This window comes from Notechis scutatus, chromosome 9 (genome assembly GCF_049901735.1).
Source record: "Notechis scutatus isolate UNSWTSFEM ecotype Mainland chromosome 9, rNotScu1.2, whole genome shotgun sequence".
Classification (NCBI taxonomy): domain Eukaryota; kingdom Metazoa; phylum Chordata; class Lepidosauria; order Squamata; family Elapidae; genus Notechis; species Notechis scutatus.
Window position 1 is genome coordinate 18,975,756 of NC_142017.1, and position 70,213 is coordinate 19,045,968.

At 43.3% G+C, this 70,213-nt stretch overlaps 4 protein-coding genes across 7 annotated transcripts in view; 3 read left to right on the forward strand and 1 right to left on the reverse strand.

Annotated features, from left to right (window-relative positions):
* The first annotated feature begins 3,066 nt into the window (after positions 1 to 3,066).
* Positions 3,067 to 6,325, forward strand: LOC113414901 (F-box/LRR-repeat protein 8). The gene is made up of 2 exons (XM_087971304.1): positions 3,067 to 3,230; positions 5,353 to 6,325. Exons 1-2 carry the CDS (start codon positions 3,067 to 3,069, stop codon positions 6,323 to 6,325), a joined length of 1,137 nt encoding a protein of 378 aa, XP_087827430.1.
* Positions 6,326 to 8,664: 2,339 nt separating this feature from the next.
* Positions 8,665 to 43,316, forward strand: HSF4 (heat shock transcription factor 4). The gene is made up of 12 exons (XM_087971701.1): positions 8,665 to 8,807; positions 15,721 to 15,829; positions 20,731 to 20,858; positions 22,419 to 22,543; positions 24,103 to 24,178; positions 28,862 to 28,926; positions 30,553 to 30,652; positions 32,701 to 32,822; positions 33,660 to 33,878; positions 35,235 to 35,340; positions 37,540 to 37,605; positions 43,019 to 43,316. The coding sequence occupies exons 1-12, from the start codon at positions 8,685 to 8,687 to the stop codon at positions 43,061 to 43,063; spliced, it is 1,284 nt and encodes a 427-aa protein (XP_087827827.1). The 5' UTR covers positions 8,665 to 8,684; the 3' UTR covers positions 43,064 to 43,316.
* Positions 43,317 to 47,104: 3,788 nt separating this feature from the next.
* Positions 47,105 to 63,026, reverse strand: DNAAF1 (dynein axonemal assembly factor 1). Of its 2 annotated transcripts, none has more exons than XM_087971702.1 (14): positions 62,905 to 63,026; positions 61,634 to 61,775; positions 60,251 to 60,358; positions 59,113 to 59,236; positions 58,691 to 58,782; positions 58,142 to 58,363; positions 57,081 to 57,247; positions 56,193 to 56,314; positions 54,724 to 54,911; positions 54,060 to 54,311; positions 52,515 to 52,621; positions 51,673 to 51,744; positions 49,533 to 49,875; positions 47,105 to 47,575 (listed from the first exon to the last, which is right to left on the reverse strand). In XM_087971702.1, the coding sequence occupies exons 2-14, from the start codon at positions 61,758 to 61,760 to the stop codon at positions 47,520 to 47,522; spliced, it is 1,980 nt and encodes a 659-aa protein (XP_087827828.1). In that variant the 5' UTR covers positions 61,761 to 61,775; positions 62,905 to 63,026; the 3' UTR covers positions 47,105 to 47,519. The 2 variants fall into 2 exon arrangements, with proteins under 2 accessions (XP_087827828.1, XP_087827830.1); XM_087971704.1 differs by having other exon boundaries at positions 47,396 to 47,575; positions 60,251 to 60,355.
* A 111-nt stretch (positions 63,027 to 63,137) lies between these two features.
* Positions 63,138 to 70,213, forward strand: part of HSDL1 (hydroxysteroid dehydrogenase like 1) — an 8,858-nt gene continuing 1,782 nt past the window's right edge. The window contains exons 1-5 of one of the 3 annotated variants that reach the window (XM_087971706.1): positions 63,138 to 63,436; positions 65,442 to 65,675; positions 66,151 to 66,596; positions 69,494 to 69,721; positions 69,874 to 70,213. The exon at positions 69,874 to 70,213 is cut by the window's right edge and continues 1,782 nt beyond it. In XM_087971706.1, coding sequence (XP_087827832.1) covers positions 65,456 to 65,675; positions 66,151 to 66,596; positions 69,494 to 69,721; positions 69,874 to 69,954 — 975 coding nt within the window. In that variant the 5' untranslated portion in view covers positions 63,138 to 63,436; positions 65,442 to 65,455 and the 3' untranslated portion in view covers positions 69,955 to 70,213. Of the gene's footprint in view, positions 63,888 to 64,811; positions 64,960 to 65,441; positions 65,676 to 66,150; positions 66,597 to 69,493; positions 69,722 to 69,873 lie in introns of those variants that run through there. The other 2 variants (XM_026672109.2, XM_087971705.1) reach the window with 2 other exon arrangements.

Here is a 70,213-nt window from a genome sequence, read left to right on the forward strand (position 1 = left end):
GACAATAACATTTGCTGAATGCAGGGCAAACTTGGCAAGATTTTAAAGGTGGTCGGTGAGATTTTTTTTTTTTAAAACAAATTTTATTAATTTTAAAGACAAACAAATCATCATTGACCATTACATACTTAAACCTTTTTCCATTATAAATTTTACAAGTCAAATAAAACCTTATTTTATACAATATAATTCTATTTTTAACCCATTTCATATGAGCATACAAATGCCTCTTATCCAATTTCTCTTTATTTCTCTTTACTCTTATTCAATCTTATTCAATTTCACTATTATTATTTCATCTATTTCTTTCTTTCTGACCGAAGGTGGTCGGTGAGATTTATTTATGTGCCGTTTCAGAATGTGTCTGACAAATTTCTCCCTCCAAATGTGAGTGGGCCTTGAGTTCTGGCTGGGTTTTATGGTACCGACAGACCTGCAAAGTACCTACTTGGGAATATGGGTGTATAGCTTTAGAGAGTGATTAATAAAATTGCTCCAAGCAGATTTACATTTTTTTAGAAAAATTAAATGTCCCAATGAAGTTTTCCAACTGTCATTGTATTTCACTTTTTATAGAACACGGGGGGCTCCATCACTGGAAATTTTTAAGAAGAGATTGGATAGCTCTTTGTCCAGAATGGTAAAGATGCGGTTGGACTAGATCAGGGGTGTCCAACCTTGGCAACTTTAAGACTTGTGGACTTCAACTCCCAGAATTCCTCAGCCAGCAAAGCTGAAAGTTGCCAAGGTTGGACACCCCTGGACTAGATAGAAGACCTGTAATGTCTCTTCTCACAATTCTCTTTGATAAGTTTCCAGTACTCCTTTCATTTGGAAACTGTCCTGAGGAGCTCCACTACTTACTCACTTGAGCTTTTGCATCCTGCATCCCCTTCAAGCCATAATCCAACCACGATTCAAAAGTGATGGGTGGATGAGCCTTCTCCTATCTAAAATATCCAGCCAGTAACCAAGCCTCAATCTGCTTAACCATGGCTTGTTAAGCAACCCTCAGCTAGCATAACCCAAAACACTAAGCTGTAAATAATGGATTACAAGCCACGCCAGCTGGGCTCATGCAATACACCAAGCCAACATGGGGCAATATAGAATAGAATAGAGCTGGAAGGGACTTTGGAGGTCTTCTAGTCCAGCCCCTTGTTCAAGCAGTAGTTTCTGTATCATTTCAGACAAGTGACTGTCCAGTCTCTTCTTAAAAAACTCCAGTGATGGAGCACCCACGATTTCTGGTGGCCAGCTGTTCCACTGGTTAATTGTCCTCACTGTTTGGAAGTTTCTCTCCTTGATTAATTTCCATCCATTGTTTCTTGTCCTGCCTGCATTGGAGAATAAATCGAACCCTTCTTCCTTTGTGGCAGCCCCTCAAATACTGCTATCATGTCACCCCTAATTCTTCTCTTTAGACTAGCCAAACCCAAATATTGCAGCCGTTCTTCCTATGTTTTAGTCTCCAGGCCTCTGATCATCTTAGTTGCTCTTCTCTGAACTTTTTCCAAAGTCTCAACAACTTTTTGTGAGTGACCAAAATGGTCTGCAGTTTTCCAGGTGTGCTCTGACTAGGCTTATAGCCTGCTGGGTAAACCATGGTTTACTCCTATGAAACTAGGAATAGAATGGCCAGATTGAAAAGTGGGGGGAGAGAGAAAAAAAACCCTGACGGCTGGACAGAATTGCTGTCCTTCTCACAGCGCAAAGTTGCCCACCACACCTCTCGGGAAGGAAAGAGTTAAAGCGACAGGTGATATTGGGGAGGGGGGGGTCCTTTCCCCCGGCTCGGAGCATGCGCACTCCACCTACCTGCCGCCGTCTAAGGTCGCTAATTGCGCGCAGGTGCCGCTCGGAGAGCCACGTGCAGCTGCGGCAGAAAAGAAGGCGCGATGCGTGGCGCGCGAGGCTGGTGGCCGGCGGGCAGGTGGGTGCTTGTGAGCCCGCAGGGCGGAGGGGGTTTCTCCCTTCTCCCCACCCCCGAGTGGGGTGTTGAGCAGCTGAGACTTCGCGTAACCGCTGGCTCAGCCTCCCTCCCCCCCCCCGTTCCTGGCAATATTGGCAAACCGTGGCTAACTTTACTGGGGTTAACTTAGTTTCTTGGGTTGGCCCAATGCATGCAACTGTGAGGGGTGCTTGGTGGTCTCTGGGCTGGGTTGTTTTCTTGCAGACATCTCATTACCCAGCTAAGTAATATCATCAGTGCTAGAAGGGAGTGGGGTGTTTGTGTAGTGAAGGAGGAGGAAAAGAGGAGAAAGATTCTGAGGTCCTTAGTGCTCTCTGAGCTTTACTTGCAGACCTTTCCTGACCTAACTAGGTAACTTCATCAGGGGTAGTGAGTGTGGCTTGTTCCCTTGCCTATATGCAGTAATTCTGAGCTTGGTTATTTTCTTGCAGACCTTTCATTACCCAACTAAGTAACATCATCAGTGATAGAAAGTTGAGTTTATGTAGTGAAGAAGAGGGGGAGGAGGACTATGGGGTCCTTGGTCTCTGAGCTTGGTGGTTTTCTTGCAGACGTTTCCTTACCCAACTAGGTAACACCATCAGGGCTAGTGGGTGTGGCTTGTTCCCTTGCCTATATGCAGTAGTTCTCAGCTTGGTGGTTTTTTTGCAGACATTTCATTACCCAACTAGGTAACACCATCAGGGCTAGTGAGTGTGGCTTGTTCCCTTGCCTATATGCAGTAGTTCTCAGCTTGGTGGTTTTCTTGCAGACATTTCATTACCCAACTAGGTAACATTACCAGGGCGAGAAGGGAGTGGGGTTTGTGTCAGAAAGAGTAGGAGAAGGGGAGGAGGACTGTGGGGTCCTTGTTGCTCTCTGAGCTTGGTTGTTTTATTCCAGACGTTTCCTTATCCAAAGTAGGTAACATGATCAGTGCTAGTAGTGGCACTGATGGTGTTACCTAGTTGGGTAATGAAACGTCAGCAAGAAAACAACGAAACTCAAGAGAGCACCATGGATCTTTCATTTCAGTCCAGAACTGCAATTTTTCCTTTCTTGTTTTGGGGGTGCTGGGATTAATTTTGCAGGGAGTCGTCCTCGAGGCTCGGAGGATGGCTAACGTGACTGACGATCTTTGGAACTACATGCCTGAAGAAATTATGGCCGGTGTCTTTTCCTTCCTCTCGGTTAGAGACCGATACATGGTTTTACACGTGTGCAAGAGATGGGCTACGGCTGTGGCTTCCTCTACGGTCTGGAGTTTTACAGAACTTCGGTAAGAAGAAGAGGGCGCTTTTGTTTTGCACATGTCATTGGAGGGAGCTCAGGCATTGAATTAAGCCCTCCTTTGGTTGGCTGGTCACGTGGCATGGACCAGTCTTTAGGGTTGGTGATCTGCAGCCCAGCACAAGGTGCGAAATCGCTGGTTATTTAGCATGTGTCATATCATACACGGACTAGCAATGTAGATTAACGTTTCACCTAGATTAGTAAAACAAAATAAAATCTAAATGCCAAACACCAATGTCTAGAGGCCATCTCCTCCTACTCTACTCTACATATTCTGTTTTATATTCAGTGCATTAGGACAAAAATGGTCCTGGGAATGAATCTATTAGAAAAGGCTGTGTTCAGTTTTACTGGTCTACTGCTGCCTTACTGAATGTATTTTTAAATTGGAGGCATGTTTGTAATCATAGTGAGTGCATTCAAGAGATGGGTGTAATTGTAGAATTTGGAGGTCTTCTAGTCCAGCCCCCTGTCAAGCAGGAGAATCTATACTATTTCAGATAAGTGACTGTCCAGTTTCTTCTTGAAAGTCTCCAGTGATGAAGCCCCCACAACTTCTGAAGGCAAAGCTGTTCCACTGGTTAATTGTTCTTTAGACTAGCCAGACTCAAATCCTGCAGCTGTTCTTCATATGTTTTAGTCTCCAGGCCTTTGATCATCTTAGTTGCTCTTCTCTGAACTTTTTCCAAAGTCTCAACATCTTTTTTAGTATGGCAACCAAAATTGGTTGCAGTATTCCAGGTGTGGTCTTACTAGGCTTAGCATACCTGGTAAATCATGATTTACTCCTTCTATGAAGCTAGGAATAGAAGTTTCTCCTTAATTCCAGGTTGCTTCTCTCCTTGATTAGTTTCCATCCATTGTTTCTTGTCCTGCCTTCAGGTGCTTTGGAGAATAATTTGATCCTCTCTTTTAGAACTGCCTATTTATAGAATAGCTGTCATCTGGAGCAGGCCCAGTTACCAAACCAATAAAAATTTGTATGCCAGTCAGGTTGGTCTCTAATATTTTGGGGCTAAAGTCATTTGCTATGAGTACAGTAGTATGAGAAAGTGAAGGTTCGCACTATAGATAATTCTTGATTTGCAACCACAATGGGGACAAATTTCCATTTCTAAGCTGTGCTGATTTTGCAACCTTTTTATTGCCATGATGGTTGAGTGACTCACTGCAGTTGTTAAGTGAATGACATATTTATTACATGAATACAGGGAGTCCTCAACTTGCAACAGAATCATAGCAAGTGGCTCTTCCGAACCCCCAGCTGCCCACCCCTGGCTTCCCCCTTCACATTGCTTGTCAGAAGGACACAAAAGCTGATCACTTGGCCCTGGGACACTGCAACCATCATAAGTACATGCCAGTTGCCAAGCATCCAAATTTTATTTTTTTTAAAATAAACTTTATTCATCTTTTATAACTTTAAAAACAAACAAAGAATGTAAATATCTTGACTTCAACAGATTGTAACATACATCTTATACTACTATTTTGTGCATTATTTACAAATTTATTCAATTTATGCGAATGTAAATATAAGCATCCAAATTTTAATCACATGACCACTGGGATGCTGCAACAGTTGTAAGTGTGAACAACAGCCAGCTGGTCAGGGCTGTTGTAACATTGAATAGTCACTAAACCAAATGGTTGTAAATTGAGGATAATCTGTAAATGAGATTGCAAGGACTTCTACTCAGAGGTGGTCTTCAGCCGGTTCTGACCAGTTCTGGAGAACCAGTGGTGGAAATTTTGAGTAGTTTGGAGAACCGGTAAATCCCACCTCTGACTAAATCCCACCCCAACCCCATCTATTCTCTGCCTCCCACTGAGTCCCAGCTGATCGGCTGGCTCTTCTTTGGTTGCCCTGCACAGGAGAACGGAGCTGGAAAGCAGGTTAGTGGGGTGGGGAGGGAATGGGGAGTTTGCAGTAACCTTCCCCTGCCACGCCCACCAAGCCATGCTACGCCCACCAAGTCACGCCCACAAAACCGGTAGTAAAAAAAATTTGAATCCCACCACTGCCTCCACTGTCCTGTTTTGGAAGTTGCTAGGTGGCCTCATGAAGGTTTCTTTGTCCCTTTCCTTCCCCCCAACAATCCTTTCAGTTTTGCCTTCGAAGAAGACGACGAAGCCTATATATTAAGGACGTTACGCCCGTACCTGGTCCATATCCGACACCTGAAGATCATACTGAACCAGTACTTGGAGTTAAACCGAAGACTCGTCACCCAAACCTTAGACATGCTGACCTACAGGAGGACCAGTCTGCGGGGGCTGTGCATTATCTGCCAGGGGTTGAACCCTTACTTCTACTCTGGCCAGGATCTCCTGCAAAGCGTCCGCCTGCTTTGCCAAAGCAACCAGAACCTCGACCTGCAACACGTCGATCTTCGGCAGATGCCTTTCATCCTGGACAACGGGATAGTGCTGCTCCTGGCTTCCAAGAACCCAAACCTTCGCACCTTTCTGATCAACAACCGAGCTCCCGGAGTCATCATCCTGAAACCCGCGACGGTGGTGGAGGTGGCACGGATTTGCCCGAAACTTACGGTGTTGGGCATTCATTATACCAACCTGTCGAAGAGCCTCTTCCAAGAACTAGCGAAGCCCAACAGAGGACCCTTCAAATGCTTGGACATTTTATACGAAGGCCTGGAGAAGCACATTCCCGAAGAGTGTTGGGCCACGATGAGCCAGAGGCACCCCCAATTCCGGGTGAAGTTGGAATTCACTGCCATGGTGGACGCCACCAAGATTCTTGGTGTCCTCAAGGCCGGCATTCCCATGAAGTCTCTGCAGTTCAATTACCTCCATTACATGACTGATCACCTGAGGCTAATCACCAGCTACTACAGCCAGACAGTGGAGAGGCTCATCCTTTACACAGCCTCTTCGGAGGCGCTCAACGCCTCCCTGATCGAGTTGGCCAAGAAGTGTTGCCGTCTGAAGGAGGTTCATTGTTACTGCGTGGTTAGCCAAGCCGTGATAGAGGCGTTTCTCTCGCACTGTCCCGACTTGAGAAGCTACACACTGTCCACCACACTCTTGTCTTCTATGCTACCAATATTGTGCCCCTAACTTGGCCAAGTGCCACTTGAATATCCCCAGTCCTGAAGCATAAATGCAACACGATTTGGGACGTAAAAAGGGGTATTTTCTTCCCGCAGGGTGAGCCATTTAAATAAAAGTGCTTTTTTTATTTAAATTGATATATATATATATATATATATATATTATATATATATATATATATATATATAAATTGCTTTCTTTTATTTTGTTATTGATGCACAGATCTATTTTATAAATCGCCCGATCCGGGAATGTTCGTAAAGGATCTTTGCTTTTTTTAAAAATGATCATAATCTCTCGATATGCACAGTTCATCACAGAAGGGAAAGCACAGAATTTGGGGGGACGATGCAAGATTTGGTTTATTCTGCGTTTCTGGATTCTAATTCCGCTGCAGATTTTAATATTTTCTAATTCTTGTTATTTGGGAAATACCTTGGTCACTTGTGAGTCACAATAAAGATTTTGCATATTTTGAACAGTTTATAATGGTCTTGCTGTTTCCTTAGTTTTTTGCCTGGACCAAAAAAAGAAATCACTTTATTTTTTGTCATGCAGGTCCCAAGTTACATTAAGTCAGGGGTGCAGAGCCAGCTGTCTCAAGGTTTTTAGTAGCTTCAGAGCATCTCTAGATTTTGGTGTAGACTTATGGTTTCCCATGGCATAAAACTGCTCAGTTTCCACAATGGAAAATTCTTTTTGGCATTCTTCTTTTAATTGCACTGAAATTAAAATTCTGGAGATGCAAAGGTAGTCCTTGCTTAATGACCAGTTGCTTAACAACCATTCAAGGTAGGATGAACACCTCACTCCCCCAAAAAGGTACTTATGACCTGATTCCACTCGCTGCACTTCCTCTGCAGTTTTTCAGGCACTTGGCAACTGGCTCACCTTCACACCCAGTTGAAGCATTTGTGGTCACGTGATCACAACTTAGCTCTTTGGTCATCCTCCACCTCCACACACACACAGACCTGGCAACCTCCACTCCTCCTCCTCACAAATTCACTCTTTCTAGCACTGATGATGTTGCCTAGTTGAGTAGTGAAATGTTTGCAAGAAAACCACCAAGCTCCACACCAAGGAGTTGGCGTCCTCTTCCTCCACCTCCTCTTTCTCTTCCTCTTCCTCCTCCCCTCCTCCTCTTCCTCCCCCCCCCCACAAATTCACTCTTTCTAGCACTGATGATGTTGCCTAGTTGAGTAGTGAAATGTTTGCAAGAAAACCACCAAGCTCCACACCAAGGAGTTGGCGTCCTGTTCCTCCACCTCCTCTTTCTCTTCCTCTTCCTCCCCCCTCCTCCTCTTCCTCCCCCTCCCCCCACAAATTCACTCTTTCTAGCACTGATGATGTTGCCTAGTTGAGTAGTGAAATGTTTGCAAGAAAACCACCAAGCTCCACACCAAGGAGTTGGCATCCTCTTCCTCCACCTCCTCTTTCTCTTCCTCTTCCTCCTCCCCCTCCTCCTCTTCCTCCCCCTCCCCCATAAATTCACTCTTTCTAGCACTGATGATGTTCCTTAGTTGAGTAGTGAAATGTTTGCAAGAAAACCACCAAGCTCCGAGAACACCAAGGAGCTCCCTCCTTCCTCCTCTCCACAAATTCCACTCTTTCTAGCACGGATGATGATGCCTAGTTGAGTAGCGAAATGCCTGCAAGAAAACCAGCTCAGAGAGCCCCAAGGACCCCTCATATCCACCTTGAGCTACAAATAATCTCTTCTACGGCTGTCCTTTGTTTACTCTGCAGGTAGTGTGTTTCTCTCCAGATTGTCCCTTGGCTTAGCTGCCCTACGTCGCCAACCCGCTGTAGGGTTTTTTATCACATTAAACGGCGGTCCAGAATCTGCCCAAAACCACTTAAGCAGCTGACCTGAAGGCTGTAGACCGAGGCTCGCTTCTCTCCTGCCGGTTGTGTAAGCACAAGAGTGAGCGAGGGAGTGAGGTGCTGCCATTTCCTCTTCTCTTCTCCCCCCCCTCCCCCCCCTCAGGGATTTGCTGACCTCCAGTGTTTGTGCAAGCCCGTGTATTCTCTTTGCATGATGTTGCATCTTTTTTCATGGCATTGTGCAGTTGAAAGCAGGGAGCTTTCGCTCAGAGTATTGTCGTTCCCCTCCCCACCTCCAGCCCAGCCCCATTAGCCCTGTCTGCATATTGTGAGGTGTTTGGAGTCGAGCCAATGCCTCTCCTGATAGGACCCCTCTGGGGGGAAAGGGGTGTTTCCTCATCCATGCTCAGGACACTAAGTGGCTCTTTTGCCCTCTGATCTATGCAAAAGCGAGGAAAGGGGGGGGGGGCATTGTTGCAAAAACAAAACAAAAAAAACCCAAGGGTGTGAGAGAGTAGTTTTTGTGAGTTGCAACACCATGCAGGACTCACCCACGGCCCTTGCTATGGACGGTTACACCAGCAGCGTGCCAGCCTTCCTTACTAAGTTGTGGACTCTGGTTGAAGATCCCGAGACCAACCACCTTATCTGCTGGAATACGGTGAGTCGAGAACTCATGTTTGGGCATTTAAAGGGGCAACGGAATGCACTCCAAAGCGCTTGGAATACTGCCTGGCGGTTTTGGTCAACACAATATTTTTAAAAAAAGATGTTGAGGCTCTAGAAAGAGTGCAGAAAAGAGCAACAGAGATGATTAGGAGGCTAAAATATGAAGGAATTGGGTATGTCTAGTTGAGTGAAAAGAAGGACTAGTGGAGACATGATGTTAACCGATCAATCAATCAATCAGTGTAAACCACTTCAAACTTGATTGCAGAAAGTATGACTTCAGCAACAGAGTGGTCAATGCCTGGAATGCACTACCGGACTCTGCTGTTACATCCTCTAACCTCCACTCCTTTAACCTCAAAACTATCCACCATTGACCTCACCCCATTCCTAAGAGGTCTGTAAGGGGCGTGCATAAGTGCACCATCGTGCCTCCCATCCCTGTCCTATTGTCCCCCTTTATTCGTACCTATTTCCTGTATTCTTACCCATGTTTATACTTATTCCTATTATCTTGTGAGCGATTGACAAATCAAATAAATAAAACATATGAAGGAATTGGGTATGTCTACTCTAATGAAAAGGACTAGTAGAGACATGATAGCAGGATTCCCATATTTGAGGGGCTGCCCCAGAGAAGGGAGTCAACCTAATTTTCCAAAGCACCAGAAGGCAGGACAAGAAGCAATGGATGGAAACTAATCAAGGAGAGAAGCAACCTTAGAACGAAGGAGAAACTTCCTAACAGTGACAACAATTTATCAGTGGAACAGCTTGCCACCAGAAGTTGTGGATGCTTCATCATTGGACGCTTTTAAGAAGAGACTGGACAGGCACTTGTCTGCAATATAGTAGATGGTCTTTTTACATGAGCAGGAGGTTGGAATAGAAGATCTCCAAGGCACTTTCCAACTCTGTAGTTCTGATATTGAGTAGTCTATCCCTGTCAAAGCAGTTGGCTGGAATTCAATATCAAATGTTTTTAGGACTGTCTACGCATCTCAGTTTGTGTGTTTCTCCACTGTCTGTCTCAATGATCATAGTAGCTGTCTTGTTTTACTCAAAACAGTTTCACCGCCCTGTTGAATTCTAAGTAAGGCTCAGTTCTTAGTTTATACCCGAGGTTCACAAACTGTTTGGGCTGCTGCTGAAATCTAAATTATTTTGTAGTCCCCCCCCACCCACCCTGGAGATCTTTGATTCTGAGTGGATCAGAAATGACTATAACAGCGATGGTTCTATCAGCCATGGCAATAATGACAAAGGTGATAAGCGTACTAATTTTGAAAGCAGGTCTGGAGTTCTCAAAGTAGCTCTTGGGATGGACTCACCAGATCAAAAAAAAGCCTCGTTTAGTGGAAGGCAAATAGATGAAATTTATCTTCCTCTTATTCCCTCCTCCCATTGATCTCTAACTCAGAAAATGATTGTGGTCCATGAAAACATTATTGCAAACAGATCTGCTAAAGGATTTTACTTCCCTGCATGCCATGTTTCACAGATAGATACTGTAGATGGATGGATGGATGGATAGATGGATAGTGTGTGTGTGTGTGTGTATGTGTGTGAGGGAGGGGGGGGGGGATAGAATAGAAATAGAATAGGACAGAAACAGAACAGAAAAGAACAGAAATAGAAATAGAATAGGGCAGAACAGAAATAGAATAGAATAGAATAGAATAGAATAGAATAGAATAGAATAGAATAGAATAGAATAGAATAGAATAGAATAGAATAGAATAGAATAGAATAAAATTCTTTACTGGCCAAGTGTGATTGCACACACAAGGAATTTGTCTTTGGTGCATATGCTTTTAGTGTACATAAAGGAAAAATACATTCATCAAAAATCATAAGGTACAACACTTAGTGATAGTCATAAATAAATAAGCAATCAAATCATACTAGGGAACAAAACATTATAAATTGTAAAGATACAAGCAACACGGTTATAGTCATAAGTGGGAAGAGCAAGATACTAGGAAGGATAAGAGGAATAATAGTAATACAGTCTTCGTAGTTAATTTGACAGTGTTGTGGGAATTAGTTTAGCAGAGTGATGGCATTCGGGGAAAAACTTTTGAGGGAGATACTGTAGATGGACAAGTATAGATAGAGAGGGGAAGAGTCAGATTATAATAGAGATAATACATATAGATGAAGATAGGTAATGGATAGATTGATGATAGATAATATATCCTGATAGATGATAGCTATAGAGATAAATAATGATAGATGGATAGATGATAGCTAGATGATTGATAGATGATATAGACATGATAGGTGATAGATAGATAGATAGATAGATAGATAGATAGATAGATAGATAGATAGATAGATAGATAGATGGATGATAGAGACAGAAAATTAGAAGAGACTTTGAGGGAACAATTGATACATATGGATAGGATGCTTTTTCTGTTCAGGTGACTCAACTGTTCAGGTGAACTCATCCCCTAAATTATCCAGCCCATTGTCTTGTCATTGTAAAATAAATTCATTCTCTGTAGCCAACTATCTAGGTTCTGTTTTAAAATCGTCTAATATTTTTAAAATGCAAAATAAATTCATTCTTTGTAGCCAACTATATAACTCCTGTTTCAAAATAGTCTAATATAATAATATTTTCACTGCTGAACAGTTGATACCTTAAGATTTTCTCCCTGCATTTCATTGAAATTCCTTCTAATTTGAGCCCCTTGTCCTGGGCCCCTACCCTTCAGAGGAACATCCCAAATGCATTGATCAGCCATGTGCCTATAAACCCAAAGGTAAGAACTGCATAATAGATAATAATTTACCCAGTAGCCACAGATCAATTATTCTGTATTTGTTTCAGAGTTTATATTACTTGCACCAGTTTGTAGACTCCAGATGATGTCCAGGAGAGTAAAAATACCAAATAAAAATAACAAGAGATGCATTAATTGAAGAGCTCCAGGTATAATCAGAGACATTCAATCCTGGCTGCAAATACAGTGAAATAATGGATTTTCACAGCCTTACAAAACACTAGATGGGAAGGGTATAGCATAAACTTACGGAAAACACCTCTGGATGATTTGTGTGTGTAAGATACTTTTTTTAAAAAAATGTTACGCACTGTTCAACTGCCAGTCCAGATGGCAGACTTCCTCAGTGTTTTTTACAATGAATAATGGATTTTTCTGCCCCTAAACTAGAACTACAACTTTCAAACCATGTTAAGAAATCACATCATACCTTGTATATGATGTAAATCCAAATATACTGCTATGGAGATTCTCAGTCATCCAAGTCATGGTTGTCCCAAAAGGTGCTTTTTTTCAAGAAGCAACTGGACTTTCTGCTTTTTTTTTCTTTGAAGATGTTTCACTTCTCATCCAAGAAGCTTCTTCAGCTCTGAAGAAGAAAAAGAAGAAACTTCTGAGATGAAGAAGCTTCTTGGATGAGAAGTGAAAGGTCTTCACACAAAAAGAAAACCCCAGAAAGTCCATTTGCCTCTTGAAAAAGCACCTTTGGGACAAATATACCACTCTTTGTCTTTGCAGACATTTTATTTATGCTTATCCAATAAAGGAAGGGTCTTTAAGCTATCAGCCATGTGCAAACACAAAAGTAAAATGGGAAAATTTAAACAGAAAAGCATGAAGAAAATAGAATGTGGTGCAGTTTTTAAGAAGAGATTGGACAATCATTTTTCTGAAGTGGTATATAGAGTTTTCCTGCTTGACTGTGGGTTGGACTAGAAGACCTCCAAGCCCCCTTCCAACTTTGTTATTCAGTGAGGGGTGGTCTTGATAACACTTCCACTGAAAGAGGAACATAATCACATTTTCCTCCCTGTCCTGCTAGAGAGATTTGAAGTGACTTCTTTCGCTACTTAAAACCGATGCCCGCAAGTTGAGATTGAGAAACTAGCTGGACAGATGTTCTACCACTGTGTCCTTTTTTCCAGTAATCATCTCTAGCAGTTCATCCTTGGTCCTGTTCATCCATCTTGATGATCCCAGTTTCTCTTTCTCACAACCTTGTGCCACAGGCTTCTCTTCTCCATCACGAGCCATGGTGGTGGAGTGGTTAGAGTGCGGTAAGGTAAAAATTCCCCTTGCACATATGTGCTCATCATCCCCAGCTCTAGGGGGCGGGGCTTATCTCCATCACAAAGCCGAAGAGCCAGCGCTGTCCGAAGACGTCTCCGTGGTCATGTGGCCGGCAGGACAAAATGCCTTCGAAGGCGCGCGGAACGCTGTTCCCTTCCCACCAAAGGGGTTCCTATTTTTCTACTTGCATTTTTTACGTGTTTTCGAACTGCTAGGTTGGCAGAAGCCGGGACAAGGAACAGGAGCTCACTCCATTACACGGGCGCTAGGGATTCGAACAGCTGAACTGCCGACCTTTCTGATCGACAAGCTCAGCGTTTTAGCCACTGAGCCACCACGTCCCTAGAGTACAGTACTGCAGGCTAATTCTGCCCCCCTGCCAGCAGTTCAATCCTGACCAAAGACTTAAGGTTGACTCAGCCTTCCCTCCTTCAGAGGTGGCTGAAATGAGGACCCAGATTGTTGGGGGTCAGAAGCTGACTCTGTAAACCACTTAGAGAGGGCTGGAAAGTACCGTGAAGCGGTATATAAGTCTAAGTGCGATTGCTATTGCTATCATTCTATCGTTTAGATGAATTGTAGAAGAGCCAAGTTTATCAATGGTGCTAACTAGGATGGCTGTTATCTCCAATAAAAGAAGATCGACGGCCAGGACCCCCAGTTGGCATAGCCTCCTGGCTGTGCTTGTGAGCTTCACAAATGTGCTGGCTACTCTCTGACACACAATGATGGACTGACTCAGCCCTTGGGGTTGATCGAGCAGGGCAATCTGATAGCTACCATGCCTGGGAAAACCTTTGTCAGCCTCCTTGAATTCATCAGCCTTCAGAGTTGCTGAACTGTCATCCAGGATGCCACCTCTCATGAAAACATGGCTTTTCCAGAAAATGTTGAATCAGAAAAATTCCGGGGAAAAATTCCTGGGCATATAAAGATGATCTGAATGATCATAGTTTCTACAGAATCCATCATCTGCATAAATATTTTAAGCTATATTATTTGACGCGAAAGAAAAACAAAAACAGGTAAATCTACCCTATTTAATGAGATCTGAACAGTATATTCCGAGAAGTTAAAGTTTGGGAATCTGGAGAAAAGTGGCTTATAGATTAACAGAGTTGGAAGGGACCTTGTAGGTCATTTAGTCCAACCCCCGCCCAAGCAGGAGATACTACCCCATTTCTGACAGGTGGCAGTCCAGTCTCTTCTTGAAAGCCTCCAAAGATGAAGCTCCCACAACTTCTGAAGGCAATTTCTGTTCCATGGGTTGATTGTTCTCACTGTCAGAAAATTCCTCCTTATTTCTAGGTTGAATCTCTCCTTGTTCAGTTTCCATCCATTGTTCCTTCTCTGGCCTTCGGGTGCCTTGGAAAATAGATTGACCCCTTCCTCCTCTCTGTGGCAGCCCCTCAAATATTGGAAGACTGTTTTCATGTCTCCCCTGGTCCTTCTCATGCCCAGTTCCTGCAATCGTTCATCATATGTTTCAGCCTCCAGTCCCCTAATCATCCTGGTTGCTCTTCTCTGCACTCTTTCTGGAGTCTCAACATCTTTCCTATAGTGTGGTGAGCAAAACTGGATGCAGTATTCCAGGTGTGGTCTTAAAAAGGCTTTATAGAGTGGCATTAGTACCTCCCTTGATCTTGATTGTATCGCTCTATTAATACAACTTAGGATTGCATTGGCTTTTTTGGCTGCTGCTGCACACGGCTGGCTCATATTTCACTGGTTGTCCACTAAGACTCCAAAATCCCTCTCACTGTTGTTGCTATTAAGCCTGGTTTCACCCAGTCTATATGTGTACTTTTGGTTTTTCTTGCCTAAGTGTAGGACTTTACTTTTACCAGACCATTGGAAATAATTTTTGGGTGTGAGATAGTGAAATGATGCATGATCTCATTTTAAAGCTGCCAAGGGTGAGAAACACTGCCTTACAGAGATCTTTGAAGGCAAAGCTAGCATCTGAATTGAATTGAATTCTTTTGTCATTGTACGTACATGCACAGTATACATATACAACAAAATTCACAAAATTCACCAGAGACCAGACCCAACAATCACGCATACATGACAATCCCCAAACACCTCCCCACCCACCAAAATTCCCTGCCTCCTAAAACACACACAAGCATCCACACAACAGACCAAGTAATACTGTCCCACAGCTCACTGATGGTGGTCCTTAAGTTCATTGTTTAGTGCAGTTATACCTCTGGGATAAAAACAGTTCAGGAAACGTGTGGTCTGAGTTTTAATGGTTCTGCATCTTCTGCCAGAAGGCAACAGTTCACAAAGATTGTGAGCAGGATGGGAAGAGTCGCTGAGAATGTTGTGCAACTTCCTTAAACAACGAGATGCGAAGATGTCGTCCAGGGCTGGTAGCTGGAGACCAATGATATTCTGGGCAGTTTGAATGCTTTTTTGTCTGCTCCAGAGCTGCTCCCATCCCATGCAAGGATGCCGTATGTCAGGACACTCTCAATGGTGCAGCGGTAGTAGGAGAGAAGTAGATGCTGAGATAGATTTGTCTTCCTGAGCATTCTCAGGAAGTACAGCCTCTTCTCCTGTGCCTTCTTCACAAGCATGTTAGCATTCATCTGACCAACCTTGACTAAGTCCTGTAAAAGATAAGCAGTGTTGAACTTAGTTTTCTTCTCCCAGAGTCATAGCCTGGGAAGTAAAATCGGTACCCCAAAGAAATCAAGTTAATCATTTCCATATTATTGCCAAAAAATGACATTATTTTCCCCATCAATGGAGACGGAGGGTTTTGAAGGAGCGTCTAATGATGTCTTGCTTTATTTTTTTTTCCTTTCCTTTCAGAATGGCACCAGCTTCCATGTTTTCGATCAGAGTCAGTTTGCCAAGGAAGTCCTGCCCAAATATTTCAAGCACAACAACATGGCCAGTTTTGTCCGCCAGCTGAATATGTGTAAGTGACACTGGAAACTCAGTCGGGGATATTGGGGTCCTCTGAATGTGACTTTATTTACACCTCCCCTCATCCCAAGCCACTAACCGAATGTTAAGTTGTAAGTTGAGGATTACCTGACAAGCTGCTGGCTTGCTTTGATGATGCAAGAAAAAGAAGAGTAACGTAGAGGCATGCTTGATTTTGTGGCATTTTTCCCCACAGTTGTTAAGCAGATCACTACAGTTGTTAAACAAACTACATGGTTGTTAAAACAAACCTGGTTTCCTTCCGTGACTTCCCTTGCCAGAAAGGGGCTGCTGCCATGGTCATAAGTCTGAGGACTGGTAATAAGTCCTTTTTTCCCTCCAACACCGTATAAATTCGCATAGTCCTTAAATGAATGGCTGTAAGTCGAGGATTTGACTGTCTTGCATAATTCAAATCAATATTTTTCAAACTTGGGAACTTTAAGTGGTGTGGACTCAAACTCCCAGAATCCCCCCGATACTTTATCCAGTAATTGGGTTAACTTGAAAGGATAAACTGTTGCTCGAAGCCGAAGCCCAGAGTCACTCAGTAGTCAAACGGATTACATACAAATTTAATGAATAAATAAGAATAAAATAAAGTATACTGAATAGAAAATACAGTGTCTTTTGTAAGGATAATCTATAAGGCTATTATTATTGTTATTTATATTATGGTAATTTATAGATTTATCTAAAATTATACATAATATTATATGAAAACTTTATAACAATTATAAACAAAGATAATTGCATGTGTTTAGTCACAGAAAGTTTCTCTTTGTTTTTCAATACAAATAGTCCAGTGGTGGGATTCAATTTTTTTTTACCATTGGTTCTGTGGGCATGACTTGATGGGCGTGGCTTGGTGGGTGGCTTGGTGGGCATGGCAGGGGAAAGTTCCTGCAAAATCCCCATTCCCTCCCCACTGACCTGCTTTCCAGCTCCGTTCTCCTGGACAGGGCAACCAAAGAAGACCCAGCTGATCAGCTGGGACTCAATGGGAGGCAGAGAAGAGATGGGGCCAGTCAGAGGTGGGATAGGCCAGTTCTCCGAACTACTCAAAATTTCCACTACTGGTTCTCCAGAACTGGTCAAAACCTGCTGGATACCACCTCTGAAATAATCCTCAACTTATGACCACAATGGAACTCAAAATCTCTGTTGCTCAGCGACACAGTGGATTTTGCCCCATTTTATGAACTTTCTCATCCCAGTTGTTAAGTTAGTCACACAATTGTTCAGTAAACCTGGCTTCCCCACTGGAGTTTGCTTGTCCAAAGGTCGTAAACAGGGATCACTTGACCACGGGACACTACAGCCATCATAACTGTGAGTCAGCAGCTGCCAAGCATCCGAATTTTGATAACGTCACTTTCAAGGATGCTGAGAGGCTCCGAATTTTGATCCTGTGACCCTGGAAATGCTGCAGTGGTCACTCGGATGTAGAAACCAACCATGAGGTCATGTTGACAGCTCTTGAAAATGCGATAAAATTAGATTTGGCTAGTACTGTAATGAGAGACTAACAGGGTGTTGTGGTTTGCTGGCAGCCTGTGCAGACAGCAGCGGAATCGGACAGTGGGGAGGAACGGGGACCAGTGAGGGAGTCTGGGGAGGACTCAGACGAGGGTCCTGCATCCGATGCACCAATGGGGCCAGGACCATCTGGGAGTCGGGTGCTGACTCCAGAGCCACTAGAGTCTGGCAGCAGTGAGGCAGAGGAACAAGGGGAGCCTGTTCCCAGTGCATGCACAGAGCTGCTAGAAAGCAGGAGCAGCTGAGACTAAAGGGGCAACTCGTGAATAAGGCTGGGAGGTGATTGCCCCTCCCCTAAGGTATAAAGGAGAGGCAAAGGTGGAGAAACTTTTGCAGGAAGCAAAGTTGTTCACTCTGTTCTGAAGCTCTGTGTGGACTTTGTACTTAGGTTGGCTTTTTACAGTTAATTTGGCACTTTAGTTGTTGGCAGCAATTCAAAAGAGATAAAGGTGGGTGCTTATCTCGAGAGACTTTTTGGGACTCATTACTGGCCGGGAATGAACATAATTCCCAGCCTTGAAATAAAACAAGAGTTTTTTTGACTAAGCGTTACGGTCTTGGGAAGTCTTGGTCAGAACACAGGGAATCCTAGAAGAAGAAACTGGATTGAGAAGTTGGAAAAAAAAACCCACCTTGGATGGAGGCAGTGCCATTCGACGTTGGTGTTACTGACAAGAAAACAATAATTTCATCTTCCTCACCTTGGTCTCTGCTCTCTACCCATCCATCTTTTTGGTTATCGGATGGATGTATTATTCTCATTGTGTTTCTTTGTCATAGTTTATTTTATTGTTCTCTTGTTTTACTTCGTTTTATTTTTCATTTTTCTTCCTTTTTGTTATTGTGAGCTGCTTAGAGTAGCCGCCAGGGCAAAATAGTTGGCAAATAAATTTAACTAAGAATAATAATGACATTAATTGAAACTAAGTCTACCAAGTCTTAAGGGGCGTGCATGAGCGCACCATCGTTCCTACCATCCCTGTCCTATTGTCCTCAATTATTCGTACCTATTTCCTGTATTTATACTTATGTTTAGTCTTATCTTTATTATCTTGTAAGCGATTGACAAATCAAATAAAAATAAGTCCCTTGAGGGCAATCTGGATTTGAGGGATGTCCTTGACTTACAACAGTTCATTTAGTGACCATTCAAACATTACAACAGCACTGAAAAAAGTGACTTACGACTGTTTTTCACAATTATGACCATTGCAGCATCCCCTGATCAAAATTCAGATGCTTGACCACTGGTTCGTACTTATGACCCCTTTTACAACCTTCTGATAAGCAAAATGTCAACTCAAAAAACATTTTTTATACACATTTTATAGTTGACAACAGAAACGGGGGCGGGGGGGCGAGTTTCAAAGAGCAGGCAGCAGTGTGGAATCGAAAGTACATTCCATTCATATTTTTTTCAAAGACTGATTAGATGACTGAAGCTTCTGCTGCTCAAAAATCCAATTGGAGAGCATGATTGATGACTCTTGGCTATGGACGTGTTTCGTTGGATGATACACCCAGAGGGGTGGGGTGCGGGGGAAAGCAGGATCAAGGGTGACAGTGAATTACGTATCTCAGAGTTGGCTACGCCCAGGTTAGTGCCGGACGTAGAATGTTAACTTCTAATAAGTCCTTTTTAGTTTTGGGAGTGTGGCTCGAACCTCATGATTTAATTGGAGTAACTGCCGGAATCCTGACACAAAGTCCATGAGGAAGCAAGATTCACTTTAACAACCATGTGACTAACAACTGCAATGATTCACTTAACAACAGTGGCAAGAAAAGTCGTAAAATAGGGCGAAACTCACTTAACCCACGTCTTACTTAGCAGCATACATTTTGGGCTCAATTGTGATCTTAAGTTGAGGACTTACCTGTACTGCTCTTGGATCTTAACAGATGTCTGGTTTTCCTGCCCCTCGGAATCACTGGATTGTGGCATTTATCCCGATGTGGGGTTTTGGGGGAGTCATGATGCAATGAAAATTCACATCTTAGAATCAGGTTTCTAGGGCGGGAAGGGACCTGGGAGGTCTTCCAGTCCAACCCCCTGCCCAAGGCAGGAGGCCATCCCAAACAAATAATTCCAAAGGTGCTTTTTCAAAAGGCAACTGGACTTTGTTTTACCTTGAAGATGTTTCGCTTCTCATCCAAAAAGCTTCTTCAGTTCTGATTGGATGGTGGAGAATCTGATACGACACTACCTGTCTCCTGTTTACAGCAAAGATGATTAGACAGGGGGCTAAAACATATGAAGAACGGTTGCAGGAAGTGTGTATGTCTAGTCTAGTGAAAAGAAAGACTAGGGGTGACATGATAGCAGTGTTCTGATATCTCAGGGGCTGCCACAAAGAAGAGGCAGTCAAGCTATTTTCCAAAGCACCTGAAGGCAGGACAAGAAGCAATGGATGGAATATAAACAAGGAGAGAAGCAGCTTAAAACTAAGGAGAAATTTTCTGACAGTGAGAACAATTAACCAGTGGAGCAACTTGCCTCCAGAAGCTGTGAATGCTCCAACACTGGAAGATTTTAAGAAGAGACTGGACAGCCACTTGTTTGAAATTGTATAGGGTTTCCTGCCCAAGCAGGGGGTTGGACTAGAAGACCTCCAAGGTCCCTTCCAACTCTTCTATTCTATTCTATTCTATTCTATTCTATTCTATTCTATTCTATTCTATTCTATTCTATTCTATTCTATTCTATTCTAGTCTAGTCTAGTCTAGTCTAGTCTAGTCCTAGTCTAGTCCTAGTCTAGTCTAGTCTAGTCTAGTCTAGTCTAGTCTAGTCCAGTCCAGTCCAGTCCAGTCCAGTCCAGTCCAGTCCACTCCCACACCCATTTGCACTATTCAGGTGACCTTGAAGGCACAGATAAACCCCCAAGTGGCCTCAACAACTCTCAGGAAGGGTACTAATGACCAGATGATTGCAAGGACTATAAATCCTTCCATTCTCCACCATTCAATCAGAGCTGAAGGAGCTTCTTGGATAAGAAGTGAAATGTCTTCAGGAGTTTTTAAAAAAAAAAGTCCAGTTGCCTTTTGAAAAAGCATGTTTGGGACGTCCATGACTTGGATGACTGAGAGTCTCCATAGCCATCTCAGACAAATGGATGTCCGATCTTGCTCTGTAATTTTTACTCTGCAACGGGAAAGTACATAATTTTCTATACAGTAACTCTTGTTCTCTTATCACGTTCTGCAACAGGAGCTTAGGAGCTTAGTTCTTGCACAGATGGAGTCCTCGACTTACAACCACAAGATGGAGCAGAAAATTTGTCACTACAAGCTGCATTGTTGTTAAGTGAAACATTGGGTAACCTTCAGTTGTCTTTCTGCTTCTGTTGCACGTAGATGGGTTTAGGAAAGTGGTAAACATCGAACAAGGTGGACTTGTGAAACCCGAACGTGATGATACGGAATTCCAACATCTTTATTTCCTACAAGGCCACGAACATCTTTTGGAGCTGATCAAAAGGAAGGTAGGAGATGCCTTGTTGACCTTCGGCAAAATCCATCCAGGATGTGATGACCCAGGGTGGGGATACAAAATAAACACAGTCACAAAAACCCGGTGGAGCCCCTTTTATTCCTTCACTTTGCTTCCAAGCTCCCAATATCCTTGACGGAAGACAAAAAACTCCCACACAAGCAGCTACAAGAAGGAGGGGGAAAAAACAACACAAGCCAGGCAAGATAAGGGCTGCAGGATGCCCACAGATAACACACACTGGGAAGGACGCCAGAGGGGAACCATAAACTAGAGATATTTCCACACTTTGTTTCCAGTGTTTGCCAGTAAGCATGTCCGTCCTCTTATTCAGTTGTCACAGCTGCAGCCCATGAAGGGGATCAGGGCCCTTTCCTTCCCCATAGACCACACCACTCACGTTTCTCCCTTATCCTCTCCTCCCTGCGTGCCCTAGGATGGAGAGGGGATGGGCCTGTGTCCTCCTCTGATTGCCCAGCTGGCCTCTGCCCTTCCCCAGCCTCCTCCACAACCTCCGGAGCCACACTTCCACTCCTTGTCGGCTGTTCCTCCTCTCCCTCAGAGTCCGCCTCCACCAGGGGCATGACACGGGAGCTGGGAATCGGTTCCCTTGTTTGGAATTTTGGGGGTATATTGTGTTTGGACAAAGGAGTGGTGGGGTGGCCTAGAGATAGAGTTCTTGCCTCACAATCAGGAGGCTGTGAGTTCGATCCTAGGTGGGGCACAGTGAGAATATATCTGCTGAACAAAACTCTGCATTGGTGACAGGAAGGGCACCCGGCCATTAAAACACTAATGCTAGCTCTTCAGTTGCCTGGAACTCCACCCCGCAAGGGATTATGGGGTTGTTAAAAGAAGATGATTGTGTTTGGATTGTGTGCGGCTGTGAAAAGCGATTTTCCTTTTCACACACAAAAAAGCTGCTGGTGGCCGGTCCCTGCTTCCATTTATCGCGGGGAAGTCATGTTGCATTGGCAGTACCCCAGCACTTCCCTTTGTATGCCCAGAGTGGGCAGGGCCAAACATTTCAGCTCTATTGTTTGCTTTGTGGGAAGGCTGGAAGGATTTCAAGGTAGTTTCCTTAACACTTTACGCTTACATATTCCACACCCTCCAAAGAGACCAAACCCTTTTGATCCTTAACTTTTCAGCCGAAGGAACTCTGCTTCTCTCTCTGTGCACTCCAGCAACCATGACCTCTGTTGGACCGGACAGTGGGACATATTCCAGCAGAACAGTGTTGTGGGATTTTGAGCTGGCACCTTTCAGAGGTGTTGAGCATCCATTTTCCTATCATCTAGAGCTGGGTGTCTCCAAACTTGGCGACTTTCAAGACTTGCAGACTTCAACTCCCAGGATTCCCCATGGCTGGCTGAGGAATTCTGAGAGTTGAAGTCCACAAGTCTTAAAGTCGCCAATGGTTGGAGACTCCTGCTCTAAAGTTTGGAGGACACCAAACTTAGCTGTAGCTATGATGACCCATTCCTTTTGGGGGGAGCGGAGGGGAAACTGGGTTTGTTGTTCTTCTCTTCCCCATCTTTTATCCCTTCAGGTCTCTGTAGTGAAAAGTGAAGAGACCAAGATGCGCCAAGAAGACCTCAGCAGGCTCTTGTATGAGATCCAAGTCCTCCGGAACCAGCAGGAGATGATGGAGTGTCAAGTTCAGGATGTGAAACAGTAAGTCCATCTCCTGGCCTTCAAACGTGGCTGGCATCTACCCCAGGACTTCATGGCATGTATCCCTGTTTCCCCCCAAAATAAGACCTACCCCTGAAAGTAAGTCCTAGCTTTATTTTTATTTTGTACATGTGCACCCAATATCTCAGCCAGTCCTTCAGTATTGAAGATTTGTCCTGAAATGAATACAACCTCCAGCTCCTTTGTAGTGCAATGGTGGTTTATTCATTAGCTCATCAAACAACAAATACTCTTTTTTGACAAGAAGGGCTAAAAGCCAGACAAGATTAGCGTTGGGTTTCCCTTCCCTTTTATTACCATTATCATGCGACAAAAAACCACATCCAGGCCAATATGTAGTTCTACTTCTGGCCACACCTAACTCATTATCCCTAAATGCTATTAACCCTATAACATGTCTACATCCTTCCCCTATTCCGACCCTCACTAACTGATTCCCCCACCTGGTGCCACCTTCATCATGTTTTCACCAAAGGCTTAATTACCACCTATATGTGCCCCCAACCCCCTTTAACAATATGTACCACATCAATACATGAAAAGAGCCATTTTTAGCAGCCCCGCAGTTGTTGCAGAATCCATCCTCAGCTCTGCTGAGTCATTCCAAAGCCATCAGCCAGCACACAAGCAGAAATACAGATCCGATGGCAGCAGCAGTGGTAAGGTCACATGGCCAGCTGACTTGTGGCGAGGCATATTCGAAGCTAACGGGCTCCAAGTGGACTCGGAGCCTGACATCTTACCCCCCCAAATAAGCCCTAATTAAGATCCCGCCCATCCAGAGTGCACTGGTAAAAATTAAGCTAGGGTGGGTATGGGGGTGGTTGGAGCTGCCCTACTACTTACCTTTGGATAGTTGTAGCCAGTCCTCGCATACTGTGACACCTGCCTTGCTGGCCCATTTCTTCTGCAGCTAGCAAGGCTTCCCTGAAGGCCTCTGTAGGATCGATCCAGATCTCTTGTTCTCAGCTGCAGAGGCCTTCAGGAAAGCCTTGACAGCCGCAGAAGTTGGAGGCCTCTGAAGGCCTCTGACAACGAAAAGGAGGCCAAGGGTGATGCACGCAAGTGAGGTTAGTCAGTGGATTGCATCCCCCAATCCCCACTTTGTGCAGGCGTAGAGGCCTTCCAACTCAAGCCTGCACTCTCCCGGTCGCTTCAGCAGCTGCCGCGCAGCACTTTTGTGTGCTGCACTTCAAATTCAGAGGATAAAGGTGAGATGGGAGCCCACGTGGGCAGGTGGGCCCAACAGCAGAGTGTCGGAAGAGAACCGGTTCGGTCTCCGCTGCTCATCGGCGCTACCAGCTCGGCCAAACCGGGCCGAACCTGTGGAATACCACCACTGCATGTATTTCAGCCTATACTACTCAGAGAGTCTGATCCAATCCTTGTTCTGGCAGAGAGGAATGATACCAGCTGAACTGAACTTGTCTAAGCCCCCAGGCTGAGCATGGTTGCATAGAAATATATACAAACCTCTAGATGGTCTTGAGGAGCCCCCAGTCAACTGGGTGTTGGTGCAATAACTCTTCTCTTTTCAGGCAGAATGAGGTTTTGTGGAAGGAAGTTCTGTGTCTCCGGCAAAACCATTTGCAGCATCAGAAAGTGATCAATAAGGTAACGAGGGGATTGAGACTGATGGAGTGCCAGTGAGACATATTCTCGACCTGTAGTGGGCTTACACTTGGGTTTGCTTAAGTGGCTTTCTTTGGAGTAGATGGAGGAGAAGAGCAGGCAGAGCTGGGGGAAGTGGAGTTAAGCATGTCATCAGCTTAGAATCATTATGATCCCACAAATGACTCAATCCAACCCTTCTTGAATTCCATTGGCATTTACTTGATGCCAATTTAGAACTGACGGTTAGTTGGCTAGATTCTTGGGTACAGATAGATTAATCTATATAGATTAATCTAGATTAAGATCAGGCATGAAGGATCAGGACCAGACATTAAGTTGCAGTCCAAAGATTCATTGCTCAAGCCTATATGTGAGAATTTAGTCAATTAAAGTTCAATACTAAATTTTTGCCATATAAGGATCAATGGAATTCAAAAGGGCTTGGACATGGACCATTTGTGGCAACATAATGTTTCTAAACTGATAACATGCTTAATTCCTCCCCCCACAGCTCTGCCTGTTCTTCTTGTACCTCAAGCTACCCTTAATTGGACTTGTGATGACCCAAAGGGGCGTGGCACAAAGGCAACACAGTCAAATAAGCAAGAAGCATCCCTTTAGTACCTCCAACTTTGCCCCCAATGTCCAGGTTACCTTCAGCTGGAGAAAAAAAACTCTCCCAGGAACAGTCTTTAAGTGGAGGAAATTCATTCCTAAAACAAAGTACATACAAACTGTAAATAAAAATCCACACAAATCACACTGTAGTAATTAACTGGACAGGGCAGGAGAAGGAATTGCAGACTTGAAAGCCCAGCAAAATACACACAGTCGGGAAGACGCCAGAACCTAGATAAGCCTCAAAGATACCAGATAATTCACAATTTGCTCCCAACAACTTTGCTGTGCACAACTACCCTTTTTAAACACTGTATTCCCAGCTGCAGCTTATGAAGGGAATCAGGGCCCTTTCCTACCCCGTAAGCCATGCAACTCAGGTTGCTCCCTTCTCCATTCCTCCCTGCATGCCCTAAGATGAAGAGGGGGTGGGCCTGGTTCTTCCTCTGAATTCCCTCTCCCTTGTTCTACCTCTTTCCTGCTCTGCCCACCCGAACTTTGCCCTTCCCCAGGTTCCTCCACAGCCAATGGAGCCACACTCCGACTCCCTGTCAGCTGCTTGGCCTCCCACTCAGAATCAGATTCTGACAGGGGCATGACAGGACTTTTCTCTCATGCTAAACTCTGGGTTGGGGTCTGCAAGCCACAATGCTTCCTTTGTGCATTTACTAAGCCTAGGATAAAGACTCTGCTTTGTAGAACACTCTTCTCGTTGAGAACCAGCAGGCCCCTATCTGTTAATTAGTGTTTCGCAACCTTGGCAACTTGAAGATGTATGCGGACTTCAACTCCCAGAATTCTTAGCTGGCTGGGGAATTCTAGGAATTGAAGTCCATGCATCTTAAAGCTGCCAACGTTGAGAAATCTGATTTTAACCTTCCAGAAGCTATAAAGAGAGGGGTTTCCCCCCAACCCCCAAGCATTGAGACAGGATAAAGGTGGAGTTGGTACAGAGTTTTGCGTGTCGCATCAAAAGAGTTTGATGGTGGAGCCAGATTTTCCCCCTTCTGTTTTTGTTTTCTGGTACTTTCTTGCACAATTTTGTTTTTATATTGCGGTTGTGAGCTGCCTGTGGTTCTGATTTTGAAATGGGCAACTCTCCAAGTATTATAAATAAATGTGTGTTTGCCTTGGTGCAAATGTCAACTCCTTGGAAGACTTAGTGGTCACTTGTAGAATTTAGCTTAAACCAAAATTATCTCAGCCATCCACACAAGCCGGCCTATGGGATAAACCAGCTTTTTCTATTCATGCTGGTTGGGATTTCCACGTGTTTGTGATTTTACCAGAGTTGTGGGTTCACCATTGCCGAAGGTGCTTTTTTTTCCCCTCCAAAAGACAACTGGACTTTCTTGTTCTTTTTTCCTTTGAAAACGTTTCCTTCTCATCCAAGAAGCTTCTTCAGTTCTTCCATTTAGAACTGAAGAAGCTTCTTGGGTGTGAAGTGAAATGATTTCAGAGGAAAAAAACTACAAAAATCCAGTTGCCTTTTCAAAAAAAAAAAGAGAGCACTTTTGGAACAACTATGTCCTTGGAGCAAGGCTCTTCAAACTTGGCATGTTTAAGACTAATGGACTTCAACTCCCAGAATTCCTGAGCTAACATGACTGGAGGAAGAATTCTGGGAATTGAAGTCCACAAGTCTTAAAGCTGTCGAGTTTGAAGACCCCTGGAATAGATAGATAGAGAAAGAGAGGTAGAATAGATAGATAGAAAGAGAGATAGATATATAGATAGAATAGATAGGAGAGAGGGAGAAAGATAAAATAGATAAGATAGAATAAATAGAGAGACAGAGAGAAAGAGAGAAAGAGAGATAGATAGAATAGATAGATGGAGAGAGATAGAGAAATAGAATAGATAGATTAAGAGAGGTAGAATAGATAAATAGAAAGAGAGATAGATAGAATAGATAGAGGAGAGAGGGAGAGGAAAGATAGGATAGATAGATAGATAGAATAGATAGATGGAGAGAGAGAGAGAGAGAGAGATAGAATAGATAGATAAAGAGAGGTAGAATAGATAGAAAGAGAGATAGATAGAATAGAGGAGAGAGAGAGAAGGAGATAGGATAGATAGAATGGATAGATAGAATAGATCGAAGGTCTTCAAACTTGGCACGTTTAAGACTTCTGGATTTCCAACTCCCAGAATTCCTGAGCTAACATGACTGGAGAAGGAATTCTGGGAATTGAAGTCCACAGGTCTTAAAGCTGTCAAGTTTGAAGACCCCTGGCCTAGAGAGATAAGAGGCTATGTCTGTGCAGCCTTGACTATAAGCATAGTCAAGAAATAGAATGGGGAACGTATTACCATGCGTGGTGGTGCTGCAAAAAAATGCAGGAATATTGGCTTAGGACGGGGAAGCGGCTGGAGGAAATGTTGGGTTTTAAAGTAGATCACCTTCCAGAATGTTTTCTATTAGGAATTATGTCAAAAATATATCAGAAAGATGAGCTTTATTTGATTATACACATTATGACTGCAGCAAGGATAGCGTTTGCTCAGAACTGGAAAGAGACAGTTATACCAAGTGAAGAAGAAGTAATAAACAAAATCTTGCTATGCACTGAAATGGACAAGTTAACTCTAGAAATGAAAAACAACGATGAATCGGCATATTGTGCAATTTGGGATAAATTCTATCATTGGTAGGAGCAGAGAGGAAGGTCTTAAGTTGGGAAATGAGTTGTTGAAAGGATAAATGGTTGGATGAGTTGAAAAGAAGACAAACGATGTTAGAAATGTAATGTATGAATGAACAAATGTATATATGTATATAGTTGAATAATTGTTTATAGGAAAATATATATATGCAATATTGACCCAAAATCACGTCAAACCGACTTCACCATGTTCAATGTTTTTAATTGTTTTGTTTAATAAAAATTAAAAAGAGAAAGAAACCATCCCAATTTTTACATTTCACCAACTTAAATCTCCATCTCCATTCCCCCCACAACAAGGCCCAATTATTTTTCCCTCCCCCATTTCTATGGCAGCCAGAAAGGCAAGCAGTAGTTCTTGGAGGCTGACATAACCACGTGACCAGAGCGGTATAATGTCTCCTGCCTTGGGCAGGGAGTTGCACTAGAAGACCTCCAAGGGTCCCTTCTATCCCTATGACTTGGTCAAAGTCTATGAAATACAGGGAAATACAGTTTGGGACAAGCAGGTGCTGGCTTAGGTGCCTATTCAGAAAGTTGTCCCTGCAAGCAGAAGGGGAACACCAGGTGTTAGAGAGAGGGAGGAGAGAGAGAGGAGGAGGAGAGAGAGGGAGAGAGAGGAAAGAGAGAGACGGAGGGAGAGAGGAGAGGGAGAGAGAGATGGAGGGAGAGAGGGAGGAGAGAGGGGAGAGGGGGAGGGAGAGAGAGAGGGAGGGAGAGGGAGGGAGAGAGGAGGAGAGAGGAGAGAGAGGAAGAGAGAGGAGGGAGAGGGAGAGAGAGAGAGAGATGGAGGGAGAGAGGGAGAGAGGGGGAGAGGGGAGAGAGAGAGGGAGAGGAGGAGAGAGGGAGAGAGAGGAGAGGGAGAGAGGAAAGAGAGAGAGACGGAGGGAGAGAGGGAGAGGGAGAGAGAGATGGAGGGAGAGAGAGAGAGGAGGAGGAGAGAGAGGGAGAGAGAGGAAAGAGAGAGACGGAGGGAGAGAGGGAGAGGGAGAGAGAGATGGAGGGGAGAGGGAGGGAGAGAGGGAGAGAGAGAGGGAGGGAGGGAGAGAGGAGGGGAGAGAGGGGAGAGAGGGAGAGAGGAGGGAGAGAGATGGAGGGAGAGGAGAGAGGAGAGAGAGAGAGGGAGAGGAGGGAGAGAGAGGGAGGGAGGGGAGAGAGAGAGAGGGAGGGAGAGAGGAGGGAGAGAGGGAGAGAGGAGGGAGGGGGAGAGAGAGACGAGGAGAGAGAGAGGAGAGAGAGAGAGAGAGACAGAGGGAGAGAGAGAGAGAAAGAGAGAGAGAGAGAGAGAGACGGAGAGAGAGAGAGAGAGAGAGAAAGGGGAGAGAGGGAGGGAGGGAGGGAGGGAGAGATTGAGGGGAGGGCTGCCTTAATGTCTCCTGACTGATATTTTCCCCGACAGCTGATTCAGTTTCTGTTTGGCCAGCTCCAGTCCAGGCCCAACAGCCCTGGGATAAAGAGAAAACGGTGAGTACCCTCATGTGATGCCTACGTGAGCAAAGGGTGGGGGGGGTCTCTCTTCTCTTGCAAAGCATGGAGCTGTTTCAAAGGGCAGAGCTGGTCATGGGGATCTGAGCAGGGGTGGAATTGATGAGTCAGAGCTGCTGAAGTGGCTGATTCAGGGCCCCGGGACAGCCACCCAGTCAGCTGCTGTTGGCCTTTGTTTGGGAGCAAGCTGGGCTGAGGGAGAAGAGACCAATGCCGAAGGCTTGGGGTGATGGGGGCAAGGCAAGCTGCTTCACCAACCCCACCCCATGGGACCAGCTACTCATAGCTCTGAGGGAGATCTACCGGGATTGGATTGAAATGAGGTCACCCTGAGGGGTGGGGGTGTATTTTTTGGTCCACCTCATTCGTGGGATGCTCTGGGATGGCCAAAAGGGGCTTGAGAACATCATGGGGGGTTTTTGGGAGCAGTTTATCCATCCTTGTCCAACCATCGTTGAAAGAAAAGAGATTGGACCAACACTCAGATAATCAGAGTTGGAAGGGACCTTGTAGTCATCTAGTCCAACCCCCGCCCAAGCAGGAGACCCCTACGCCATTTCTGACAAATGGCAGTCCAATCTCTTCTTGAAGGTCTCAAGTGATGAAGCTCCCACAACTTCCAAAGGCAACTTCTGTTCCATGAGTTGATTGGTCTCCCTGTCAGATAATTCCTTCTTATTTCCAGGTTGAATCTCTCCTTGTTCAGTTTCCATCCATTATTCCTTGTCTGGCCTATAGGTGCTTTAGAAAATAGCTTGACCCCTTCCTCCTCTCTGTGGCAGCCCCTCAGATATTGGAAGACTGCTCTCCTGTCTCCCCTGGTCCTTCTCTTCCCTAGACTAGCCAGGCCCAGTTCCTGCAACTGTTCATCGTACGTTTCAGCCTCCAGTCCCCTCATCATCCTGGTTGCTCTTCTCTGCACTCTTTCTAGAGTCTCAACATCTTTTTTATAGTGTGATGACCAAAACTGGATGTAGCACTCTAGGTGTGGTCTTACTTTATAGAGTAGTATTAGTACCTCCCTTGATTTTGATTGTATCCCTCTGTTAATACAATTTAGGATTGCATTGGCTTTTTTGGCTGCTGCACTCAATCTTGTCATAAGTGGAAGAAGTTTTTTTTTTTTTCACACTTGGCAACTTTAACATGAGTTGACTTTCACCCTCAGAATTCCCCAGTCAGCCTGTTTTAAGGTACACACTTCAATTCCCAGAATTCCCCAGCCAGCGAATTTGTCCCTACCTAGTCTATGTCCACATAGTCTCTAACCTGATTCATAAGTAAAAAATAGGATTAAGTCTTCCATTTTCTGAGTAAACAAATAACAAGTACATAAATTTATGGAGTTATAAAGGCACCAAGGCTAAAAACCAGGAGACTGTGAGTTGTAGTCCCACTTTATGCCCAAAGCTAGATGGGTGATCTTGGACCAATCTCTGTCCTTCAGCCCTTGGAAACGAACAATGGCAAACTTCCTCTAAATCCAGATATCACCAAGACTAACTTGAAGGCATCATCAATAAATGAAATAATCTGTCATAAAGCTGTGGGAGCCACACATCAGGATGCGGGGGTTCAACTGGCTTTCTTCCTATCTGCCCATAGGCCTCTCATGTTGGATGACGGGAACTCTGCCCCACAGGTGGCCAAATTCAGAAGACCTCTGCCTTTGGATCCCTTTCACGAGCCTTGCTACATTCAGCCGGTAAGTTTGGGATTGCGATCCGTCCAGCCTTTGGTTTCTAACCTGCTCTTGTTTTGGCTGGCAACCGATTTGAGAGGTCAGTCGGCTCTTTGTTGGCCGGTGGTTTGAGGAGGTGCTCTTTGGTTTGAAGCAAAATCGTTTGTGGGATTGTAATGGTCTGTGCGAATGACCTCGGGAGATGGAGGGAGCCACCGATGGGGAGGTCTGGTGTGTGTGAAACGTGTCCCAGCCCACAGAAGAAGGGAGAGAATGGGAAGCGTTTCAGAAGGGACCCTTCCTCATTTTCCAGAAAGTAAAAGGAAAGAGGGGAGAAATACTAATTTATTGAGAGTTTTCGCAGCGATAATTTAGCACCAGAAAAATAAACACAGATGGCTGATGCTTCATTTAACATCTTTATAAACATAAGTAGATTTTACAAACTAGTTGTAGATTTCTCCAACACGGAGCAAACTCAAGCAGAAACATGTTGCAACTTCAGAGCAGAGCTCCAGTCTTAGGCAAGCGAGTTTCATCTTCAATAGACAGACTCAGATCTCAACATAGCTGCAGAGTTGCAGAGCTTAACACAGAGCCACGCCTAGACTACTTTTAGTTTCAGTTTCCAGCCTAGGCTAATTCTAGTTTCAGTTTCCAAAACAGTCCTCATTGGCTGATTTAGTTGCTATGCCTATTCGTTGGCTGACCTTGTTACCCTGCTCTATTCCAGTTCATGAATATACTGACATACTTTCGGTACCAATAGGAGAGAATATGTGGAGCTCAGGGTTGACATGAGAGGTCCTTCGGGCTCTTTGGGCTTGGTGGTTTTCATGCAGATGTTTCATGACCCAGCTAGGTAACATTGTCAGTACTAGAAAGCAGGAGGAGGAGGACTGTGGGGTGGTGCTCTCTCAACTTGGTTGTTTTCTTGCATACATAGATAATAGATAGATAGATAGATAGATAGATAGATAGATAGATAGATAGATAGACAGATAGATGATAGATAGATAGATAGATAGATAGATAGATAGATGAGAGAGAGAGAGAGAGAGAGAGAGGGGATAGATAGATAGATAGATAGATAGATAGATAGATAGATAGATAGATAGATAGATAGATAGATAGATAGATAGATAGATAGATAGATAGATAGAGTGAGAGAGAGAGAGAGAGAGAGAGAGGATAGATAGAAGATAGATAGATAGATAGATATAGATAGATAGATAGATAGATAGATAGATAGATAGATAGATAGATAGATAGATAGATAGATAGATAGATAGATAGATAGATAGATAGATAGATAGATAGATAGATAGAGATAGAGATAGAGATAGATAGATATAGATAGAGAGAGAAAGAGAGAGAGAGGATAGATAGATAGATAGATAGATAGATAGATAGATAGATAGATAGATAGATAGATAGATAGATAGAGATAGATAGATAGATAGATAGATAGAGAGAGAGAGAGAGAAGAGAGATAGATAGATAGATAGATAGATAGATAGAGATAGATAGATAGATAGATAGATAGATAGATAGATAGATAGATAGATAGATAGATAGATAGATAGATAGATAGATAGATAGATAGATAGATAGATAGATAGAGATAGATAGATAGATAGATAGATAGAGAGAGAGATAGAGAGAGAGAGATAGAGAGATAGAGAGAGAGAGATAGATAGATAGATAGATAGATAGATAGATAGATAGATAGAGATATAGAATAAATAGATAGATATAGATATAGAATAGATAGTTATAGAATACATATAGAATAGATATTGCATGTCTATATATGTGTTATGTATGCGTAGTTTTGAGAGCAGGCAACAGAATTTCATTTTTAATGTGTACCAGTGTACCCACAGTAAAAAATAACAATAAAGGTTATCTTTTACTCTTTAACTCTTTAAAAGAGGTTGTAAAATCAAGTTGGTCACATGAATTGACCCATTTTACGATTGTCACGACCTACGACCATAATGGGCAGGCCCATAATAGTCATAAGTTGAGGATTCCCTGAAGATGTGTTTCCCCCTCTTCCCTGTTTGTAGCCATCCGCAGAGCCTGCCTCATGTTTAAACAGCCCTGTTCCAAGAGGAGCCATCATTTCTGATGTTTCTGAAGCCGCCCAGCCCAGTCCGGTGGCTTTACAGCTCCCTCCCGACAGTGAGAGGTAAATCGTTAAATGAAAATAGTGGGGAAATGAGGGAGGAAAAATAAAAGAAGTGTAAAAGGGGGGGAAAGAGAAAGAAAACATGGACTTCTAACTCTTTTTAGCACATTAAAATAAGATAGAAATAATACAGCCTCAACTTTTTACTTTTACACACTAATATGTATTAAAGCCATGTCTGTAACAACAAACTTATCAACACAACCCAAAGTTAAAGTTTCACTTGTTTCCACCTGGCGCATAAAATCCAGAAGTGGTTTCTAAGTAAAAATGAAGTTGGTTGTGTTCTTGTCTTTGGTTAAAGCAGTCAATTTAGCCATCTTGGCTAGGTTCCATCAGTTTTTCCAGCCATTCATCCAGTAGGGAACAAGGTTAGCCTATTACTAAATCCGTCATTGGTTGTCCTCCATAGCTCTTCCCCATACATATTTCGATTCCAGTTCCCGTAAATCTCCAGCCAAGATGTCCAATTTGGTTGCTTTAGTTCAGCTGGACATCAAAGTGACATGCACATCATGTCACTGAAGACTTTGGAGACCTAGTGGATAATCCCTTAAATATGAGCCAGCACTTTAAGCCTCATGGACTTCAACTCCTAGCGATGTTGGCTGAGAGTTGATGTCCACAAGTCTTAAAGTTGCCAAGTTTGGAGGCCCCTGCTCTACAGGTAGGAAGCCACCCCTGCGAAGTTCTTCTGCGCAATCCTTGCAGATGTTTTCATATGAAAACAGTTATTGGGACATGTTTGGGCTGTTCTTAGGAAGAGGAAGAGTCTGGAGCCAGTTGAGTTGGACCAAAGGAAGGCAGAATATGGAGACAACTTATTTATCGTTCCAGGGAAACCAATCTTCTGCTGATCAAGGAAGAAGCCGCTGCTCCGGACAGGAAAGCTGCATTCACCAGTCCTGATGTTCCTTTGGTTGGATACAACCCCTGTCCAGAGCCCCCTGTGCTGCCCATTACTGTGGTCCAATCGGTCTTAGATGGGAGGACAAGATGTGATGATTTGCAACCAATGTGTTTGCAGCCCCAGGAAAGACGATCATTTTTGGACAGGTGAGGCACAGGTGTGCACGCAGCATTGTTGCAGGGCAATGCTGCTCTCTTAGACTGCAATTCTGATGACCCCCAAACTATGGTGTTCTTCGGTCATGCAGGTTGGGAGTTATGAACAGAACAGAAACATGGATTGCAGGTAGTCTTCAAAGTTCGACGGTAGTGGAGCCTGCTTATTACAGTCGTAACTTGGGTTGATGACATGATTTTTTTTTACAACCTTTTTTGCAGTGGTTGTTAAGACAGTCACTGTGCTAAAGTGAATCCGCAGTTGTTAAGCAAATGGTTCACTATGGGTGTGGTTTTGCTGAAACTGGAAGTAAATATGAGACACTGCAAACACCCATAAATGCAGGGATGTGATTCTACCGGTTTGCACCGGTTCAATAGAACCGGTTGTTATGATTCTGCGAAGTTTGCAGAACTGGCAAAAAATGGGGGAAAGGGGTGGTTGCTGCAAAAACAGAAGAAGCCATGCCCACCCAGTCACATGGCCACGCCCACTTATCCACAGCCACAGACCCGGTTGTTAAAAAATTTGAATCCCACCTGTGCATAAATGTAGTGGCTGGTGTTTGGTCACATGATTACGAAGAGGGCCCTGACCCTCAACATTTCAAATCTGGGTCATAACTCCCCTTTTTCTGGTGAGTTGTAATTTTGAATTGTTGCCCAGTTAACCATCATAACTTGAAGACTGCCTGTAGAACTTTGGGGTTGCCCTCTGTATATTTTCATATGAGATGATCTCAAAATCCTGAATGTAAAGTTGACTCCTGCTTCCTTTGTTGTCCCTGATCTGCTGGAGATCATCCTGTTCACATATTGAAATTTTGTAAGCTTTTGGTAAGCTCTTACGCGAGAATGCTCCTATTTTATACTAGAGTACTGAAACGTTGTTAGTTCTAGATTTGACATCTGGGAACTGGTGAAAAATTTCAGGAGAGAATACTGAAATACATGTGAGTTTGGGCGATTTTGGGGGGAGTTGGCGAGGCTGCCACAAAGAGGGGGTGTGTGTGTCAATTTATTCTCCAAAGCACCGGAGGGCAGGACAAGAAACAATGGATGGAAACTAATCAAGGAGAGAAGCAACCTGGAATTAAGGAGAAACTTTCCAATAGGCAGGACAATTCACTAGTGGAATTCCTTGCCCTCAAAAGTTGTAGGGGCTTCATCATTGGGATTTTTAAGAAGAGACTGGACAGTCACATGTCTGAAATGGTATATGTGGCCTCCTGCATGAGCATGGGGCTGGACTAGAAGACCTCCAAGGTCCCTTCCAACTCTATTCTGATTTATCTGAAAATCACCTGATTTTTTTTCTGGACAGCTGTCTTTTTTATGTTTCTTTAGAACAGTCATACCTGATCTCTGGGACGGGGCTGATCTGAATTTGGAAGGCTTTCAGATCTTCCTAAGAAACCCGCAGTACAGTCTGGAAACCAACAGATCTCTGGAGGTAAATTCCCTAAGCTGGCTGGGGGAATTCTGGGAGTTGAAGTCCCACAAGTCTTAAAGTTTGAAAAACATCAGGTTAGAGATGTCCACAAGAGGGGTTAAAAAAAAAAAACCAAGGATGTTCTACCTGTGTGATTACAGGTAGTCTTCGACTTGTGACTTATGACCACAATTAAGCCCAAACATTCTGTTATTAAGTGAGATATTTCTTAAGTGAGTTTTGCCTCATTTTATGACCTTTCTTGCCACAGCTGTTAAGTGAGTCACTGCAGTTGATAAGTTAGTAACCTGGTTGTTAAGTGAATCCGGCTTCCCCATGGAGTTTGTTTTTCAGAAGGTTGACCTTGGGACACAGCAACAGTCATAAGTATGAACCAATTGCCAAGCATCTGAATTTTGATCACATGATCGTGGGGATGTTTCAAAGGTCGTAACTGTGAAAAACAGTCATAAGTCACTTTTTTCAGGGCCGTTCTAACTTTGAACGGTCACTAAATGAACTGTTGTAAGTCGAGGACTACCTGCATTTAAGAGAGTGGAATTCCTGCCTTCTAATGACGATGGTTGGTGGGGAAGTTGCAAGCGCTGCTTCGAACTCGGAACAAGCATGGCCAATTCAAAGGCTTCCTGAAACATCCTATAATTGTGCTTGTGAACAGTTTGTTGCATCCCTTTTAGAGTGGAGAAAACCGGGGTGAGATTCTACCGGTTCGGACCGGTTCGTGTGAACCGGATGTTACGTTTTCATCTTGTTTACCGAACCGGTATTTCAACTGACCGGCTGGCCCATTCACCCTTCCCCTCCCAGGAGGGTCCATGCGATGCAGGTAAATGCAGGGTCCACATTGAGGCTCTGGGAGAGGGAAAAACGGGCCTTCCGGAAGTTTGGAAATGGGCCTGTTTCCGGCTTCCGGAGGGCCTCCAGAACCCCGGGGGAGGCCGTTTTTGCCCTACCAGAGGCCCGGGGGAGGCTTCTGGACCCTGGAGAGGCTAAAAAACGGCCCTCCTGGAAGTTCTGGTAGGCCACGCCCACCATGGCCACGCCCACCCAGCAACTGGGCAACGAACCAGTTGCTGGTATTTTTAAATCCCACCCCTGGGAGAAAGGGCCTAAAATATTTAAAAACATGTCTAGTAAATGTTGGAAATGTAACCCAAAAACGGGCACATTTTATCATATGTGGTGGGTTTGTGTTAAAAGCAAAAAAAATAATAATAATAATTTTGGGGCAAAGATATACAGGTGGTTAGAAAAGGTGATAGGGAAACATGTAGATTTTAAACCTGAACTGCTTTTATTAGGTATAATACCAGATAAACGTAATAAGCAAAGTATATATTTAACATTGCCTGTCTTAACAGCAGCGAGGATCATATTCGCATAATATTTGGAAAAATGAAGAAAACACTGCGAGACAAAGAGATAATTAGGAAGATACTAGATTGGATAGACGTACACTGAAAATTAAACCAAAAGAAGACACAGAATATTATCAAACATGGAATTTATTTTACCAGTGGTTGGAAAAAAGGGGTGGAGAATAAAAAAATGGAATCTGTATTGTTAAGCAAATTAAATACCCAGACAACATGATGTTTATTAAGCACTAATATAAACAACAGAAAATTTTAGAGAGAGAGAGAGAGAGAGAGAGATGATATAGAAATAGAAATGTCCTACCTGCAAATGAATACTTCAGCTTCAACCATAACAACACAAGAGCAAACAATAGATGCAAACTCAAGGTTAATCGCACCAACCTTGATTTCAGGAAATACGACTTCAGCAACAGAGGGGTCAATGTCTGGAATACTCTACCTGACTCTGTGGTTTCTTTCCCAACCCCAAAAACTTTAACTTTAGACTGTCTACTATTGACCTCACCCCTTTCCTAAGAGGTCTGTATGGGGCATGCATAAGCGCACCATCGTGCCTACCATCCCTGTCCTATTGTTTCTTTTGTTTTTCTTATTTTTCTTATATGTATCCATATATTCATGATTATGTTTTTACTTATACCTATTATCTTATAAGCAATTGACAAATCAAATAAATAAATAAAAATAAAATATATAGATATATATAGAGAGAGAGAGAATGAAGAAAGGGTCACAATAAAAACATTTTGTTCCTTGCTGTGCATTTGACCCCAAAGCAAGCTGAGTATCTTTTCTTTCTTTCTTTCTTTCTTTCTGTTAGGCTTTTAATCCCATGATCCCGTCGAGTGAGTGGGCTTTAAATGACGTGGAGGCTGATTTGTCTGGGGTAAGAGAAGGACCTGCAGAAGGGGAAACACACAGATGTGGTACTGTATCCACAGAGGGATAGCATCAAGATCACAGGAAGTGATAGTACCGCTTTATATAGTGCACTGGTGAGACCACACTTGGAATACGACATCCAGTTCTGGTCACCACAATAAAAAAAAAAGAGGTTGAGATTCTGGAAAGGGTGCAGAGAAGAGCAACCAAGACGATCAGGGGCCAAGAGGCTAAATTCAGAGGTGGGATTCAGCAGGTTCTGACCAGTTCTGGAGAACCAGTAGCGGAATCTTTGAGTCGTTGGGAGAACCAGCAAATCCCACCTCTGACTGGCCCTGTCAACACTATCTCTTCTCTGCCTCCCATTGAGTCCCAGCTGATCGGCTGGGTCTTCTTTGGTTGCCCTGCACAGGAGAACCGAGCTGGAAAGCAGGTTAGTGGGGTGGGGAGAGAATGGAGATTTTGCAGTATCCTTCCCCTGCCACACCCACTAAGCCATGCCCACTAAGTCACGCCCACCAAGCCAGCCATGCCCACCAAGCTACGCACACAGAACCAGTCGTAAACATTTTTGAATCCCACCACTGGCTAAATTGTATGATGGAACAATAGAGGGAATTACCATAGCTATGTCTAGCCTAATGGAGGGAAGGATTAAGGGTGACACGATAGCCGTCTTCCAGCTGTCACCGAGAAGTCAACCATTCTCTGAAGCACCAGAAGGTAGGACAAGAAGTAATGGATGGAAGATTATCAAAGAGAGATCCTATCTAGAACGAAGGAGAATTTTCCGTCATGGAGAACAATTAATCAGTGGAACGGTTTGCTGTTAGAAGTTGTGGGTGCTCCATCACTGAAGCCTTTTAATAAGAAATTGGACAAAACATTTGTGTGAAATAGTACCTGCTTGAACAGGGGGTTGGACTAGAAGACAACCCAAAAACATCCCTTCCAGCACTGTTATATTCTCTTATGTCGAATTCTGGCATGTTAAATTTGTCATGTGTAAACTCACTTCCTAAATCAGAAAGCCAAGGCTCGTGGTGGTTGATGCCGCCAAGCATCTTCCAATCCCCTGTAGGCCTTCAGTTCAATGCCATTCTGCTTCTCCAGCAGATATCATGCAACTGAAAATCGGCAAAATCTGGTTGAGATCTGAGGGTCGACTGTTCTCCAAAGCATCAGAGGGTAGGACAAGGAGCAATGGATGGAAGCTTATTGAAGAAAGATCCGATTTAGAACTTGGGAGAAATGTCCTGAAAGCGACAACAATTAATCAGTGGAATGGCTCGCTTCCAGAAGTTGTGGGTGCTCTATCACTGGGGTTTTTTTAAAATTTTTTTGCCTGGAATGGTATAAAATCTCCTGCTTGAGCAGAGGGTTGGTCTAGAACAGGGGACGCCAACCTTTTGGACCTCGGGGACCAACAAACTCATAATTTTAAATCCCGGAGACCACTAATATGAATTTTGACTGATGGTTGTTTGCTGACATTGGGGGGGGAGAGAGAGAGAGAGAGAGAGAGAGAGAGAGAGAGAGATCTGATCCCCCTTCTCTCCCTCCCTCCCTCTCTCTCTCTCATACACACAAGCACACATAGGCAGGGTGGGATTCAAATTTCTTAACAAGCGGTTCTTGGGGGTGGCCTAATTTGTGGGTGTGGCTTGGTGGTCATGTGACTGGCTGGGCATCGCTTGTATGTAAATATTATAAATATTTATGTAAATATTGATTTTTTTTATTAAAAAAGAGCAACTTTTACCCAAAATCAAGCAAAGCAGGCAGGCAGATTGAGAGTTGCTCACAGAATCACAGATTCACTTAGAGATCTGTGTTTCTGCCATCGGCTATCTGAGTCTGCAACTGAATAATAGAACCTTCTGTCCTAAGGGAGGTTCGGCTGTGCTTAAAAGCAGAGCCGAAGATCTAAAGATTAGCTACAAAGCAAGAAATCCAACGATTTCCTGCTTTCTAGCTAATCTAAATCTCCCGGCACAGCAGAACAGCTGATGGTCGGGGAAAAGAAACAGGAAAAATAGCAACTTAGCAGGCAAGTTTGCCAGGTAAGTAGTGAGTGGGTGGGGGAGGGTTCCCGCGGGTCATGTGGGCAGCACAGCCTTGTGTTCCTGCACAGCCTGGATTAATTGCTTTGTGGGGGAGGTGCTCTGGGGATGAGATTTCTCTGCAGACCACCAAAATTTTCTTGCAGACCACCAGTGGGCCACAGTCCACCAGTTGGCAACCACTGGACTAAAAGACCTCTAGGTCTTTTAGGGGCTGTTCCAATCTGTTCTCCAAAACTTCAAACAGGAACATTTCCCAGGCGAGACTTCTGCCTGAAGAACAGGTATTTAGCAGGGCCACCTTCCCAAAAACTTTGCTTAAAATATTTGGCCACAGTATTGCAAAGAACAACTGATCAAAATCTATGCTTTTGCACGAGTATGAATAATTGCTGTCTCAGGAAAGGTCAGTGTCATTTCTTGAATAAAATGAGGCTTGATATGTAGACACAGGTAGAATAGTATGGGGTCTCCTGCTTGAGCAGTGGGTTGGACTAGACAACCTCCAAGGCTCCTCCCAAGCATATTATTCTATGTTCATCAGCACAGAAATAGCATGCTGCTGCACTTAACTAGGACAACGTTGCTATGATCTGCATCACTTCCAAGTAAATTTTTCATCATGCACAACAAGACCTTTTTAATCTTTAGCTGCCTATATTTGCTTTGGATAGTGAATGAGGCGGCATATAAATTTAATAAATAAAATACACCTGCACATTTAAGACGTGCATAAGCATTGAAGGTTCTTGGAGTGTGGCCATCAGAAATCTCCAGAAGTTGCTCCTTATGTGATTTATTTTCCCCCCTCAAATAGCAGAGGGAGGAAATTATTAAATGAACAACCAACAAGCAGACATGCTAATCATATTTTATTTTAATATTAAGCCTAAGTGAAACCATGTTTCATTTGTATCCTGGTCCCACTCACCCCTCAGAGGTCAGATCTGCAGAAGAGCGGCTTTCCTTCAGAAAAAAAATAATCATGCATCCCACAGTTTATGCACATTAAGTAGAGGAATATAATCCCAAATCTGAAAGAGGCTATTCAAGCAAATCCCTTGCAAAGGACAAGAATCCAGATTAAAGCCTCCCGCATCTGAGATTAAAAAGATTTATTTCCAGATTAGCAATCGTTCTTTTTTTTAAAAAAAAATTCACTTAATATAGTGAACTGAAACAATGTCATTGACAAGCTATTGTAGTTCAGTATTTTCTCCATCCTTCTCATGTATGCATGTCCTGTTTGTTTCTGCAATAGGTGTAAGCAGACACAGGTGCCCATAGTATTTATTTTTGCAGTTAAATAAGATGTTTGTAAGGTGATCTTTATTTTTATTTTGACAAGATGCCCTGAAGCATCATCACCTTGGCTAATGCCCAGGGATGCTGAGAATGCTTTCAGTCACAGGTAGTCCTCGACTTACGACCAGAATTTCTGTTGTTAAGTGGAACATTTGTGAAGTGAGTTTTGCCCCGTTTTATGACCTTTCTTTGCTCTGTTGTTAAGTGAATTGCTGCAGCTGATAAGTTAATAACCCAGTTATCAAGTGAATCTGGTTCTTCCCTTGACTTTGCTCGTCAGAAGTTTGCAAAAGGGGAATAACATGACTTTGGGACACTGCAACCATCATAAATGTGAGTCAGCTGTCAAGCATCTGAATTTGGATGACATCCTAGGAATGCTGGAAAGGTCGTAACTGTGAAAAACGGCCGTAATTTGCTTTTTTCAAGTGCCGTTGTAACTTTGAAAGGTCACTAAACAAACTGTTTGTCCTGCCCCTGTCGGAGTCTGAATCCGAGGAAGAAGACGAACAGTTGACAGGGAGTGGGAATGTGGCTCCGTTGGCTGTGGAGGAAACTGGGGAAGGGCAAAGTCAGGCTGGGCAGAGCAGGAGAAAGGTAGAACAAGGGAGAGGGGGTTCAGAGGAAGACCTAGGCCCATCCTCTCTTTATCCTAGGGCACGCAGGGAGGAATGGAGAAGAGAGCAATGTAGGTTGTGTGGCTTACGGGGGAGGAAAGGGCCCTGATTCCCTTCTCCCTGGGAATGAGAGTTTAAAAGAGATGCATGCCGAGTGCGGCAGCTGCTGGGAGCAATCGTGAGTTTATCTTGTGTTGCCTTTGTGTATCCGGTGTTCCTGGTGACTTCCCAACCATGTTGAGTTATTGCCATGTCTTCACATCTGGAATTCTTGTCTCCTGCCCTGCCAGACCAATTATCTCATTTTGCCTTGATTGGAGTTATAGTTACAGTTTTTGTTGACCACGTTTTGGACTTGATTCTCTGCAGCCAAAGGCTGTTCCTGGGAGAGTTTTTTCTCCAGCCAGAAGCTAACCAGGACATTGGGGGCAAAGTTGGAGCTAATAAAGGGACTCCTACTGATGATCTGACTGTGTTGCCTTTGTGCCATCCCCCGGGTCATCACACTGTTGCAAGTCGAGGACTATCTGTATTGATGCCGATTGATTAATAGACGGTACAATACAGCAAGAGATGTTGCTGATTTTTAGCTTAGTTAATTGCGTGGTTCCTTGGCTGGTTTTTCGCACAGCGTCTGAGTATGTAGCAGTAAGATCTGGCATCAACAGACGAGTCTTCTACTCTTTAAGGAGGTCTGTGCATAAGGGCAGACCTGTCTCCTCTCTCTTAATACATTCAAACCAAATTTGGTGTTGCTTACTCGCCCACAAATAAAAGTGTGAAAGCATTCATTAAACCACTTTTCTTTGGGCCTGCATTTCCATCCATGCTCACATGGCCGAGTTTGCAGGGTTGCCACTAAAGTTCCCAAGGTGGCAGGACGGGCAGGAAGGCAGGGAGAAAGAATGGAGGGAAAGAGATCCAACGTAGAACAAAGCAGAAAATTCCGGATAGTGAGAACAAGGAGTCAGAAGAAGAGCTGGCCTCCAGAAGTGGCGGGTTGCTCCATCCCTGGAGGTTTTTAAGAAGAGTCTGGACAACAATATGTCTAAAATGGCACAGGGTCTAGAAGACCTCCAAGGTCCCTTCCCACTCTGTTTTTCTCTGATTCTGTAAGAATCTCCTGCTTGAGTAGGGGGCTGGACTAGAAGACCTCCCAGGTCCCTTCCAACTCTGTCATTCTGTCATTCTCTTATTCTGTCCTGTTCTATATCAGCCCCCCCACCCTTTTTTTAAAAAAACCATCACTACCTCTCTCTCTCTCTCTCTCTCTCTCCTTTTCTTGGGCAATAACTCTGCCTTGTTGTACCATACTTCGTGTTGTTGTTGTTGTTGTTGTTATTATTATTTATTATTATTATTATTATTATTATTATTATTATTATTATTATTATTATTATTATTATTATTATTATTATTATTATTGCACCAGTCTGCAGATGCTCACTGTGGAACAGCTGGAGAAGAGCAAAAATAAGAAGTCGTCCTGAGGACCAGAGCCTCGTCTGCAGTACCACTTGCCCGGGAGATGGATAGTGACTTCTGGAAAACACGGCTTTGTCTGCTGACTTTGTATGGGATTCCGGTGGCCAACACACACACACACACACACACACACACACACACACACACGCTCTTCACAAGGAAAGACTGTTTCCAACATAACTCTTGTGCTGCTATTTGGACCAGTTCAGGACACCCTATTCGAGCTGAGAGCTCCATGCGTTCAAGTGGTTCATTTTTGGTGGGTGGGGTTGGAGTCCATGCATTCAACTGGTTTGTTCTGCATACTCTAGCAAGCCTCCTCCAACCTGGTGCCCTCCAGATATTTTGGACTACAACATCCTTCATCCACAGCCGGCGTGGTGATTAGCCAACCGTGTCTGGTGTTGTTAAGCGTTATCTGTTTTATCTCTAGGCTGTTCAACAAACACGACCTCACGTAGGAACCAACCTCTGGTTAAGTGATCCTTTTCCTGTTTTATGTCTTCTCAGCTCACATTTTTTTGACTCCTCTTGAATCCCAGTTGACGTTTCTGATTTGGGATTTTGGTCCAGTTTTTCAAACTCCTGGAGTTTCTTGAATTAGCTTAAAGGGGTTAAACCCTAATTTGAGCTGTAAATTCCAGGATGCTTTGAGGGCTGTGAAAAGTATCTGTGGCTTCACTTTTGATATCATTCCTTTTAAGAACTGATTGGAAGTCGAGAGTGACTTGAGATCATGTCATCCCATTGCTCTTTATCGGAGGTGGGCAGCTATGGTGACTTTACGACCCGTGGACTTCATCTCCCAGAATTCCCGTGCGGGCTCAGGAATTCTGGGAGTTGAAGTTCACAGGTTGTATAAGTTGCCTTAGCTGTCCATCATCTTCTTTTAACAAGCCCATAATCCCTTGTGGGATGGAGTCTGGACAACTGAATGGAGCTGAGTGTTTACTGGCTGGATGCCTTTCCTGTCGCCAATGCGGAGTTTTGTTCACACCGCACCACTCTTTGCCATAGCTGTCCATCCCTGCTCTATATTACTGGCCCTTCAACTACCAGAACCCAATTCAACCAAAGGTGGCGGGGGGTGGACAATGTTGCTATAGGAAAATTGCTTTGCCCTCTTCTCCCCCCCGCACCATGGAGCCTGTAATGCCCCAAGCAGCCACAGGGGGCAGTACGACGTACAGCATGAATAGCTTATCCATTTTGAGTGTGCAGGGGGTCCTTGATTTACAACCACAATTTGGAACAGAATTTCCATCGATAGGCAAGGCGGTTGAGTTAGTCTGGATTTTATGAATCATTTTTGCCACTGTTGTAAAGTGAATCACATGGTCGTTAAGCAACTGGCTTCTCCCATTGACTTTGCTTGTCGGAAGCCAACTGGGAAGGTCACATATGGTGATCACATGACCCCGGTATACTGCAACTGTCATAAATACATGCGGATTGCCAAGGGGGTCCAGATTTTGATTGTGTGACTGTGGGGGATGCTATGATGGTCGTAAGTGCGAGGACCGGTGGTAAGTTACTTTTTTCAGTGCCATTTTAACTTCGAAAAGTCATGGAATGAATGAATGGCTGGAAGGTCAAAGATTACCTGCACAATAACCCGATGCATTTAAGACATAGCATATACTGCCCCCAGTGGCCCACATAGGTATAAACCGCTCTGCAGGGAAAATACTGCTATGCTTTTAAGCCAAAGGATTGACTGCTCCAGGAAAGGTGCCTCTAATTTGTTGATAGTTGGCCAATATCCTTTTTACTTTTTCTCTTTAAAGGGACTTTATGTGTTCTCTTACAGGAAAAAAAAAAGAGCTTGAAAGAATCTGATGTTTGCTTCTTTTCTTTTCTGTTTTCTTCTTCTTTGACAATGATCACCTGACCACCCAGCGCTGCATGGTTTAATTAATTCATTTATTTGTACAGCTCCTTTATTATTATTATTAACTCAAGGCATTGAGCATACTTGATATTCCTTCCTCCTCCTATTTTGCCCAGAAAAACAATCTTGTGAGGTGGGTTGGTCTGAGAGAAAAGGACTGGCCCAAATTCATCCAGTCAGTTTTTCATGCCTATAGTTGTCCTAGAACTCAAAAGGTGCTTTTCCAAGAGGCAACTGGACTTTCTGAGTTTTTGTGTTTTTTTTTGGAAACGTTTCACTTCTCACCCAAGAAGCTTCTTCAGCTCTGAAGAAGCTTCATGGATGAAGAAGCTAAAGAAGCTTCTTCTGATGAGAAGAGACATGTCTTCAAAACAAAACCAGAAAGTCCAATTGCCTCTTGAAAAAAGCACCTTTGAGACAACCATGACCTGAGAATCTCCATAGTCAAAGTCTCTTGGTTTCTAGCCTGGGGCCTTCACCATTGCACCAAACTGGACCTTATTGGTGGGGTTACTGAAGGATTAGCCAATCATTTGAAAAATATGGAAGGGGAACACTTTATAGCTTAATAAATAATGAAATAAGCTAGCCATTGGCAAGAGAAGATACCACTGGCATCTAAAATTCCAGGTGAATTTGGCTCAATTGTGTTTGGTCTATTGTGCTTTAATTTCTCAACAGCCTCTTTATGAGCAATGAAGAATATATATTTGACCTGATATTAAGAATGACCCACTCTCCTAGAAAACAGACACATATATTAAAAATGAACCATTTTAAGAATTTCCTTCAAGTTTACTTTTATTGGCTTTTTCTATGCGACTCTGGAGCTTATGACTTTGGCATATCCCTGATTCTTCTTGGGGACGACTGGTTAGTATCCGAAGTCCTGAAGTGAGAAGTTATCAAATGTTTTAGCATCTCTTGGAGATGATGGAAGTTTCACCTGAGTCTGATTTTCAAAACATGGTGGGAGGATTCTCTTGTAATTTATGGTGTAATTCTCCCGCATTCTGGGGAATTTAGACATCTACAAATCGAAAGTTGAGTTCCTTGGATTTGGATGGTATCACTATAATTCCCTCCCAAAGTGGAAAGGGGGTGTTTTGTTTTGTGTTTGAGGATGGGTGTGAGTGTGTACCTTCTCTTTCATCCTTGGGAATAGCCAACCTATTGAATACGAAAGGGAATCCCTGTTCATTGCTGATGCAGGAATACGGGATGTTTGCACCGATTTCTCTGTCCTTTGCTTTCATGTCCCAAATCTCCCTCTCCTGTAGCATATTCCACAAATGTTTAAAAACAGAATTGTAGATATTAGGTCTACCCGGATACCACTTTGCATTTAATTTCTAATATCTAGTTCAGGGGTGTCCAACCTTGGCAACTTTAAGACTTGTGGACTTCAACTCCCAGAATTCTCAGCCAGCAGACCAGGGTCTCCAACCTTGCAACTTTAAGACTTGTGGACTTCAACTCCCAGAATTCCTCAGCCAGCAGACCGGCTGGCACTTAGATTGGACTCACTCCCAGAGTTCTCAGCCAGCAAAGCTGGCTGAGGAACTCTGGGAGTTGAAGTCCACAAGTCTTAAAGTTGCCAAGGTTGGACACCCCTGATCTAGTTGATAGTAACGCTAAGTAGTCTTGCGATTTCTTTGATATTCTGGGTTTAAAGAGGTTGAGTGTCTGCTGAGCCCTGTTTCCATGTAGGCTGGGCAGCACAAGCCTGGACAGAGCCTCAACCACTGTCCATCTGTAGGGCGCTAACACTAGAGAATGAATGGCTTGCTACAGAGGCCTAGGCAATCGGAAGCTCCAAGCTTAAGTTGGCATACAGGTGAGCGTCTTCTGACAAGCTGAGAAGGATCCCGATAGCTGGGGGTTACTCCCCTTCCCAAGACAGGTTGGAAAATTACAAAGGGCAGATTTCAGACAGGGAAACGCCTGATTTACAAGGCCTCATAGCCCTTAGCAAATCTTTTCCTCCTGTTTGTGAAAGTCATCCATCTTGGATTTAAGGGGGAATCTACAACTGAAGGGCTTCTCATACCAGCTGTGAAAAATACAAGGCAGGAGGGGATCCTGGTCTTTGCCTTGAATAGGCCAAGCAACAAGCAGGACGAGGAATGAGCTGCACACAACTGAGAACAGAGAAACCTTTATTGAAGCTGAACTACATTTAGAAATAAATCCAAGGAGAAATATGCCACAGCAACTCAATAACTGGCTGTCCCAGAAGGCAGAGGGCAATGAAACTGGGAAACATTGGATTGTACTGGGATAAGACAAAACAACCGGGACTTAAATTGCTTCTCTTTCGATTCAGTGCTTTAACTGCATTATGCTAACAGAACCACAAAAGTTAAAAATGAATTCTTACTTAAAATGTTGAGGAGCTGCCATAGAGGCTTCCTAGCCCCATGCCATGGGGCAGGCTCTGGATGTCCCCAGTCCAGGCTATCACACATGCATGTTTGCGATCCAAGTGGCAGGTGGAGAACCTCAAGGAGAGGGATGAGGCTGGTAAAACCATCAGGATGAATCCTCGTCTCACTCCTCAGTCCAACGCCTGCTCAGCATCTTCATCCGCTTCTAATACTGGCTGCTCTGCATCTGTTGGGAGGCAAAAAAGACAGCTAGGCAGATAAAGCTGTGGTAAGGCTTCTCGTTCAGTTATTTGGCTTGAAGTGACTCCACAGAGGACATTGAGATGATTCAGAATGTCATAAAACAAGCAAGCACATTTCCTGAGTGGTCTCCCAGCAGGACAAAAGACAAAACTGCTCAGAAATCCTGGAGTATGCCGCCATCTCCTTGAGTTCCCTTCATCTTGGTTCTCAGCTCAACCCAGAATCTTAGAGGTTCTTCTAAGAACCTCTAAGATTCTCAGCTCAGAACCTAGAAGTTCTTCAGAATCTCAAACTCCCAATCAGACTTACTTCTCTATAGGTGGAGTTTATGAATAGAATAGAATAGAATAGGAATAGAATAGAATAGCAGAGTTGGAAGGGACCTTGGAGGTCTTCTAGTCCAACCCCCTGCTTAGGCAAGAAACCCCACACCACTTCAGACAAATGGTTCTCCCAACCTCTTCTTAAAAACTTCCCGTGTTGGAGCATTTACAACTTTTGGAGGCAAGTTGTTCCACTGATTAATAGTTCTAACTGTCAGGAAATTTCTCCTTAGTTCTAAGTTGCATTGCCCTAATCCGAATGTGAATTGATTTGGTGTTAAGATGCTGTATGAACCTAGCTACTGTGGTTTGCAAGCACTTGATATGGCTTATCCTTGACTTATATCTGCACTTTGTTGCATGCACTGGGGTTCATTCAACAAAGCATGGTTTAGCACAATGTGTGAGTCATCTAATGCAGAGACTCAGGCGTTTGCTGCTGATTTCTGAAATACTTTGATAAAACCAATATATTATCTCATCCTGAAATGGAATAAGGCTGGCAATATTCATTCCCTTGTCATCTTGCAGCTAAACTTCTGCTACTTGCTCTACATGAGGCTATCTTTAAAGAATTGGAGCTACAAGCCTTAAGAGCGTTCCATGGTGAATTTTTATGAGAGTTGTGCTAACTTTTTTGGAAAGTAAAAAAACCTGACCTCTTGATTTGATACTTATTGATGGTTATTTTGCTATAGACATTTTTGTACTTGTTGTAAGCCACTTACAATCTGTGATTGAAGTGCTGTGTATATTTTAAAATAAATTAAAAGGTATACATGCTAGTTGATTCAATCTTCTATTCAAAAATATCAGGATCTGTGTTTTTTATTTCTGAACACTGTTTCTATAATACATTTATGTTTGCTGGCTGATGCAGCCTTTACAGATATTATATATCGTTATCTCACTGCTTTGCTTTGTGATAAAATGGTGTATGAGCCTTTCCAAATGTGAACTAGATCTTAAACCAAAAACTCACAAATAATGGGTATGTGTAATTCCATTCAGGCAGGTTTATACAGCCCTAAGCACTGACCTGGTGACTGGATTCATTATTCACTACTTCAATGGGTCACATTAAGCTTTCCTTACTTGCTGTAAGCCCCTATTTGTGGCTTAGTGTTGCTTATTATTCATACCACATTTGCGTTCCCCAAATAGTTTGCAGGTTGCGTCTTGTTTAGTAAACCATTATTTAACCAACCTAGCTTTTTAGCCTGCCATATAAACCCAAGCACTGAAACAATCAAATTTTGTTTCTAAAGAAATATAGTTAAGCTTTAGGCATACTTGTCTGGAACTTGAGTCATGGCAACTGGGCATTTTTTTTTCTTTTTCAGTGTGAAACCTTTCGCTGCTTATCAAAGTTTCTTCAGTGTGAAGCTCCCCAAAAAAAAAAATGAGTTGCCACGATTTAAGTTTCAGACAACTATATAGAATTTTCATCGGCATTTAGGTTGTACCTTGTACATATGCCAGAAGTATAAGCTAGACTTATTTCAGTGAGCAGTTCTGAGAAGAAGTAAAGTTACTAACTGGATTTTTTCCAACGTTATTGAGAGCCACAAACAGATCATTATGGACTCAGGTCAATGTTTGTCTGTGTAAATTTACCTAGGCAAGGTGATCTGGATTGAATCTCTATGTTTTTGGTAGCATCTGGAATTAGTCCATCTTGATCACGCTGTGAAGGCTCTGAAGATTCAGGAGTGATGTCTTCAATTAAAGGTCCTAGAGGTTTTGCTTGATGTTCCTCAGTTTTCTCTTGTGGTGCTAGAAGATCTTGGACAATCGGCCTAATGGTTTCTTTGACTTCAGGTACTGTAGAAACTTGTGAAAAAATGGAGTTTAAGACTTCCGATGTTAGTGAATTGTCAGAAGTGGCAATGGTTCCCTCAGTACAGCTTCTGTCATGGCTGGTTTCAGAAATCACTTCAATTTTGGGAGGAGATATTTGCTGTAAAGGTGAAACAAACAGCATAAAATGGATTTCTTTCTACTACATGAGCCACAGTGGTTAGAGTGCAGTATTGCAAGCTACTTCTGCTGACTACCTGCAATTTGGCAGTTTGAATCTCACCAGGCTCAAGGTTGACTCAGCCTTCCGTCCTTCCGAGGTCGGTAAAATGAGGACCCAGATTGTTATTGAGGGCAAAAGGCTGACTCTGTAAAACTGCTTAGAGAGGGCTGTAAAGCACTGTGAAGTGGTATGTAAGTCTATTGCTTTTGTCCGTCCTTCCTTCCTCCCTCTCCCACTCCTTCCCTGTGGCTAGAATGCAGTATTGCAGGCTAAACTCTGCCCGCTGCCAGCAGTTCGATCCTGACCGGCTCAAGATTGACTCAGCCTTCCGAAGTGGGTAAAATGAGGACCCAGATTGTTGGGGGCAATATGCTGACTCTGTAAACCGCTTAAGAGAGGGCTGTAAAAGCACTGTGAAGCAGTATGTAAGTCTAAATGTTATTGCTACATATAGTCCTTGACTTACGACAATTGAGCCCAAAATTTCTGTTGATAAGCAAGAGAGTTGCTAAATGAATTATGCTCTATTTTACAACCTTTCTTGCCACAGTTGTTAAGTTAGTAACATGGTTGTTCAGTGAATTTGGCTTCCCCATTGACTTTGCTTGTCAGAAGGCCACAAAAGATTATCACATGACCCTGGGACACCGCAACCATCATATATATGCGCTGGTTGCCAAGCGTTTGAAATTTAATCATATGACCAGGAAGATGTTGCAAAGGTTGTGAAAAATGGTCATAAGTCACTTTTTTCAGAGATATTTTTAACTTCAAACAGTCACTAAACAAATGTTTGTAAGCCAAGGACTATTTGTAATAGAATCCTGGTACCCAAGATTCACGTCATTTTAAACCATTTTGTTTCTTAAAATAAATCAAGAATTTAAACTTGCTTACAGTAATCAGGATTAATATTCTGTCTCTTGTGACTTGGTTAGGAATGGTTGTCAAAACACTATATAATGTGAATTAGTTCTTCATATGAATATGTCAGTGTCCTGCCCCTAGCCATGTTATTTTAAATGGCTATTATGGGTTTGTGTATTACATTAATTCTACAACTTTTCCTTACACCTCTATGTCTTTCATGCATCTGGCAAAGTGGGCTTGTGTGAAAGCACCTACTTTAATACAGGGGTGACCAATCTTGGCAATTTTAAGACTTGTGGACTGCAACTCCCAGAATTCCCCAGGGGCCACGTCTTAAAAATTGCCAAGGTTGGACACCTCTGCTTTAATACATTTGCTATTATGGAAATACCAAAGGATTCCATTCTTTAAGCTCGGAAGGAGTTGATCTGCAATTTCTATTTTATATCCTCTTAATTGCTGTGTCTTATTTGCCAGTTCTCTGTGGGAAAAGCTCTGGCAGTATTGTTAAAGATTCTGATATTGAGATCTATTCTTTTTTTCTCATCCAGACATGCAATTTCAGAATAGCTGTCTGAAGGTATGCTTTTTAAGAAAATGTTTCTTCACATTATTCTATATTTGTAAATGTGTTTTTAACGTGTTTCCCTTCTGAAAATGATGCAAACAGAAAAGAAACCACAGTCTTATTGACATATTTGAAATTACCTTTGAATCTGTATATGGGGTGGGGCTTGACTTACAACTCTAATGGACCATGCCTTTTATGGTTGTAAGTTGTGATGGCTGTAAACACGACAAGCCCAATTTCACATTTCTTTTTGTGGCAGTTGTTAACCTTAGAGAGGGAGGGGGGGAAATGACCTTTTTGGTGAAGATATCCTCCTTCAGTGACTCTTCGCCGGGAGTATCTATATCTTCTAAATCAGGAAGTTCCTGAAAAATATCAGAACATTTATTGAAGAAAAAGAGCTTTTCAAGAGAATGTGGTGGGTAGGGAAGGGAAGGGAACTGTCATGGAACACATGTTTCCATCCTGGCCCTCCTGTTCTGACCCAGGCTTCGTAAATCGTAATTAATCACAAACTTGTTTTAAAAGCAAAACCTGTTTTATTGCAATGCTGGGAATTGTTTTCATGCCCAACCGGAACTAATCTTAAATAGCCCCCCAAGATAAGCACACGCCTTTCAGTTCTGTGGAATGTGGCCAAAAACAGAAGTATCCAATTAACTATAAAAGAAACCAACCAAAGTACAAGAAAAAAACCAACCAAATTACATAGACCTTCAAGGATGACTCGGAACTGATTGAACTACTTTGCTTCCTGCAAAGAGTTTGTCCTTGAGGTCTGACTTTTATCCCTTAGGGGAGGGGCAATCACCTCCCAGCCTTACTCCCGAGTCACCCCTTCTGCTTCAGCTGCTCTCGCCTTCTAGCAGCTCTGCGCACATGCGCAGGAACAGGCTCCCCTGGGTCCTCTGCTTCACTGCTGCCAGACTCCGAAGGCTCCAAAGTAAACACCCCATTTTCAGATGGTCCTGGCCCCATCTCTGTATCGGATGCAGGACCCTCATCCGAGTCCTCTCCAGACTCCCTGACTGGTCCCTTTTCTTCCCCACTATCTGATTCTGCTGCAGGCTGCACCGGCTGCCTGCGAACCACAACAACTTCACCCCATCTTTCCTGTCCTGCAGTTAAAACTTACATCAAGGAAAAGTTTTTCTGGCACGTCCAACGTGATGTGTTCAATATCTGTCAAGTCAGTGCACTCAGTTCGCAGTGGCCCTTCGGTAGAAAATCTATAAACTGTTTCTAAAAAGGAGACAAAAATCTTCAGCAAATCCGGATTCCGTTATTCTCAGGGCTGGGTACCCATCAGCTACAAACACGCCTTTAACCTTTCCCCCCCCCCCAAGGTTTAGATTTCTGGAAACAGACCCTCAAAACCCAGGGCTAACCTCTGACAGCAAAATGTTACCATTCAAGTTGTACAATTACACCCAGTGTCACTTTCGATGGTGGGGCGGCCATGTACATTGGATTGATTGATAATAAATGAATAAATAAAATGGAGTTGCTAATCTTAGCTTTATGTCTGATAAAAGGTTGCTAGCTAGAGTGACCCTGGATGCTGAATAAGCAGGCTCAGAATTTGGGGAGGGGGGAATAGTTTCATAATGCTGCCCCCTAGTGGCGGTAACCTAAGACCCCTTGTCCCAAGGCAAATGCATCAATTCATCTATTATTGGCAGTTGGTGGGGGGTTTTTTGTAATTTTTTTTTAAAAATATATATACAAAAAAATCCATTCCATTTCAATCATGCGTCGATTATGTACATATTCCAATTACTTAACCATTAAAAATATTCTTATCAAATTTAACATAATAATCACATTCCCATATATATAATATAAATGAAATCCAATATGTCTATTACATTAGTTTCTCTTATTGCTCTGTACATCTAATCCCTTTTAATTTGTTCTATTTTCTATCCATTGATAAAACAAACCCCATACCATGTAATATTCAGATTCTTCTTTTTCTTTCATTTCTAGTGTCAGTCTGTTCATTTCTGCACATTCAAATATTTTTTCAATTATTTTTCCTTCTATCAGTATCTTATCACCCTTCCAGTCCCTGATTTTGGATTACCTGACCGTGGGGATACTGCAAGGGTTCTAAGTGCAAGGACCAGTTGTAATTCCCTTTCTTCCAGATGATTAGGGGACTGGAGGCTAAAACATGAACGGTTGCAGGAACTGGGTCTGTAGTCTAATGAAAAGGAGGACTAGGGGAGACATGACACAAGTCTTCCAATATCTCAGGGGCTGCCACAAAGAAGAGGGGGTCAAGATATTCTCCAAAGCACCTGAGGGCAGGACAAGAAACATTGGTTGGAAACGAATCAAGGAGAGAAGCAACCTAGAACTAAGGAGGAATTTCCTGACAGTGAGAACAATTAATCAGTGGAACAACTTGCTTCCAGAAGTCGTGAATGCTCCATCACTGGATATTTTTAAGAAGAGATTGGACAACCATTTGTCTGAAGTGGTGTAGGGTTTCCTGCCTAGGCAGGGGTTTGGACTCGAAGACCTCCAAGGTCCCTTCCAACTCTGTTATTCTGTTTCTATTTCAGTGCTGTTGTGGCTTCCTAAGTCCAAAACTACCTGTATGGTTTTCCCTTCAAGCCAACTCTGGATCGTTCTTGGCATCCCAACTGCTTTCTTATCTACAGATGCCCCTTACCTTTTTCAATAGCTGTCAAGCCAGGAGCCACCTTCAATTCCGCTTCCTGTGCTTCCTGATCATGTGGATTATTCTCTGATCTCCTCGACTGATCACCCAAGATTTCCTCTGCAGCTATAGCTTCTTTGTGGGCGCCAAAAGTGTCTTTCACAAATTTCTCAATCTTCTGCTTTGTCTGCAGTGGTTCCAAAACATCTGATGTCTCCGTCCCATTTTCGGCCACGGCATCGTTGCTTGAAGATGGGATCATCTCTAGAATGGTCCAAATAACAGATTAAAAACAAACTGTCGGTAGATTTAATTCTGGCATTTGTTGAAAAAAAAATTACATGCAGAAGGATGATTTGTCCTGGCTTCTTTAAAGTAAGCAAAGCAGGATTTTAAATATGAACTAAATATACAAACTGACTGAATTAAAACTTGCTTAAATATATTTAAGTAAGAATATTGCAATGTCTATATGAACTTTAGTGGCACCATTTTGGGCTCGTTTATCAAGGAGAAAATGAGGGTAGTAACATGCATTTATTTGTGCCACCCAGAGTTACTTTACAGGGGAGATGGGTGGCATAAAAATTTAATAAACAAATAAATTAAAAACATGAATGTTATTAAGGAATGTTATTAAGTGTGGCCTAGAATACATTCTACAAAAGTCACAAACCTTCATCGACTGAGCCGATGTCCCTTTCTTTCATTTCCTTCTGTTTTTTCCTCTCTTTGGCTTTTTCTCGGACTGCAGTGAGAGCATCCATGCTGTCTTGTATCTTCTTCCTTTCTTTCGATTCCCACATTTCCTTTTCTTTCTTTTCAGCATCCCGTCCTCCTGCAGCCCAGGCTTCTGCACAGGCTCTGAAGGGGAAAAGGAGGATTTCCATGAGATAGCCGGAAGTGGGCTTCAGCCATTTCTATAGAAAGTTCCTAACAAAGATGGAAGGGGCCTTGAAGGTCTTCTAGTCCATTCCCCTGCTAAGCAGGAGATCCTGTACTATTTCAGACAAATGGTTGCCCAGTCTCTTCTTAAAAATCTCCAATGTTGGAGCATCCACAACTTCTGAAGGCAACCTCTGTTCCAGAAGTTGATTGGTTGATTGCTCTGTCAGAAAATTCCTCCTTATTTCCAGGTTGCATCTCTCCTTGTTCAGTTTCCTCCCATTATTCCTTGTCTGGCCTTCAGGGGTCTTGGAGAATAACTTGACCCCTTCCTCCTCTCTGTGGCAGCCCCTCAGATACTGGAAGACTGCTGTCATGTCTCCCCTGGTCCTTCTCTTCACTAGACTTAGCCATGCCCAGTTCCTGCAACGGTTCATTGTGTGTTTCAGCCTCCAGTCCCCTAATCATCTTTGTTGCTCTTCTCTGCACTCTTTTCAGAGTCTTAATGTATTTTTCATAATATGGTGACCAAAGCTGGATGCAGTGAAGAAGACAGGCTTCTTAGAATCTAGACTGCTATGCTGCCCTCGCTCGTGTTTCGGGAACCGCCCTCAACCTTCTGGGTGCGTGTAGATCTAATGGTGTGGTGCCTCTCTGGAGAAAAGTGTATCTCCAGATGCACCAAGGAGAGATTACCTGGGGGCTGTTATATATGAAGGGACGTGGTGGCTCAGTGGCTAAAACGCTGAGCTTGTCAATCAGAAAGGTCGGCAGTTTGGTGGTTCAAATCCCTAGTGCCGCATAATGGAGTTAGCTCCCATTACTTGTCCCAGCTTCTGCCAACTAGCAGTTCAAAAGCACGTAAAAATGCACCTAGAAAAATAGGGACCCCTTTGGTGGGAAGGTAACGACGTTCCGTGTGCCTTCGGCGTTTAGTCATGCCGGCCACATGGCCACAGAGACATCTTCGGGCAGCACTGGCTCTTCGGCCTTGTAATGGAGATGAGCACCGCGCCTTAGAGCAGGGAACGACTAGCATGTCTGTGCGAGGGGAACCTTTATCTTTACCTGTTATATATGAAGAATCCTTTTGGTTTAGCTCCAGGGGTTTTGTACCCTGGTTTTTTGCACTGATTTTTCTAAAAAATCTTTTGTTATCACTTGATATACAAATGCAAAATGCACCTGTAGTTAGAACTAAATATTTATGAATCTTTTACTAGTGAGGCTGAGAAAGAACAATCTCCTTGCTCATTTTACCTCTCCTTAGGGAAAACCGGTCTGTCATCCAAATAAGTCAGTTGTTTTAATCGGATAGTAAGGGTCCTCCTATAGTTAGTTATTTTCCTAATGACTTCATTCCCCATTAGGTTCAACACACGCTGTCGAAGAAAACAAGCAAGAAACCATTAAATGTTACGTTTTGAGAAGCTAACTTTCAGTGACTTGTTTTTATGCACTTATCTCATTTATTTTTATGCCTTTAATGCATTTCCTAGCCACATTGTGACTGCAGGTTTAGCTCTCAATCCTTTATTGCAGAGGTCTCCAAACTTGGCAACTTTAAGACTTGTGGATTTCCACTTCTAGAATTCTATGCTATGCTGGCTGGAGAATTCTGGGAGTTGAAGTCCACAAGTTTTAAAGTTGCCAAGTTTGGAGACCTCTGCCTTATTGTATGGGATATAATCCCATAGCTTGCCCTGTTTATACATACTTTCCCCCCTCCCTGGATTTCTTTTATCCCATTCTTTGAAAAGCATCACCTATATAGACCTAAATGTTAACTCCAGCAACCCAAAATAAGGCTGTGTTAGCATGGGAGACTTGTTAGGTGTGGGATGCATCTGAAAGCATGTGAGGAAATAGCCAATTATTAAACCAGCAAGTGAATATCACTGTCTTGAATGCTGCATGAGCAAGACTCTTAGAAGGGCAGCTTTCAGTTTGTAGAGCAGGAGCCTTCAAACATGGCAACTGTTGTGGATTGTAAAATGGGGTAAAACTCACTTAACAAACGCTTTGCTTAGTAACTTAGAAATTTGGTCCTAAGGCGAGGACTACCTGTAACAATAAACTGGAAGAAGCTCTTCGAATTGCTTGGGTGAATCAGGCGACGTTGAGCCTAAGAGCTGGATATTGGCTTACCAAATCAGGCATGGTTTCCAGGACTTCTATAATATGTGGATCGTCTAGCTTATTGTGAGAAAGATCGAGGACGCTGATACTCGGGCAATCTTGCAAGTGCTGTATGTCTTCCACTGTTCGTAACAAATTGTGAGCAATCTGGAGAGTGTGGAGAACTTTCAAACAAGCTGTTGAAAAATCACAGTAGTCAGATTAAAATGCCCTGAGATAAATTTCTTCTGCAAATTTTCTGGAGTGATCAATGTGGCTCTTGGTAGCATTGTATAGCCTTACAGTTGTTAGGAAAATACTAACAATCCTGAGGGGTGGTTTTGTGTGTGTGTGTTTGTGTGTTTTCCAAATTTACAAACAATAAAAATATTGTTTTTAAATGTTTTTTCTTTCTGTTGTTTCATTAATACAATTTATTAAAAAAAACAAATTTACCTTAGAGCAATAATCAATTGAAGTGCAAAGGAAGTGTTTAATATTTATTGTGGCTATCTTTTGATGGAACAAAATATCTGTACTCAGGGTTGAAGTGCGAGTCTTGCTGGCTGGGGAATGCTGGGAAGTTGAAGTTCAGCTCTCTTAAAGTGGCCAAGGTTGGAAATTATCTCTTAGTTTATGGAGTGAATGCAGAAAGCTAGGGTTAGTCTGACATAGTTAATGGCTTAGCATGTTAGGGGAAGCCAGCCAATTGTGATTATTTTCAAAAAGCAAAGTCAATTAAACCACTACTGTGATGTGGGACTCAGTTAATGGTCTGAGTTTGAGAAAGGGCAATTTAGAGTATCTGCTGAGGAAACAGAAGGGGTGTATCAAACATCACATATTAAGTGCTTGACTTTACAACTACCAGAAACTATTACGGCTGTTTTGGTCTGTGTTCTCTGTCTCTGTCTCTCTCTATTTCTCTGTCCATCTGCCTTTTTGTCTCTGTCTGTCTCTCCCTCTCTGTCTCTCTCTCTCTTCGCCTCTGACTGTCTCTGTCCGTCTGTCTGTCTCTCTAACAATCCTAATGCAAAATAATACCGTATTCAAATAACCAGTCTTATTTCCTCAGAAACAGAGATGCTTACAGAGATTCTCAATGGTCTTTACATAATTGTTGCTGAGGTTGAGAGAGTCCAGTTTCTGCAAAGGTTCAAGGTTCTCAATTTTGTGAATCAAATTGAGTTGCAGGTAAAGGCAACGTAGGTCTGTCTGCGCGGTCAGGTTCTCAATCTTCGTCAGGCCGTTGCACTCTAGCCACAGGCACCTTAAGCCTGTATATTCTTCCAAGTTCTCTAAACGATCAAATCCTACAGGAATTGGAACACAGAGAGAATGTTCAAAGATGCTCTTTGTGAACAGAAAGGATGAACGGCTCACACATGAGGATGGGTGAATTGCAATGCAGCCCTCATTTGATCAGAAACCCTTCAACTTGCCCTGAAGGTGGTTTAACCTCAAATGTCCGCATGTAAGGCTTAGGAAAGACTTCATAACACAGAAGGGATTATAGATGCATCCATCCTCCTTTCCTTTCCTTCCTTCCTTCCTCCCTCCCTCCCTCTACTTGTACACAGATTTTTTTTTCCAAATGCCCAATTATAGTGCATTATAGTTTCAAACATTTGGCTTCTTACCTTTGTAATGGAGATAGAGGGTGTCATTCAAGCTTGGAGTCACATATAACTTGTGTTGTTTGCAGAGATCCCTCAACAGTTTTTTGGTCATTCTAAAACATTAACAAGAATTGTGAATCCTAGGATTATTTGGAAGAGAGTATGACTTTATTAGTCAGCAGTGCAAAGATATATTTAAAATTCACTACCTACCAATGGTCCAGCGTCCAAACTTTTAAATTTTGCTTAAAACCTGCATCAAAAATTTGGTTTAACTATAGCCAGGGCTAGCATAGATGTAATACTTTACCGTGATTCATTCTAATAAGTAAAATAACTGAGGGAGGAAACTGTGATCCTGCTTTCACCTCTCAACTATTCCTAATCTAGCAATTTTGGTTTTTCTCTTATAAAAGGAATACCTATATAAAAAAATAACTTACCTCAAGCCACATTTGTTTAAGTTTGATTCTCCAGACCGTGAATCAGGTACTGGCTTGTGATTATTATTTGTCTTCTCAATAGTCTGTTGATCAGTGACACTCCTGGCATTTTCTCTTTTCAGTGCTGCTTGAGCATTAAACATGGCATTAAACATTTGGATTCTTCTGATTCGAATGATTCCATTTTACAGTGAAAACTAAGATTCGGTCTAGAATTCAGTGTGTAAGCAAAGATTGTAAAATGTACTGTACATAGGAAAAGGTAATTGGTATATCATCCTGAAAGAGACATGAACTTACTTTCATTAATTAAAGAGTGTATATTATGTGAGGCTATGTCCTGTTCTTGCTATGGTGCATAAATGCAGTTTCTGTTTCTTAATAGGAGCCAGATGTGTAGAAATTAAGTAGGAAAGAATCTGCATGTTTCCCAGCTATGTGTTCATGCCAATCAGAGTTTCTGCATCATCTGGATTGTGACTGTACATACACATCAGTCTATGCCATAATGTTCCTCATTCTTTACAACACTGTGGTTTATTCAACAAAACCTGGTTAAACAAATTATGTGTGATATATCTAACATGGGGGCACATTGCCTCAGTATTTAAAGAAGCTGAGCTTGTCAGCTGGAAAGCTGACAGCCTGGGTTTGAGACCCAAGTGCCATGCAATGGGGTGAGTTCCCATTCCTTGCTTTAGCTCCTGCCCACCTAGCAGTTCAAAAGCATGCAAACACAAGTAGATAAATAGGTACCACTTTGGTGGGAAGGTGACAGCATTCTGCGCACGTTGGCCTATAGTCAGGCTGGCCACATGACCATGGAAATATCTTCAGGTAACACTGGCTCCCACGCTAAGAAATGGAGATGATCACCACCCCCTAGAGTCAGAAGTGATTGATAGGTGGACACCTTTACCTTTATACCTAACCTATGTGAACCTAGATTTATCAGGTCTTGGGAACAAAAAGGGGCAGGCTGCTATATTGTACTAGCCAAGACCAGCTAGCCATTGTAGAAAGCAGAATACCGGACTAAAATGGAAATATTAGCTGACCCAGACAAGCAAACCTTATCCTCTTAAAAGCATTTGTGCTTTTAAGGACAGACTGAACAAGAATGAAAGCAAGAAATTACCTGGTTCTCCATTGCTATAGTCAACGTCGCCAGTTTTCAGTCTTGGATTCTCATAGCTAATATCCTTTTCTTTCCTTTGCTCTCCTTCAAGCAGTTGAGGGTTTTCTTCTAAGAGTTGGAGAGACGGAGTCAATATACAGTGCAGGTGTTGAATTATGCTAGCATCCCAACATACTGTAGCTATGTGCCCCAAAAGAATGTTTTTGATGCCGCCTCGCCTCAAGTGAGTCAATTTTTGTAGAAATCAAGACTCATGCAACAATAATGCAGGTCTGCACGAGCTGCCTATGAGGCTACTGCTTCCTAGTTAGAGCTAGTGAGTTGCGAGGAATTTTTTCAAAATGAACCTGCAAACAAGAACAAATGGTCAGAAGAGGGAACGAACTCTGTGTCATGTAGTTATATTTTGTTCGCTTCTATTTATCTGTGTTTCTACAACTGAGAAATAATGCAAGGAGAATGTTTGTGGTACAAGTAATCCTTGACTTAACAATCAGTCATTTTTATGACTGTTTGGAGTTACAACAGCCTCAGAATGGGTTCTTTATAGTATGCAAAGAACTTTGAAGAACTGATATAAGCCAGGGATCATAGGCTATCATGTGTAAATGAAGACTCAATCATCCAGGCCAAAAGTATCTAAAAAGGTTAAATCATGGCAACTGGAGCAAAATTTATTAAAACTGAGATGTTTTCTTACTCATCCAAGTAACTTATTCAGTCAAAATGACTTTTTTTTAAGATATAGCTTATCATGCATCACCAAAGTTTTTTAGCACCTCTAGTAGCACCTTAGGTGCAATAGCAATAACATTTAGACTTATATATTGCTTCACAGTGCTTTACAGCCTTCTCTAAGTGACTAAAGTCAGCCTGTTCATCATCACATGCTTTTTAACAACCCCATAAACCCTTGCAGCGTGGAGTCTGGGCAACTGAATGGAGTTAGCCGGATGCCCTTCCTGTCACCAGTGCGGAATTTTGTTCAGCAGATATATTCTCAATATGCTCGGGCAGAAAAAATACCTGCCTCCATCTAGGATCAAACTCACAGCCTTCTGATTGTGAGGCGAGAACTCTACCTCTAGGCTACCACACCACTCCTTATAGAGTCAGCCTATTGCCCCCAACAATCTGGCTCCTCATTTTACTGACCTCGGAAGGATGGAAGGCCAAGTCAAACTTGAACCTTTATGTACCAATTGTAATGAAATAGGAAAAAAAAAATAGAGAGCAACATTTCAGATGACAATGTTTGCAATTGAGCCATTATACTTTACCAAGGAGTCGCCATGGGCGAATAGGTGGCAATATAAATTCAATTAATAATAATATTCCATGGTCAAATGGCATTTATAGCCATTCTTTTCTTGGATCTGCTACCTGCTTTAACTGAGCTGTCCCCGTTGCTGGAAGTGCTGCCTTCCTGCTCGCAGTTTTTTATTTCTTGGTCGTTGCTCTCTGTTGCAACAGCCTCTCCTAATTCAGATTTTTCACTGGGTGGGTACATTTTCAGTCCTGTCACCTAGAACAGAAGGCCAGGCATTTATAATAGGCGTTAGAATTCTTTATTGGCCAAGTGTGATTGGACATACAAGGAATTCGTCTTCAGTGCATAAGCTGAGTGCACACAAAAGCTATAAGGGATAAATCATGATCATAATCATCATAAAAATACATTCATCATAAACCATAAGATACAACACTTAGTGATAGTCATAGGATACCAAATAAGCAATCAACATAAATCGTACTAGGAAACTAAATAAAACAATATAAATCGTAAAGGTACAAGCAACGAAGTTATCGTCCTAAGTAGAAAAGGAGATAGGAAAGAGGAAAGAGAAGGATAATAGGAATACATCCTTACTTAATAGTTTTATAGGTGGTCCTTGACTTACAAGGAGTTCGTTTAGTGACCGTTTGACACAGCAGCGAAAAAAGTGACTTACAACCGTTTTTCATACTTACAACCATTGCAGCATCCCCATGGTCAGGTGATCAACATTTGGAAGCTCAACGACTCACATTTATGACGCTTGCTGTGTCCTGGGGTCACGTGATGCCCTTTTGCAGCCTTCTCACCAGCAAGGTCCATGGGGAAGCCTGATTCACTTAACAACTGTGTTCCTCACTTATTGACTGCCGTGATTCACTTACCAACAACGGCAAGAAAGGTCATAAAATCTCACTATTTCCCCCCACCCACCCACAGCAACCCTGTGAGATGTCCTCGACTTACGACCAAAGCCCAAAATGTCTGTCGTTAAGTGAGGCATTTGTTCCATGGGCCTTTGCCCCGTTTCACAGCCTTCCTTGCCACAGGGGTTAAAGTGAACCACCGCAGTTGATAAATTAGGGACCCAGTTGTTAAGTGAATCTGGCTTCTCCACCACCACCCCCCGGACTTTTCTGGTCAGGACATAAAAGGGGATCACGTGATAAGGAAGAGCCCCACATGACCGTGAGTCGCTACAGAGGTCGTTAAGTGTGAAAAACGGTCATCATCGGTCCCTTTTTTTCCCCAGTGTCACTTTGAGCGGTCACTAAACGAGCCGTTGTAAACCGAGGAGGACTTCCAATATTCAATGGTTTTTCTTTTTTTTTAACAGTGTGTGAATACGAATGAGGGTTATGCGTCCCTGCCGCCTCACTCTCTCCTCAGCGGGTAATCCTTCCTCCCGCAGCGGAGTTAAGCGGAGAATCAGCCCTTCGCAGCCGCCGCCGCCTCCTTTCCCGGCTTCAAACGGCTCCCGGCCAACGGCTTCTCCATTTCCATGGCGACGACGCACCGCGCACGGGTCCGCGCACGCGCATCCCGAGCCGGCTAGTCTCTCGCTAAGCCCCGCCTTCTTCTTCCCCCCATTTGGCGGCGCCGGAGGCGTCTCTTGCTTCCAGTCCAGAGCTCTGCAAAACAAGGGGCGTGGAGATATGAAAAGGGTAGACTCGCGTCCTGCGCTTCAAACCACGTTGCGGGTTCACATGTCGGAAACCCAGTCAGCAAACCAGTGGAAAAAAAGCAACATTTGGTCATCGTCAGGGCGGTCAAGCTTTCTTCTCAGGTCTCCCTAATTAAACTGTAAAAGACAAAACTTTCCTGATTGTCCTAATGGAGGTAGAAGGTTATAAATCTAGCAAAGTGTAGTGTTAACTCTTCCATTGAACCAGATATAAATCTTCTGGAAGGTACGTAGAGCAGCGTCGCTATAAATGGCTAAAAGTCCCTCCTCCAAATTAATTCATGACAATATTCGATTGTTTTTAACACTTCTGTTTAGAAAAGAGTCGCCATACGTAAAGTAGAAACACGTCTTTAAAGTCTGTATTGCTTTTTGTTACACCGCATTCAGGACCTGGGAACTGGGCATTTTGGAGGAGGAGGGGGAAAAAAGCGTTCTAAGGTTACGTGGAAAAACTGGCTTGGAAATCCTACGGAATTGGATTCAGGGTCCATTACATTAGCTGGCCCCTTCCGAAACTCCACGTTCCGAGTTTTTCTGCTAGCTAAGAATAACAAAGCTAGGGCTTAAAGAAAGGTTTTTTTTTTAACCAATGACGAGATTGGATTAAGAGGGAAGTCGCAACCCTGCAGATGTTATATTGTGATGCAAAGCCCACCTGCATCCGAGAACACCTGGTAAGATAAATAAAAGCAAAACAAAATTGGGGGTTTGGTCGTTGCCTCTTTGCATTTTTAAAAGCAATGACGGATGAGTCTGGTTATTTTTGCATCCTGTTCAGCTGCCTGTCTGAGATGGGCGGCTACACAAATATAATAAATTGATTTTTTGCCAGGTGGGAGTTGAATAGCGATGCCTGCTGCAATTAGAAAATGTAAATTTCCGGGTCATTTCTTGAGCTAGCAAATCAACCCCAAAGATTAAAAGCAAAAATGCATAGTTTAAAAAATGATTATGGGTAGTGTTTTTGCCCATAAACCCAATTGCCATTGGATTAAGGGACTCCTTGATTTCTGAGTAAATAGACATAAATCAGCCACGTTTAGCTTGATTCAGCAGTGGGGAAAATGGGGAGAGACAGGTTGGAGAGTTCAGTTGAAGTTTATAGGAGGGGAGGAAAAAAAAAACCTTTCAAAGAGATTCTATCTTAATTGGCTTGCCTTAATCAGCTTAGGAATTTATTCTTGCTGCTCTCAAGATGATGCTTGTGCCCTGCTTTGCAATAATAGTGTGCCTTTGAAAACGATGTAATGTATGAGTTTGCTACCACGCCAGCCACATGCTGGCTAAATGTGCTAAATGTTCCAAAGATGGAGACATCTATGCTCCCGACTTTTGGATTACCAGATGTCCAGTCAAAGGAGACTGTCCTTTTTTTTTTTTGGTTCTCTGTTGGACACACACATTTTAAAATCAAATATGATCTCATCTGTGGAGATTCTCAGTCACCAGTGTGGTTGTCCTAAAGGTGCTTTTTCAGGAGGCAACTGGACTTCCTTATTTTTTTTCTTTTGGAGATGTTTTGCTTCTCATCTAAGAAGCTTCTTCAGCTCTGACTCAGGTAACCCTGAGGACACAGACAAACCTCCAAGTGGCCTCAAGAACCCTCTAAAAGGATGCAAACAACCAGCTGAGAAAGAGAGAGAGAGAGAGAGACCGAGACTTTTGCTGCTTTCCTTGCATGCAGCCAAAAGCAGAAGAAGAAAGAAGCAGAAGGAGGAAGCCTGGTGACCAGGCCAGGCGTTTGGGGCAAGTTCCCCCTGCCTGCCCTTCTCCCCTTCCCCTCACTACCTCGTGTTATTCCCAATGCAAGCGACGCAAGCCTTGTGTTCCCACGGGACATGTGGGCAGCGCAGCCTGGATTAATTGTTTTGGGGGTGACATTGCGGACCACCAAAATTTTCTCACGGACCACCAGCGGTCCCCGGCCCGCTGGTTGGCAGCCACTGTTCTATTCTACAAAGCCAGCTGGCTGGGAAGTTTTCAAATGGTGACTCCGTGACCCTGGGACATTGCAACTACCCTAAATACATGCCAGTTGCCAAGGGCCCAAATTTTGATCATGTGACCATGGGAATACTGTGACAATTGTTAAGTGTGAGGAGTGCACCCTTAACTATTTTCCAGTGTCATCGTAACTTTAAATGGTTGCTAAACGAGTGGTTGCAGGTAATCCTGTATCTCACATAAATTCATCTTAATGGATATCTCTCGTATTTTTCCCTTCCCAGATAATCTGCTTGCGATGGCCGCGGTGGACAGTTTCTCCCTGTTGATGCGGGAGATTGGACGGTCCTACCACTACTGCATGGAGATGCTAGCGGTTGTGGGAGCCTTCTACGCAAGCAAAGTGTGCGTCACCATTTTGAGTGACACCTATGTGCTGATTAGGGTGCATTTTGTTCCCCGGATCTTTGGCCGGCCTGACTTAAGCAAGCGGTATGGAAAATGGGCTGTGGTCACAGGTAAGAAATCCGCCCTTCCCCCTCCACGGCTTCATGTATAATTTCTCCCACAAAATAACAAGAATTATAATATTTTGGATGTCCTTCTGATAACCTAAAGCTAGGCATCTGCTTTCAGATTTTTTTGTTCTGCGTAGGTACAGCCTCGGTAACTTTAACACCTGTGGATTTCAATTCCCAGTATTCCCTAGCCAGAGGAGAGGAGAACAGTGGAAATCTATGGGCCGGTTCTTGGGATGGAAGAGCCACTGCTGCTAGCAAAGCCCCACCCTAGCTCTGAGTATAAAAGGCAGGGGCAGAGATGAATAGATGTGGCAGGCAACTATTCAGCTCCCTGCTGGACAGACTTGTTAGCCAGAAACTGTTTGCCAGGGCTGCCAGCACTCCTAATAAAGGAATCATTGGTTTAAAGACAGGGGGTTCGATGTGTTGGGAAACTGGGTCAGAAAACCCATGGGTCTCTGCTTCCTTGCAGGAGCAGCCTCGGGCATCGGCCTTTCCTACGCTAAGGAGCTGGCCAGTTGTGGAGTTGACCTCATCTTGATTAGCCGGAACCGGGATGAATTAGAAGCTTCTGCTAAAGAGATCATGGAGACTTACAACATCAGCACCATGACTGTCGTGACGGATTTTAGCAGGGGCCGCGAGGCCTATCCGGTCATTAAGAAGGTTCTGGAAGGCAAAGAGATCGGCGTCTTGGTCAACAATGTCGGGCTGCTTAACCCTCTGCCCGATTCCTTCACCAATTTGACGGAGGCTCAGATTTGGGAGTTCATCAATGTAAACATTGGAGCCGCCAACATGATGGCGCACCTGGTGTTGCCCGGCATGGTGCATAGGAAGAAGGGGGCCATTGTCAACATTTCTTCTATCAGCTGCTGCAATCCCTGTCCCCGCTACACAGCATATTCGGCCTCCAAGGTATATGTCAGGGAAAAAGGATGTCTCTTAATTTTCTAACGGGTCCTTTATTGAAGAGGTGTCTGGTTGGCACCTGAGGAGGTGGTTGCTCCCTCATCTTATCCTTAGAGTACAATTTCCCTATCAAGTAGGTACTAAGAGGAGAGCGAGTGTAGGACAAGAGAAGGCGGAGCTGGTGAGGGTGGAGTTAAGGGTGTCATCAGCCTAGAATCGTTACGATGCTATAAACATAAGTGCACTAAAAGAGAATATTTGTAGCTCAGTTGACAGGAGAGGTCCTTGGTACTCTCTGAGCTTGATTGTTTTATTGGAGATGTTTCATTGCCCAAACTAATGAAACATCTCCAAGAAAACAATCAGGTAACACAATAAGCACGGATGATATTGAATTACTGATGAATTACCGCCAGCTTATCAAATACTTAGGAGCCGAGGGCTTGGCAGCACAAGGAAATGACAGCCAATCGTCAACCATCAACACACCAATTAGCCAATAGGAAGGCCCCACAGAAACACAACTCCCAGAACAGCCCAAAGCACATATTCCAGTAGAGAAATTCCCTGAAGATGGACTTTAGCATGAATCCAAAAGCGTGGAAGAGTAAAACTCTGGGTCCCAGTGGCCCATCCAAATCCAATTTCACTGATGATGTATGTTGCCTAATTTGGGTAACAAAATGTCTGCAGAAAAACAACCAACTCAGAACACCAAGATCTAAGTCCAACCCCTCCTGAATTCTGTCGGCCCTTTTCTAACGCCAATTTAATATTAAACTTAATATTTAATTTAATATTAAACTGTCCAGATCCGTATTGGCAAACCTATGCCATGCATGCCGGAAGTGACACGCAGACCCATTTCACCCGGCACACGAGAGGTCTCCTGGAAGAGCCCCAGTGCGCCTGTGCCGCCTGACAGCTGATTGTCAGGTTTTTGTCGCGCATGCGGAGGGGTTGCAAGGGAGGTGCGCGGGAGACGCACATGCGCAGGGACGAGGGGATCACGCATGCATGCACAAAGATGCACGGCACGCAAGGGGGAGTTGTGCACACATGCACAGGGGCATGGGGGCGCAGCATGCATTGTCTTCTGGGTGCTGGTATGTGAGCGCCCGCAAGCGAGCGCGGGAGCAATTATCAGCACGGGAGCCAAAAAAGGTTAGCCACCTTTTTTAGATTCTTGTGCATAGAATTGAGCATTAAAGCTTTGAACTGCAACTTACCATATGGTCCAGATCAGAGGTGGTATTCAGCAGGTTCTGACCAGTTCTGGAGAACCAGTAGTGGAAATTTTGCGTAGTTTGGAGAACCGGCCAATCCCGCCTCTGACTAGCCCCGCCAACCCCATCTCTTCTCTGCCTCCCATTTAGTCCCAGCTGATCGGCTGGGTCTCCTTTGGTTGCCCTGCATAGGAGAATGGAGCTGGAAAGCAGGATAGTGGGGTAGGGAGGGAAGGGGGATTTTGCAGTAACCTTCCCCTGCCACACCCACTAAACCATGCCCACCAAGCCACGCCCACAGAACCGGTAGGAAAAAACAGGTAGGTAGCTCATTCTGCTATAGAACCAGAGGTGGTCTTCAGCCAGTTCTGACCAGTTTTGGAGAACCGGTAGCGGAAATTTTGAGTAGTTTGGAGAACCTGCCAATCCCGCCTCTGACTGGCCCCGCCAACCTCATCTCTTCTCTGCCTCCCATTGAGTCCCACCTAATCGGCTGGGTCTCCTTTGGTTGCCCAGCACAGGAGAACGGAGCTGGAAAGCAGGTTAGTGGGGTGGGGAGGGAATGGGGATTTTGCAGTATCCTTCCCCTGCCACGCCCACCAAGCCACGCCCACCAAGCCACGCCCACAGAACCGGTAGTAAAATAATTTTGGAATCCCACCACTGGTCCAGATCCTTTTGTGCCTGATAGCAGTTCCCCATTTCAGTAGGTAGTAGATTAGGAGAAGATCCCTTCTCTACCCCATTTACATGTTGGCCTTTTTGTATCCAGTTCGTTGTTAAGTTTAATGTTTTAATTTGTAATGCTCAATGTTTTAAAGTGTTTTTGATTTTTACATTGTTTTATATTTTTATATTACTATGATGTAACCCACCCAGATAGTGAGTTGGGTGGCATATAAATTTAATAAATACTACTAATGATAATTTACCCAGAGTAATAATGTGAACTCTCAGGTAGAGTATGGACTTCAGCTAGGGATAGCCAAGGAATCAACATTTTATCTACCAGGTAGTTTCAAAATATGACTGTAATGGAGTCTACCTATAATGGACATATGTTTGAAGTTTGAAGAAAGAAATGGGGGATGAAGGAAGGAAGGGACTACAGTATCAAAATATTAATCATTTTGCCAGATTTGGTATCCTGATTCTTTGAAGCTTTACATCTTGAAAAACTGGGTTTGAATTGTTCCCCCCTGAGCTATCACTTGGTTAGCTTGATGTTAGAATTGGAGTTTGGTTATTTATTGGTTGATTCACACAGCAGACTTAATCAAGTCAAAAATAAGCAGCTACAAACAAATAAGAAGGTAATCTTGCTTAGTGTTAACCTTGGTTGCATATTTTGTGGCAACATATTTGACTCAATTTGTTTAATTGCTTCCTGGGTTCAGGATTGTATGAGCATCAAGAAAAGGAATTAATTAAGTTAATCAATCAAATGTATTACCTAAGACAGTGGTCTCCAAACTTGGCAATTTTAAGACTTGTGGACTGGCTGGAGAATTCTGGGAATTGAATCCACAAGTCTTAAAGTTGCCAAGTTTGGGGACCCCTGACCTAGGGAATCAAGCTGTATCCCATCCTCACCCTTGGTCCCTTCTTTACACAGTCTAAATCCACAATTTAATTTCTTTTAATGGGCATCCCCTCCTCATCGTTTATTCTCCACAGACTTACCTGGATCACTTCAGCAGATCCCTTCACTATGAATATGCCTCTCAGGGCATTTTCATTCAGAGCTTAATTCCGTTCTTCGTTTGCCCCAACGTGACAAAGCTGAGTAGCAACCTCTCCAAAATGAGCTTTTTCGTGCCTTCTCCGGATGAGTATGCTTGTCACGCAATCACCACCCTCGGAGTCTCCCGAAGGACGACAGGATATTGGCCACATACCCTCTTGGTGAGATGACTTTTTCGTAGCTTCTCTGTATTCTGAGCCACTTTTTGAGCTATGGTAAACAGGATTATCATTAACACTTTAGTTGTAGATGAAGTTGTCTTATGAATTCTTTTCTGTGTGAAAAAAAAAACACCCTTTTTTTATCCTTACAGATGATTTTAGCAAGATTTGTCCCAGAATGGTTCTGGGCTTGGATGGTACCCAGAATAAACTATTGCCAGAAGTCACTTTGAAAAAAAAAATGTCTATGAAGATCTCGCCTTGAGCACCGATAACATCTGGAAGTTTAGATGGACCATAGCTACAAAATCCTGACTTCTTCACACAGATCCCTTTCTTGCTTGCGTTATTTGTTTGAAATCATGTACTTGAGACTTGAAGGAAGTTTAGCTCGGACGTAGCTGAAAGAAAACACTTGAAACAAATTTTTTAGAGAACTGGCATAGTATCCTCTACCCCGGGCATCATTATGTAGAGTTCTTTGTGGCTCCT

Bases quoted from the DNA above. Each gene is read 5' to 3' on its own strand.
- LOC113414901 (XM_087971304.1), top strand. From the start codon at position 3,067: ATGGCTAACGTGACTGACGATCTTTGGAACTACATGCCTGAAGAAATT. The intron at 3,231-5,352 runs GTAAGAAGAAGA...CAATCCTTTCAG, and splicing joins TGGAGTTTTACAGAACTTCG to TTTTGCCTTCGAAGAAGACG.
- DNAAF1 (XM_087971702.1), bottom strand. From the start codon at position 61,760: ATGTACCCACCCAGTGAAAAATCTGAATTAGGAGAGGCTGTTGCAACA. The intron at 57,248-58,141 runs GTAAGCATCTCT...ATTTTTCAACAG, and splicing joins AAAGACCATTGAGAATCTCT to CTTGTTTGAAAGTTCTCCAC. The intron at 47,576-49,532 runs GTAAATTTACAC...GCCTCCCAACAG, and splicing joins ATCCAGATCACCTTGCCTAG to ATGCAGAGCAGCCAGTATTA.
- HSF4 (XM_087971701.1), top strand. From the start codon at position 8,685: ATGCAGGACTCACCCACGGCCCTTGCTATGGACGGTTACACCAGCAGC. The intron at 8,808-15,720 runs GTGAGTCGAGAA...CTTTCCTTTCAG, and splicing joins ACCTTATCTGCTGGAATACG to AATGGCACCAGCTTCCATGT. The intron at 33,879-35,234 runs GTGAGGCACAGG...ATGTTTCTTTAG, and splicing joins AGACGATCATTTTTGGACAG to AACAGTCATACCTGATCTCT.